Below are 72,089 nucleotides of genomic sequence, written 5' to 3'. Positions count from 1 at the left end.
TTTTTATGAAAAATAGGTTAAAAACAAAAAAGATTAAGCAAGAAAAATCCACTAATCTGGACTTGGCAGACGACGAAGAAGCTGGACCTGGTGACGGATGACGAAGCATGCTGGATCAAGAGAAGAAGTCGGCGACGTGAAGAATGGTGAGACATCGGCGATGAGAAGAAGGGCGGCTGCAATGAAAGCTAGGGTTTGCAATGGCGGCTGCAATGGAGACATCATGGAAAAGGTTCAATGCAAGGAGAAGAGGGAGGTGGTGACAGGAGGGGCAGGCGGTGGTGGGGCTGATGCCGTGGTGGGGAGAGAAGGCGGCTAGAGAGAGAAAAGGAGAAGAGAGGTTAGAGAAAGGGAGTAGATTTCGAATTGAAGGGGGAGAAGGTTCGCGCTTTAAATTTTAGGGGTCATTACCGTCGGATTTACTGGCGGATAAATCCAACGGTAACTCATTGCAAGTCATCAAAACGCAGCGTTTCACTAAAATGGGTTTACCGGCAGATTATTCTGACAGTAAATTCCAAGCTAAATTTCAGGCTTATTTTCCCCTTTTTACTCCAAGTATTACCGGCGAATTTACTGTCGGAAACGGAAATCCGCCAGTAACGATTTACCAAACGAATTCCACATCAAAATGTTGGTAAATCCGTCAATAAAGCCGACGCTAATGTGTGATACTAAATCCGACAGTACTCAACCTTTTTTTTGTAGTGACCACCATCACTACTACCATCACCTCCTCCTCTTCTTTCTCCTTCATTTTTATTTAAATTTTTTCTCTTTCTTTTTTTTTTTCATCTTCCATCGTAAAACTTGTTACTGAGGTGTGATCCACTAACTATATATGAGTTGATTGTCAAAAAGACTTAAATGTGTAGCGAAACTGTATCTAATTCCAAGAAGAAAACATGCATAACTCAGAACCTACAAAGATATGTTAAAATAGATATATACTATATAATTAAATTGGATTAGTCGAATGATCAATTTATTTATTTACATAAATAAATATCAAAAGTTGAATCTTGTCTTATTTATATAATAATCTATTAAGCTCCTTAAGTGAAGTCCAAATTTATAACAGATTAATATTTATCTTATTGAATTAGAGAATATCATAGAGAATAAAATTAGAAAGAAAAATACACTGTATGAGATTATACTCTAAACCTACAAACAAATAATTTTTAATTAGCAAAAAGATTGTAGCTAAACAACATTTGAAATATAGAAGAAATACTAGTGAATCTAAAAAGTTTTGAGTTTTTAAATTTTAAAAGTAAAAGATTGACTGTGGACTAATTTTGGCCTAGTTTAGAGACAGAATCACACAACCATCACATCGATAAATGAGTATTAAACTTGCTTATTTTTGTGAAATAAGATTTTTTCTTTTTTGTTATTATTTAATTTTAGGCGATTGACTAAGCACCGTTAGTATTTAGCAACATGCAAATAGTATGCTCCTAACTGCTTCCAGCTTAATCCCTAAAATTTCATGTAGGTGTTGAATTTAATATATTTTAAAGATGATGCTGCCACTTCGTAACTCTATCTACTCGTAGTGACAAGGAAAATACTATTCTACAGTTTAGCAAGTAAGATAAGATAAGCGAAATCTGTGTTAGATTTTATTAGATCTATATTAAAAGTTAAAATATTAAATAAAAGATAATTATATACCTATTTTTATAATTTATGATAAGGTTGTACATTTTAAAATCAAAATGTGATTAATTAGATAAAAAATTATACTTATATTTTGACTAACTAATTTAATAAAATAATTTTAAAAATTATATTTATATTATTAAAAATTGATTAACCAAAATTAAATTTAAAAATTAAAAATATTTGATTAATAAAAATAGCTAAAATTAACTTAAATTTATTTTATTTAACATTTATTAATCTAAGCTAACTTTTTGGTTAACTAAATAGGTTTGATTTTCGAATTAACCATAACCATGTACAATTCTAATTTTATAATTATCATATCAGTCAAGTAGTTGAAGAATAATATTTGTGTGAGTTTGATATTCTAGAATACACATCTTATCCAATCTGTTCACAGGTAGCACGTGATAAATTTGTTAACTATCAAGAGAATTAGATAGAAGTGTGAATCTTTTCCTAATAATATGTATATATAGTGATCAAATTTTAACCATCACATTACAAAAAATCTAGTAAAAATGACGTTTTTTTTGTATTTATGTATTACCAAAAACGATCATTTTAGAATGACGTTCAAACTACCATTAATCACAACCCTCAATTCAAAATTCTTTCTCTCTTTTTACTTTACCTTACTTTAATCCTACATGTATTGGTTAATGCTCCCTATGGTTTTATTTTGTATTCCTTTCACGCATCCCTTGTCGGATCATCTACAGAATTTGCACCAAACCTGCTACCACGTTTTCATCCCCGTGTAGCCACCAAGATTTTGTTCACATTCAACATTCAATCTCTGTGTTATTCAATTAGGCATAATGCAATTAATCAAAGCAAATAATCACATAATAAATACATATAATGAATGTTTATCTTATTAGTTGTAATTAAGTATCAACCCGACGCATCCTTTCGGATATTGCCTTTCTACTAAGCTCCTGAAATATAGTGCACAGCTCACTTTGTGCGCTCCTTGAGATATAGTATCCGGCTCACTTTCAATCCTGGAATATAGTGTTTACTTCATTCTTATGCGCACTCCTAGAATTAATATAATGTCCGACTCAGGATTATCGCCGAAAAGGTGTCGAATTGACCGAACTCGGGAATCAAGCCGACCAAAAAATGGTTAGAAAAATGAATCTCTGACAGGGAGAGACTAGTTAAGCTCTGTGGAATGGAGCAATGGAGCCTATTGTGGGAGAGATCAACAATGTTGAGGTTCTTCATGCTGCGAAGCTCTCGAGGAATCTACCAGAAATGTTATTATTCCCCAAATTGAGAATGTAGAGATAGTACATTACACCAATCTCCTTAGGAATAATACTAGACAACATGTTGTGGGAAATGTCCAAGAAAATCATGGAACTATTATGGTTAAACGTTGGCTGAAGCTTACACTTTCTCATTCGTTTGTTTTTTCTTTACATGATTTAATTGTTTTGCTTCTTCAAGATTTTCACAATTTAAAAAAAAAATTACAAAATATTTCGAATAAAAATTTTAATTAAACAAATCCAAATGTATTTGAACAAAAATAGTCATGCTAACTTATCAATACTTATATGTTCATACCGACTTTTTCTTTAGTTATCTTGTTTGTTTATGATCATAATACTTAATTACTTTGACTTATAAATTTTAAGATGATAATTATGAATACAAGATGTACATACGGCATAGAACTCTTGAAATTATTGTTTTCCTTCCGAGTTGCTTCTTATTTATGATTATGCTGGCAAAACTGAAATTTTGTTAGCAAAATATATATTCCCTCACAAAACAGAAAATTATAATTTTTTTGTTGTAAAAATGAATTTTTTATTCAATAATTTCCTCCTGTTTTGATGTATTTGTTATGTATAATTTAACGTTATCTCTATACAGTACAGACAAATCAGGATAATTCATAATGATAGATAAAATAATGAAGACAAATTCAAACCCTTTTAAAAGAAAAGGCAATCACCATGAATATAGAAAATGACAAATTGGATCTACAACTCTGACCAAAGGACTCAAAACTTTACACAAGTAATGATGTCAGCCTTTCCTTCTCTCCACTGTTTCTTCTTATTAGTCACCAACACTCCAACAAATTTAAGATATTGAGACATTTGAGCTTGAAGTCCATGTGTCTACCTTCCATTGAATTTCAATTTTTTAACTAGAAGATAGAAGATGGAAGACCGTAATAGACTGGTAGCAATATCTATGAAGAGTAAGGTAATGTATAAATTGATATTGTATTCGAGTGTTTTTGTATCTTTTATCTTGTTACAATGATAAGAAAATTAATTATTTTGATTCCACAGCAAAATTGACAATTTATTATCTTAATCCTGATAAGAATCACGAGATCTTTCTCAATCAAATGAATCACCAATAAATAAAATTATCTTAATTCATTATCCTAGATACATGTCACTTCCACGATTAACAAAATTTGTATAGCTGCAAAACGAATAGATCCTAATATGAATTCACATACTGTAAACGCAAAATATAATCCTAAAAGAATTGAAAAATTAAGAGAGGTCTTGTTATCGACAAAAATAAGAAAAACTTGCATTTTTGTAATTCGATGAGGAAGAACACTGCTGAATTATAGTAGCCGGAAGAGAACGCACCGTCGGAGAAAATTGTCGCGAGAGAAATCGTCACTAGAGGAGATAAGAAGGAGAGCATTTCGGTTCACAACATAGAATCTCGAAAGAGAGGATATTCTAGTCAGAGGACAACGCCTCTCTCGCTAGAACAGATTACAGTGGCAGCATCGTTTTTGTTTCATCCTTCCTCTAACATAGTAGTAGCGTCGTTTTCGAAGTGCAATTTTAGGATTGAATCAGATCGAGTTTTTGTTGTTGTTTTTTTAATAATGGCAGTTTCAAACCACCAGAATTTTTCAAAACCGCCATTTTATACAAATTAATTATGGCAACAACTTAAAACATCGTAATACTCGAAAATTACGATGATTCTTTAAAATCGTCTTAATATAATATCATTTTAAATCTCTTTTTTGTAGTATATTAGACTTAAATCACAAAAATTTCTATATCATTATTTTATTTTATTTTATTATGTACATTAATTTTATTATTTTATCTTATCTTATTTCAATACATATTATTTTTGAAAAAATTAAATAAAATATTTATTCTAAAACATCGAACTCTCACACAAATATTATTTTTCAACCACTTAGCTCATACGATCATAATTATAAAAGAGTAATTTTGGATACCCACAATGATGAATCACAATTCACTTGTGTCCCATGCGAAATGAAAGCGGATTTCCTGTCCTATTTCCCATTCACTTTCACTTTAATCACATGCATAATCACATGCCACTCAACCTTCATGCAGTACGCACATTAATAACGTATATACTGTATGAGGGTGTTATCTGGAGTATCGAACGGGCATTTTTTGAAGTCGAATCTTGATTTTATGTTTTCTCACATATTCAGTTGGAACATCACCAAGAAATTTTTCACACCATTATTATATGGTTAAAACTCAGGTGAAGTCGATTTTACATAAAGTTAAGTCATTAGATAAAAATTTAATCAAATCAGTTAAATCATCTTTTTAATAGAATTTGCTCTATAACCTCAAAGTACCACTTACAAACTCTCCATCAATAGATAATTTTAACTGCATTGAAACGTCCTCTAAAATAACGATACACTCACCCCATAGAACAATACCCTCACTCCATGGAAGTGAAAAATATATATTTTTGAAGCTATCTTTCGACAAATGTGCTAATCAATGTATGTCGTAAATAGGGCACAAACCTCTGCCATATAATTTTCATGCTTGGATCAAGCGGTTTTCTGATAGAAAAAGTCAACTGGTGTAACATGCAAACTTAAGAAACCTGTTGGCTGAAAAATCAAATGGTAAATTTTTTTTTCAAAAGCATAATAATAATAATAATAATAATAATAATAAGCGATAAAAATAATATATATAAAAAATATCAATACAGAATTATAACAACAAGAAAGACGAAAAATAATAACCTAAACAATAATCAAAATAATATTAACAAATGTTTTTTTTTTCATATTCAATAAATACTAAAATAAAAATGATAATCTAAAAAAATTATAAATGTATGATTAATAACAATTTTTATTGATACATACAAAAACTAACATTCTCAAATAAATGTGCAGAAATATAAAATTGATTCAACTAATTAAAGATTTTCTTCAGCATTATTAATCTCCCTCATTTTAATAAAAAAAATTATCCACAATATTATTACATTTTTTTCTCTTTCTCTCCCACCCTATCATCATCAATTTTGTGTGAGAAATAAAAAAAATAGTCCTCTTAAAATCTTTTTATATTACATCAATGCTGCTTCCTTCAACCCTAGTCACCTTCATCAACCGGTGCATGTTATTGGAAAGTGCAGCTTTGACTGCTGCGTACCCATTTTGCGGATGGCAACAACGAAATAGCTATTTCGTGGCAACCGTCATTAGATTGGGCCGATTTACAGTGACCCCGCAGAGGTGCTCCATCTCATATTCTCATTGGCACCGCAAGGGAGTGGCTCTAATTCGCGTGCGCTTGTCAGTTGATTGGACATGCCGGCTCCAATTTGCAGAACTTCACCACGTCGGCTTCCATTTTACAGGCACCTGAGATTAATTGATGGCGAATTCTATTTGGCAGGCCATCGCCAATGAGTTGGCCATACTCATTTTCATCCAACTTTTTATTCATATGCATTTTTATAATTAATTAATTTTTAATATTTATTAGATAAAAAAAGCCTTTTCAGCTTTGACGTTCACAATTTCCAGTTCATGTATCCACTTTTATCCATTTTATTGAAAGATCGTGGAGGAATTGGAGAAGAAAGATCAAATTAATTATCAATTTGCAGTTTTGTTCTCGGGAGATTATTTCATGCGCCTTAATTAATATCTTCCGTATCATCGCTCACTACTCAGAAACCAAAATTTTGAACCTTTTAAGAAACTAAACTAACGCAATAATCAACAGAAAACTTATATTCCCAAGGGTTTAGTAAAGAGAAAAAAATAATAATTAATTTGAATTCATAATTAGTTCAAGCGTTTTTTTCTCCCGTTTGTCGAATACCTTTTTTACGCATTTTACAATATAAAGTATCTTTGCTAATAACATACATATAAATCATATAATTTTTTCTTACAATTAAATTCATTAATAACTAGTTTTTCTCGATTGATATAATATATTCCATCTATATATTTTAAGATAAAAACTCAGGTGAAGTCGACTTCATGTGAAGTTAATATCTGAGAGCCGTTAGATAAAAATTTAGTCAAATATCTAACGATTCTCAGATATCAACTTCACGTGAAGTCGACTGGATCTGAGTTTCCACCATTTTTTAGATTATAGAATGGATATCATCTATGAATTAGTTCATCGAAAAAACAAATGCGTTCACTATAAAAACGAGAAAGAAATGTCTACAAAAGAGAGAATGAAACATTAGTAGAAAATTGCAACTTGCTGGCGTTTACCACTTTGCAAATTGAGTTGGTTTAGATTTGATTATGATCCCGATAATTTTAGAAACACTAGAAACGTTATCCATTTCCAACTCAATAGTTTTGTCTGTCTTCTGAGGGACAAAGTAGCAACTACCTCGCCCTATGGTGATTACTACCCTTCTAGCTAAAAGCTGACCTTCAAAACCTTGGAATGCTTTATAGCAAGAGTAGAATGACAATGCCATTTCTGGAGAAATAAAAAAAAAACCTTTGCTCTTGTTTTTAATTTTTGTATAGACAATGCAATCTTTCTTTCTATTAATATTACTATCTGTCAATAAAAGTAGTTGATTATTACGTTAACATATTAAGTTGGACATTAAATGGTAATATAAAATGAATAATATAAAATGAATAAGTATTTATTTGTCTCTAAATTTTAATTAGAGACTTATTTATTCTTATTTATTCAAATAAAATAACATCATTTTGATGTCAAATTAATTAGAAATGTATTTGTTTAGAATCTTTTTTTTTTAATTTTATAATTGAATTTAACTAAAGACATGTATTAAGATTATTAATTTAAAAAATTTTATAAAATATTTTATTTTTATAATTAAATTTAACTAAAGGCACGTATGATAACTTAGCACAAACTGCCCATTAGACGCCCTCTCTTTAGTATTAGCTGATAATATTTCGGTGTACTTAACATTTTATTCAAAAACGTCTTACATATAACTAAGCATATTAACAAAAGAATGCTTTTCCTTTTAGTTTAGTGTTTTACATCTAAAAAATGTAATCTGATTTCGTGCGTCTTAAACACTAAAAAAAAGGTGCAATTTAGCATATAAATAAATGATTTAAAAATAATGACATTTTAATAATTAATTCAAATACTATAACAAATGAATATTTTCAGGCTCCCCATAAACTAAATATTTTGAAAATAAAAATAGTATGTTGGTTAGTCCACTAATACATTTACATTTCTGAGCAATTTGTCACAAATTACCAATGCATTGCATTGAGGTCCAAATAGGCAAACCACGTGTAAGAAGACAAAAGTCAAAGCAAAAGTCAAGCGTTGACTCACTCTTCTCATTCTCCTTCTTCTCCAAACAAAGAAAGCAATCTTTTTTCCTCCATTAAAACATTGAAACACTCTCTTCAAACTCCTTCAACTCTTTTCGTCACACAATGAACCAATCTCATTCCAAAATTATCCCTCAACACCATCACCATGACCTCTCCTGCACCCGTCCTCCACTCCATCCGCGCCTCCCTCTCCGACCTCTGCGCTCCACCGCCGGATCCACGCCGTCCCTTCCACAACCCCCGCTGCTTCTCGGCGTTCGCTCGCCGCCTCCAGATAGTCCTCGATCAACTCCTCCTCTTACTCCCGCCCACTCCACCACTGCCCGTTCAGACGGCGCTGAAAGGCATTGCCGGCGACCTATCCAAGGCGGCGGAAACTGTGTCGTTGTACGAAAACGCGAGCAAGATCTTCGTTTTGTTGAACTGCAAAACGCTGTGCTCGTCGCTGCAAGAACGAACCGCCGCTATTTCGGGGTGGCTGGCGTTGCTTGATTCGGGGGTTGAGGAGTTCCCTGAGCTTCGAAAGAAGGTCTCCGATCTTAGCAGAGACATGAAGCTCGCACAATTTAGGGTACAAATTTCATTTCCTTTCGTTCATGTTAGTCCTTCAGTTTATCAGCTTAATTAATTTGGCTAGCATAAATTATATTTTTGTTTTTAAATAAAATTTGTCAAAAAAATTTTAAGATATCTTTAATTTTATTTTATTTTAATTTTGTTCTAAAAAATTTTAATTTGCATGAAATGAATCATTTTTAAAAATTTTAATTGATCAAAAGTGCTGTAAAATTATTTGGTTGTTAAGAAAAATACTTTCCATTTATATTAACAATAAAAATATTTTTAAAACATTTAAACAAAGTATCCAAACGTGACGAAAAGTGGTCTCCAACAACGAAAACAGTTGACATGGCAAGTGATATATATGGTACTTTTTTCTCGTTTATTTGATGGGTTTAGCTAACATTTGTTGACATATATTAACGTTACTATTAGTAAACAATTTTAAATTTTTATTTAAATAAATATATAATAAACAATATATGCTTGAACTTTTTATTTTTTTTATAAAGAAGTTCTTCATTAATATTTTTAACATGTACTCTTGATACACAAAAATGAAAACTCAAGTACAGTCAACTTCAGATGAAGTTGATAATTGAAGTTGAATAAAAATGAAAATTTATCAGTCTTTAACGTTTCTCAACTATCAACTGCACATGAGTTTTTTCCAGTTACCCAATTAATTTTACTTAAAATGCGTTGAGATTACGTTGTTGGTCATCTTAGTTCGCCAGCGACATTAAGAGATAAGTTGATATGTTACACCACGATGCTTGCAGTGCTGTAATTCAATCTAAACATCAAGACATAGACATGTATCACTAAGAATAATATACACCATGCATGTTTAGATTGGACAACGACCAAATCTTCTAAAGAACTATACTTAGATTTTGTCCATTAGAGAAGTACGTTGATCTTTTTAGTTTATTAAACTTCAACAACAAAATCCAATCCCCATTGTTTCTGGCTCATCTTTTGTGTTATTGTGGTTAATGTTTTTTATGATAGGTCACAGAGAATGAAGAGAGGATGCTGTGTGCATTGGAGAAGGAAGGGCAAGGGAGAGATACAAGCAAAGCAGTGCAGAGTGCCATTATGATGGATTTGGCTCGTGCTTTTGGGGTCGATCCTGATGATCATGCTGAGTTACTCACGCAAGTGAACCTCTTCAAAGACGATGCCTTGCGCTCCAAGTCGGTCCTCGAGACAAGAATTTTGGCTTCCCTGGAGAGAATTCTTAAGAACTGGTCCGTCGAACCTGCCATAGTGACCCGGAATATGGACTTTGATATTGAAGATGATGATGATGCTAATGCTCCAATTATGCCCTTCAAAAATTTCCTTTGCCCATTGACCAAGGAAGTGATGACAGACCCTGTTGTGGTGCTGGAGTCCTCTCAGACCTATGAGAGGACTGCAGTTGAGTACTGGTTTTCGAGGTGCATTGAGAATGGCATCGACCCCATTTGTCCGGTTACTGGAACCGTTCTTAAGTCCTTGGAGCTGAAGCCCAACATTGGCTTGGCAGGGGCAATTGAGGAGTGGATTGGCAGGGTTGTTGAATATCAAGTGAAATCTGCAGCACAGCATCTGATTGAAGAACCGTTGTCTATTGATCAGGTCGAGCGAGCGCTGGATAATATTTATAAGGTTTCTGAAGAACACCCCACTAGCAGATATGTTATCAGGAATGCTGGCATTGTGGTATTGATAGTGACTGTTCTTAGCAAGAACTCTAAGACTATTGGATCGCGTTTGAGAAGCAAAGTTCTAATGACTTTACTTAGCATAGCCAAGGACGAAGAAAGCAGGGTCAGTTTTATTTATCTTTTTCATTCTTACTTTCAAGTTTAAATTTTCTGAGTACATTAACAAAACACTTGCATACATTTTCCCCTACCAATACGCGTAAATTCCATTTTAGTCATGAAAAAGTGAATTAATGTGCACAAAATTATGTGGCTGCAATTTCGATCCTTCTAAGAGAATACGATTATGGATTATGCTTTACAAGGGTTGAACTTAGTGATCTGCTTAGAGCTCTGATAGCTGCAATTCTTCTATTCCATATGTCTTAGTAGAAATTACATTAACCATTAGCTGATAGCTTTTCTGTGATTTCAATTTGTGGTGTTTCATTGAATTATTTTCCTTTAGTTTGTGGTGTAAATGAAAAGGAGAAGCTTTTACTTTTTGAATTTAACATAAATCTTTACATACTGCCAGAAAATAATGCTTGAAAGGGGTATCACTAGATTGGCTATACATAGTCTTATTGGGAACTCTGAGAAAGAGAGAGAGTATGCTGTCAAGTTGTTATCAGAGTTCTGCAACGACGAAGATTGTTGCGTAAGAATTGCATTGGAGAAAGGTGCATTAGTTCTTCTGTCAAGTATGGCTGGAAATCTGGAATATCCCTCTCTGTCTAATTTAGCTGAGGAAGTCTTAAAGAAGATGGAGAGAGTGGAAGCTAATGTTCAATGCTTGGCAGCAGCTGGAAGATTTGAACCATTACTTTCACGGTTACGTGATGGTATGTATTACACTAGTTTATGCTTAAAGCACGTGTATGGATTGGTTATAAATCAACATAAACTAATAATTTGATCCTCACAAGATTAAACTGCTAACAATTTATATTATATTTCTCATGCAGTATCTAAATGATCACTGCAGTGACAACTTGGTCTTTTAAGTGCCTAGATATTTATCTTTTTTTACTAACTGGTAGATGCTTAAAATTAGATATGTCAAATTGGAATTTGGATGAATTTTGGAGCAGGTTCTGATGGCGTTAAGATAGAGATGGCCTCTTTGGTGGGAAGGATGACATTGACAAATAGCTGTAAAGAACAAATTGCTAGGGACGGCGCCAGAGTATTTGTCGAATTGTTGTCTAATCCAGAAGGAATGGGACCAAGTTTGCAAGCATTATATAACTTGTCTGGATTGGATGACAATGCAGCCATCCTTGTTGAGTCTTCAGTCCTTCCATCTCTTCTGGAAATTCTTTTCAATGAGCAGGATCCTTCATGTGAGTTTAAGTCATTAGCTGCTTCAACAATTGCAAATATAGTTTCAAAGCCAGGGAATTGGGAGCTAGCATCTGCTGACAAGAAGGGAAATCCAATGCAGTCGGAAAATATTGTTTTCGGACTTTTGGGGATCTTAAACTATGTGTCCTCTGAATGTCAAGTGACCATTCTTCGCATTCTCTGCGGGATTACTTCATCTCCTCAAGCATCAGGTATTCATAGTGTGATTGTGATTCTTTAATTCAATGATTTCTTTACTCCAGGTCATGTTGATTTCGCAATTTTTCTACTGTTTAATTTGTATTACACTATAGGTAGATGTTTCAAACTGAGAATAATTACTTCACTTTCACCATATGTTCACCTTTTTCCAAGGTTCTACTATCAATAATTAGTTTAGGCTATTTTGTGACACCTCTTTAGAGTTTAGAGTATAGACCTTTTGTTAAATACAACAATGTTTTTTTATTCTTCATAGGAGAAGAATTTCATCATTATGACTAGAAGTACCAGAAATTGCATTTCCATTATATCCCAAACTAAAATCTACAGCAAATCCAAATTTTTTTAAGTCAATGTTTCTGTCACCAGCATTACATTAGTTCATTAGTTTCTGCTAGTTTTCAAATAACATCTTATTCTTTTGCATTGGCTTTAAAAGTTATTGACTCCTACTATTATGTATTGGAATGTTCTAAAGATTATTTACATTTGTTTATCTTATTCAGAGTCGGTAGCCATGCAAATCATGTCTGGTGGTAGCTTTAGAATGGTCGTGCCATTTCTTCAACACTCGGAAATCGAACACAGACTCTTGGCTTTTAAGCTTACCAGACAACTATCCGAATGGTGTAGTCAAGATCTAACAAACGAGCTAAGGCTTTCAAACACACTTACCATTCTTGAAGATAAACTATTAGATAACCAATCAACAAACGATGAGAGATCAGAAGCAGCACAGATACTCGCCAACCTTTCGCTCTCAGAAGCTGAAGTGAAGACACTTTTAGGAGACAACTTTGTGGAATGGAGTGTAACTACTCTGAAAAACCAGAGGCGTGTTACAAATGCAAGGTTTTCACACTCTGGCATGCAGGAAGGCCTTCTTGGACTCTTGCTTCACTATTCTAAAAACCTTGATCAACAAACTCTTAATGTAATCACAGGAAATCGCCTCATGTCAGTTTTCTGCGAGCAGCTGGACTATACCTCGAAACCAAAGGTAAAACGCCTTGCTGCCATTGGCTTAAAAAACTTGTCAGAGCTCGGAAGCTTGCGCAATACGGATAGAGAGTTTGGAGTTGGACAATCATCTTCTAGCAGCTTATTCTGTTCTTACCTTGTCTTCATGTGTGGGAAAGCTTCTAATCAACCTTCCACATGTCCCATTCACAACATCCCTTGCGACAACTCCACTCAACTGTGCCTCCACAAGACCAATTCTATCAAGCCATTGGTTGATCTCCTAAGTGACAACGACACAAGTGTTCAGGTCGCCGCTGTGGATGCACTATCTACTCTCCTTTTAGATTACCATTCGCGTAGTTTCAAAAGAACTGTTGATGAGCTTGAGCATCTAGGCGTGGTTGATTCAGTGATCACTCTTTTCACGGAGGTTCGATCTGGGGAGCTTCAGGAGAAGACAATTTGGATAATAGAGAAAATACTGAGAGTGGAGAATCATAGCCAAAGATATGCACTCAATCAGCCTCTTGTGAGAGGCTTGGTTGAAGCATTCAAGCATGGGAATAGCAACACAAGGAAGCATGCTCAAGATGCTCTAACACTCCTTAAGCAGTTATCAGGTATTAGTGGTAAGGAATCAAGTCAATCTAGATCTAGGAGATAGCAAGAAATTCAATGATAATTATTGTTGCTCATTGACATAGTGCATGTATGATTAAACAATTATCTTTTTGTTGTATATCAGTTTGCAAATGTTTAGTTAGCAAGCATATTTTGTCAACATAAAATCTGTAATAGGGTCATAATTAATTCTGAATAGGGCTTAACAAGCAAGAAAATATTTAATGTTAGTGGTTAAACTAGATCATGATTTGTGCAAGATATCAATTATTTATTTTTATTACCCCTCATGCACTGAACTAAAAGAAGGGTGCTACAAGAGGCTTTAAGGCCTAACAAGAGCACCCATTTGATGGTCTCAACGATTATGATCCAATTAATAAACGTGTTACATGCATGAATAAATAACACTATCTTTAAATTGCAGAAGCACTCTTCACTCTTCATTCAAAAAGGTCATAGAACTATCATGATCCATAACTATGCTTGCCTCATTGTAAAACCAACCATTTACTTAACACTTAAGCTTTGTTGGTTTGAGGCGATGTGAGAAGAAAATTAGTGGGAGGGAGAAGAATAGAAGAGAAGTGGATTAATTTCTCCTGTTTAGTTGAAAAGGAAATAGAGAAAAAAGTATAGAATAGAAATGAAAAATGTGGTGGAATTTACCTAAAAATTTCTTTCCCATAAGAGAGAAATGAAAGAGAAGTTGATTGTATCCACTTCTCTTTGTCCAAATTAAACAACTAAAAGAAAATTAACTTCCACTTTCTCTTCACTTATTTTCTTCCATCCAGACAAAGCTATACCGCTACATAAGACTCAATAAACATACATATAAGAGAGGACTTTTCTAAAGGGTAAACTACTCAATGACTCAAATATAATTAGGAATAATATATCATTAAGAAAAATATTCAAAAAGATAAGAGAGAGATATATAAACTCCCAAAAAGTAAAGAAAGTGACAAACATAATTAAAAATATTCTTTTTATTCAATTTTTTTTGAAATTATTTGAATAATTATTTAAAAATAGTATGCAAAAATATTTAGATCTCTTTATTCATTTTTAAACAATATTTTCGGCCATTTACAAAAAAAACATTTCACAAAACAAAATCATTCGGTGTAAATCCACCGAATTTTAAGGAAGAAAATTTTTTATTTTTTAATTACATTCATAAAAAATTATTTTGAATGTACATATAAAATATAATTATCTTTTGTTACATTTTTATATATTTTAAAACTTATTTATCATTTATATCTTCTAAAATTATTTTGATCAGTAATATGAATTTTTAAATACTATTTTAATAGTTTAACTTTTTTTTTTTTAAAAAGTGATTACTAACTTCATTTTACATGTTTTAATTTAGAGAAAAAAAAAAGGTTGTTTATTTGTGAAGTAGTGAATCAAGAGGGAAATTTCACACATGTTCAGTTTTGTTCTTGTGTTGTTTTTGTTAATTTTTTATTCTCTAAATTTGATTTAACTTAAATTAGTTCACTTTCATTGTCCCTCATGTGTTGCACTAAGATAACCCTATATACAATTATTTTAAGACATGGTAAAAGCCACAAGCATCACCAAAAAATTAAAAAAAAATGTGGACTAAAGATGATTGATTAGGTTTGATTACCATACCCCACAAATGAACCATGGATTGAATTTGATAAACTGATTATAGAAAGTGGGAAAACAAAGAAGAAAAAGAAGTTAGGAGGCACAAAGTGAAAAAACCAAGGATGGCTTTAATCTGTTAAATTGCCAGAAAGTTTGGCAATTGTGGGAACACATTGCTTCACTTTGCAGGTGCAATATGCATAAAATACACCAAAAAGAAACAAAGGAATTGCACCGATCAGTGCTCTTTTTGGTGGCGGAAAAAGTGTTACAGAAGCAACTTGTTTTACTTTCTGGCTGCACCAATTATATAAAGTGGAAAGACATGTTTATGTGTAGCATTCAGAGTTCCTTTTATTTGTTTCTTAGCTGAAAAGATGATAATCGAAAATCGTTAAATAATTTAATAAATTTGATTAAATTATCATCTAAGGATTTTGAATTATCAATGAAAATAACTGGACGTAAGTGTTTATTTTTTTTTCCAAATATACCGGTGTGTAGGGTGTTGTTAAGTCGTACTTTTGAACATAAATTTATATATTTTATATAATACAAAAAATACAAAATTAATTATAGTTTCGTGATTAGAAATTGCATCTAAGTTTCATATATAGTCGCAAGATATCAGGTAAAATATCACAAAATTTTTTTTTTTTTTGATAAAATATCACAAGATTTAATTCTCATAATTCATATATAAGATTAAATAAACTTTAAATAAATTTGAAGAATTATTGCAATTTTTGCATATAAATCTGAATTTAAGATAAACAATCAAAAGATTTGAAGCATGTGGCAATCATTTTGACTCTGGTTCATTTGTTTGAGGGGACCACTCACATACTCGTGCAAATTAAATAATCAATTACTTCAAAAATTACATGTATAATAATAATAATAATAATAATAATAATAATAATAATATATTGATCCCTTCTTTCTTCTTGCTTTGGCCTCTATGGTCCATTATTATGTACTTCATTCTTCTTTCATCTAATAAAATTACATTCAGATTTAAAAAAGAAAATTAACACCATAGAACATATTAGGATTAATTAAACTCCTATAAAATGAAAAGATTAATAAAATAAAAACAATAAGAATCTAATTATCTTTAAATTAAGATAATAAATTCACATATTATAAAATTATGAAAATGATAAACCTTATTAATACCTCAAATCTTATTTTACTTATTACTTTTTAAATAATACAATAAAAAAAAGAAAATTCAATAACTAAAACATTTGTTAAAAATATAACTTGAAAAGACCAAGTTTAATTTCTATGATACGTTGGTGATGCACAAATTCTACAAAAGGGTACGTAATTAAAAAATTAGATATCAAATAAGACAATCTACTTTATCTAGTCAATAGATATTTAAATTAAACCCATATGCTCTTTTTTTATTTTTTATTCTGGTCGGCATATGTGTCTATTTAAGAATTAATGTGTAATGGGAAAGGGACAAGAAAACAGCTTAAGAAAAAGTTTGATCAAGTGATGATAAATGTATGTGAATTCATAGGGACAGTTTATTTAAAGGTTAAAAATTACATGCACTAAAATAAAATTCCGGATGTCATATTTGGGAATAATAGTTAAGGTTTTTTGTGGTTATGGAAAAAAGTTAAGATGTTTTAATAAAGTTGTTTGAGTTTAAGGTTTATTTTAAAAAATATTTTGGCATTTTTACATATAAAATCTCATTCTCATATTATAGAAACACCTTATTTCCAATTTATATTAGAGAAATAAAAATATTCAAATATATAAACATAAAGTATATAAAAATTATTAAATTATTTTTTTATAGTAATTTATAACAACAATAAAAAAAAATCTCACATCAATTCATAAATTCAGTCTAATAAAATATGTAAATTTCGTCACAATTTTAATTTTTATTATTTTTATTTATTCTTAACTTTTATTATTTTTATTTAATTTGTTCTTATTTTTTTAGGTAATGTTATATTATATATATATATGTGGTTTTATTTTTATAATTTTTAATTAAAAAATATAAAGTACAATATTTTTATCTTTATTTTTCTTATTCTTTTAGAGTTTTATTATAGTATCAGATAAAAACTAAAAAATTATTATTGGGTCATCTTCATACCACAACAAATTCAAATTGTTTTTAAATTTCACATTTCAAATCTTTGTCCTGTCTTGAGCGTAAAAAGGGTGTATCAAGTCTCACATCGTCTAAAACTAAAAACCTAAAAGTTTTTATAAGTGTGAAGTAACCCTTATCTCTTGAATTATCTTTTGAGATAAGTTAGACCACTTAATTTTTTATAAACTATCAATCTTAATCATTAACAACTTCATCACTTATTAGGAGTCTCTTTTCTAGATTGCAAAAACAGAAATAACCAATCCTTCCAACTAACTTGAATTTTTGCCAAGTTCAAGTACTAATTATTTTTGTTCTTTGAATATTTTTTTCTATTGTTAATAATTTTTTTAAATCAAAATTTATTTTTTGAACACTTGGATCATTGATTCTGATACCACAAATTATATTGTATCAAATTTGTCTTGGTTCATTTCTTACGCACAAATTTTGTCTATTATTGTTTATTTACCAAATGGTTTTTAAATTAATATTTTTTTTATAGAGGTATTGTTCAATTTTCACTATTCTTTTTGCACTTTACAGGTCAACATTTGAGGACGATTGGTTTGGGTAAAATAGAGAGAGATTACATATTTTTTAATGCAATTTCACTAATAATCCATCCACCACACATTCCATAAACTCCATTAATCCTCACTCATTATGCCTTTAAATACATGTCATTTTTGGGTAGGACATTTTTTTAGACAAAGACTCAATCATTTATATAAACAATTTTTTTTTATTTCTATGCATCATGATGAGACTTATAATATTTGTCATCTTTCTAAACCAAAAAAAAAATATTTTTTCAAAACTTTAATAAAACTAATGCAAATTTTCATTTATTAAATTGTAATATCTGGGATTCGTTTCGATAAAATTCTATTCATAATTATAAATATTTTTTAACTATTATTGATGATTTTAGTCGCTTTACATGAGTTGTTTTATTAAAATCAGAAGGAGAAATGTAAAATCATGTAAAGAATTTTATTAATTTAGTTGAAACACAATACAACTCTAAAGTTAAAACTGTCGGTTTCGATAATGAATCAGAATTCATTTTACATAATTTTTATGCTTCAAAGGACATTATTCATCAACGTAGTTGTATTGAAACCCCTCAACAATCTGGAAGGGTAGAACAGAAGTATCAACATATTTTAAATATAGCTCTTGCTCTTATATTTCAATCTAATTTACTATCATTTTTTTGGTTTTATACCGTTAATCATGCTGTTTATTTATTTAATAGAATTCTATCATGTGCAATTAATTTTAAAACACTATTTAAAGTTTTATTTAATCATCTACTAAATTATCATGACCTTAAAATTTTTGAATGCTTATATTTTGTTTCTACCATAATGATAAATAGATCAAAATTTGATCCAAGAGGCAAAAAGACTATATTTAATGATTTTCAACATGATTTTAAATGATATATTGTTTATGTTCTAGAAGATAAAATAATTAAAATTTTTAGAAATGTGATTTTTTTTTATGAAATGATCTAATCCTTAATCACAAAAAATGTCCAATTCTATACACCAAATTCAATATTACCAAACACACATTCTCAAAAATAATATTCAGTTAGTCATTCTATTGGGTCAGAACCTATTCATATTGTCCCACAGCTCATTTTTATTAACCCACCTATTCTTTCATCACCTATACCATAACATCTTCCATTCTTTCTTTAGTCTTCACTAAAATCTCATCAAGCCAAAACACATCTCAATCTTCAACATCCAACACAACACCATCATCTTATTCCAGATCTTTTTCTCCATCAGACTCATCATCACTGTCCCCTTCACCAGAAGAATCTCTTCTTTTCCGTCACAGCCAACGAGTTTGCTAACCACTAACTTACTTTTTCGATTATATTTGTAATTTCTCTCTCACTTGCATAAATTTTTCTTCTTCAAGGTGCCTTTATCCAATCTCTTTTGTTATGTATTTTTCTTCTATTTTCATACTTATAAAACCTATCTTCTATCTCTGCAATCTGAGGTTGAGGCAAAGTCTTTTAAGGATGTAAAAAATTATTCTAGTTGGCGTAGTGTCATAAAAGATGAATTGAATGTTCTTAAGTTGAACAAAATTCGGTGTCTTGTTGATTGTCCTGCAGGTGTCAAGCCGATTAGTTGTAAGTGGGTTTACCAAATCAAACATAAGCCAAATGGTTCCATTGATAGATATAAAGTGCGTTTTGCGATTAAGAGATTCACTTAGAATGAAGATATTGATTTTTGGAGACATTTTCTCTTGTTGTCAAGCTTACCACTATCAGATTATTCCTAACTTTGGCATCCATAAAATACTTACCCATACACCAATTAGATGTCAATAATCTTTCTTGCACAGTGACCTCCTGAAAGATGTTTATATGTCCTTGTCCCTTGAAATTGTCTCAATTCACCCAAATCAATGTTGCAAAATGTTAAAATCTCTATACGGTTTACGGCATTCTAGTCCCATGTGGCATAAGAAACTCTCCAATTTTTTACTATCTTATGGATACCAACAGACTATTTCTAATTATAATTTATTTGTTAAATTTATTGGTACTAAAATCTCTACTCTTCTAGTTTACATTGATGATATTGTTATAAATGAAAATTCTATTTCTGAACTTGCTACTGATAAAATAATGTTAAACCAATATTTCAAAATTAAAGATTTGGGTCATTTGAAATATTTTCTACGTATTGAGTTGCTCAATCAGAAAAGAAAATTTTTCTCTCTCAGAAAAAATATTATCTTAATCTTTTAGAAGACTCTGGTTTGTTAGGCGCTAAACCAGTTTCTGTTACCATGGATAGTGTTACAAAGCTTCATCAGGACGACAATCCCCTTCTCTCGGATCCTTTTATCAACATTTAGTTGGTCGCCTCATATATCTTACCACCACGAGACCAGACATTATGTATGCAACACAACAATTAAGTCAATTTATGACGTCTCTTATTCAGTCTCATCTTCAAGTTGCAAAGCGAGTGTTGAGGTACTTAAAGACAACTCTTTAGTCTCATGCAAGACCAAAAAACAAACCACTATTGTCCGATCATTCACTGAAATAGAATATCGTGCACTTGCCAACACAACTTGTGAACTTCAATGGATACTAATGTGTTATAATTTTTACGCATCTCTCCTACTACCAGTTTTATATTTGTGATAATCAGAGTGCCCTTCATATTGTTACTAATCCGGTTTTTCATGAACTGGCCAAATATTTGGAAGTTGATTATCACTTGGTCCGACCGAAAGCTCTGGAGTGATAAAATTTCTCTCCATTCATTCTTCTAGGCAACTAGCTGACATTTTCACCAAACTTTTGTTTCCTCGACTCTTCCATCTTAATCTCAATCAACTTGGCGTTCTTGACATTTTTCATTCTCCAACTTGCGAGAGCATATTAAATCACTCTTTCACATTAGCGCATGACAACAATAAAAAAATCTCACGTCAACTCATAAATTCATCTCAAGAGAATACATAAATTTTACCATAATTTTAATTTTTATTATTTTTATTTGTTCTTATCTTTCATAAGTAATGTTGTATATATATTTGACTTTATTTTTGTAATTTTTTAATAAAAAATTACAAAGCACAACTTTCTTTATTTTTGCTTTTTTTATTCTTTTAGAATTTTATTAAAAATATCTAAGATTCATACCTTACATAGCTATTTACTGATTGGATTGGTTCGAATCTATGAGAAAATAAGATTCTAAATTGATAAAAAAAAATATTAATTAGTTTGGATTGGATTGAATAAAAAATTTTTTATAAATAGACTTGAGCTAATCTAAAAGATTAAATTTAGATTGAATCAATTGGAATAAAAATACACACAATTAAAATCAAATTTAAAAAAAAAAATTCTATAAATACGTAATAGTATAGAAATAAAAATAAAAAATAGATAAATCATAAACTGTAATATATCATCAGATTCATACTAAAATAAACATCATCTAATATGCATAATTTGTCAAAATCTTATAATGTTATATAAAACTAATCGAATAATGGGATTTGTTCAAATTTCGTAATCATAAAACCAACACTCAAACTAATTAAACTTGAGTATAATAAAGTCTTTCTCGATTAGACTCGATTATCTGAGAGCTACAATACTAATTAAATTGAGTCGAGTTAATTTTGATTGGATAATTATAATATTCGTATCTATAAATATTCCTATTTTTATATCTCAAATAAAAACGAAAATATATCGTTTTATGTCATTATTTTCGATAGTAAATTTATAAAGAAACTACTTAGATTAAAACATTGTTTTTAAAGATATTATTTGATAATTAAAATTTAACACATATAATTAATTAAAATGTGTTATTTTTTATTAAAATTAGACTGGAAAAATTAAGTTAGCCAAAAAATTAATAAATTAAATTTTGAATCAGTCTAAATTAATATTTTTATTTATAAAAAATGACTACAATATTTCTATTATAAAAAAGAACTAAAATATCTATATATATATATATATATAAATATATATATATATTTTAAAAAACTCTATGATGACGACAAAGGAAAAAATGATTAGAATTTAGGATTCACAAAATTAATATGTATAATAGAAATATTTTTGTTATTTTCTATAATAGGGATATTATTGTAATTATTTTCTATAAAAAATAATATTAATTTAGATTAGTTTAAAATCTATTATTCTATTATATATATCTAATTTTAGAGCCAAAATGTGCTATATGTGATTTTTTCATTATAATTGAAATCAAATTTTTTCCTCAATAATATCTATTATTTATTATATATTTCTAATTTTAGAGTCAAAATGTGTCACATGTCACTTTCTCATTGCAATTGGAATCAAATCTTTCCCTCCAATATTAAAGAATTCTCCTTTTCTCCTTACTAATTTTATAACCAAAATGTGCCACATGTCACTCTCTCGTTGTAATTAAAATTAAATTCTTCCCTCCAAAATTAAAGAATTCTTTCCTCCTCTTTACTAATTTTACAACTAAAATGTGACACATGTCACTCCCTCATTACAATTGAAATCAAATCTTTTCCTCCAAAATTAAAGAGTTCTTCTCTCCTCCCTCTTCCCTCTTCCTTTCTCTTTTTCTCTCATTCCTTCTACCACTCTATCTATTTTATTTATCTTTATCAATATCAATAATTAATTACTAATTTAACAATCAAAATGTGCAACATGACATTCTATTGTTGTATTAAAATTGAAATTGAAATATTAAAATTAAAATTGAAATATACATATTATGTATCATATATTACTATCTAATTTAATAATCAAATGTGTCACATGATACTCTCTTATTAAAATTGAGAGAAAATATTTTTTTCAAAATTAATAAACTTCCTTCCTAAATTCTCTCATCTACCTCTCTCCTATTTCTCTCTATTATTTTTACTCTATATATAATTTATATTTTATATTAGTAATTTTACAAATCAAAATATGTCATCCGATATTTTTTTATAATTAAAATAAATTTTTTTCTTCAAAAATTAACAAACTCTCATTCTCACCATCATTCTTCATCTTTATCTTTCTCTCTCTTTTCTCTCATTCTCTATTTTTCTATCTTTTTCTTCTACAGAAAATGAAATTAATAAAATAATATAATTTAAATAAAAATATTATTATTATTGTTATTATATACATAGTTTTTTAGTTTTTTATTTAGTTTAAATTTTCTCCGCTTATCTTTTTAATATATATTTTCATTTCTCTTCTTTCAAATATCTATTACATATAATTTTGAGAGAATACTAATGTTATATTTAAAAGTTAGAATCAAGATTCAATTATTTTAAAAAAATAAATTTGAGTTAATTTTATAACTATCAGTATAATTTTTTTATGCTAATATATAATTATATTTTTATATATATAGAAAAAAATATTATTTTTAAATAGCAAGTATAAAAATTAATTATTTCTATTTTGTAACAGACTTAACAGTTAACACCTCATTAAATATAAAAGTATACATGTTAAATTGTTTTAAATTTTAGATAACGAATGTTAAAATTAATTATTAATAAAAAATTAGACTTTTTCATATAAAAATAATAACTAAAAATCTTATTATTTAATTTTTTATCTACAGATGCTTTGGTCTTTTCAGCCAAAGACTTTTATCAGCCTACGACTTTTTTTTATAAAAGTAATTTGATTTTACAAATCTTTTATGTCATGCATAATTTATACTATCAGAACAAAGTAGACCATAATTTTAAAAATTTTATATTCCCATAATATTATTATCGATAAAAATATTAATTTGATTCACTATTTTTCAGTCAAATTAATTTAATTTATCTAATTTAATTTTGATAAAAATATACAATTTAATCAATTATATGTATTAAATTTTAATTATTAAAATATATATTTAAAAAAATATTTTAGATGTCTTTATAGAAGTGACTCTAACTTATAAAATTTGAAATAAAATAAACCTTTCTAAACATGAAAAACGAGACACGGACAAAATAAAAAATTAGAAGACTTACGTAACCTTTTTTTTTCGGACACCCAATTGAATGCAATTACAATTGTAATATTATTAAAAAAACCGACATATAAAGCAAACAAAATAAATGTGATAGGTTTATGAGGGTTTGCAGAACAATGAATCAATCTAAAGGGAGTATAGCTTATGCTTAATCTTATCTTTAATAAGGTGGAATCACATTTCAGAGTACAAATTTTGGTCCTATCTTTTCTTTTCTTTTTTTATGATAAACAACCAACATTTTGTCTTTTATTTTGTTGAGTGTATGAAACAACAAGAGCTCAAAATAAAAAGAGCAATATTATGGAAATCTGAACAATCATTTAATCAAACAATTAGAAGTTCAACAGTTTAAATGTTAGAAGAGTTGAATTGATGGATATATTAAAATGGTATTTTTATATAAACTATGGAATTCGGATCAATCATGTAATCTAATTTATTTTGAGTTCTTTTTTCTCGTTTGTTGAACATATATAGTTTTAGACTTTTAGTATAAATTTATTTATTTTTATTTTGTTAAGAAAAATGTTCATACCCTGGCCCAATATTAAGGGCCCAGGACCAACCAAAGGGCCTGATCCAATAGATTAAGCCTAGCTAAACACCGACCTTCACATAAGAAGTCGGTGATCACCACGACTTGCTCTAAAGAAGTCGGACATGAGATTAGCTGGCAGATAAACACTCATTTAAATGAGTAACCACCCCTAAAATCTCTCTAACCGCTTCACAAAGCCATATCTTAACCTCCCTAAGATAATGGGACGGTTATTATCCTAAAGATACGGCACTACTTCAACGGTGGTTATTGGCTCACCACTATAAGTACACTGACACTCCTCAGGTATTTCTAAGCCCAATACTCTCTAGACCTGCTCACACCCTTGCTAACTTAGGCATCGGAGTGTCTTTGCAGGTACCACCCCCCATTCATTCACGCACACACGTCGGAAGGAGGCTCCAGCGTGCAAACCAGCTCGGAGACTACCATCCTTAGGCGATTGGGCTAACTAGCGCCATCTATTCAATCCATCTCCGGTTACCCACCGTAACATTGGCGCCGTTGCCGGAGACCCGAGAGATCACCCATTGATGGCGGATAGATTCCACGAAGAAGTCCATGCGGAAACAGATTCCGAAGAAGAGAATCTGGACGCAGGTAATAACAATGCGGACTTAACCCTCCACCAAGAGGGTAATGATCAGCCGAGAGAAGGCACCTTCGGGGTAAAAAACTCGAAGGCAAACCCCTCAGACGAGCGAGAATCGGAAAAAGGCGGACCATCCCACATAACCGAGCTAATGGGGTTAGTCCACAGCCGTCTGGAGCAGTTAGAACAAGAGCGGGAGAAACAAAGGGAAACAGAGAAGTACCTACAAGAGGAGATGGAACGGCGAAAATAGTTAGAAAGGAAACTCTCAAAGCTGGAATCCTCCCTCAAGAGTCACAATTCCCGCGACGACCAAGAAGAGTCACTCTTAGGTGAAGAAAATCCTTTTAGCGAGGACATAATGAGGGCAAAAGTTCCGAGAAACTTCAAAAGCCCCGATATGGACCTCTACGATGGAACTACGGATCCAAAGCACCACCTAAGCAACTTTAAAAGTCGGATGTACTTAGCTGATGCTTCCGACGCTACTCGATGCAAGGCTTTTCCGACCACTTTATCGAAAGCAGCGATGAAGTGGTTCGACAGCCTTCCCCCAAGATCGATCACCAGTTTTGAAGACCTCTCAAGGAAGTTTTTGATGAGGTTCTCAATTCAAAAAGACAAGGTGAAACATGCACCGAGCCTCCTGGGAGTAAAATAGGAGGTCGGAGAATCTTTACGAGTATATATGGAAAGATTCAACAAAGCGTGTTTGGAGATCCAGGATCTGCCCACAGAGGCAGTCATAATGGGGCTGGTCAATGGGCTCAGAGAAGGTCCCTTCTCACAGTCCATATCTAAAAGACACCCCGTTTCTCTAAGTGATGTACAAGAGAGAGCTGAAAAGTACATCAACATGGAGGAAAACGCCAAACTGAGAGACTTGAGCGGACGACCTGGGCTCCCTCCCTCAACAAAAGAGAGGGAAAGGGAGACCAAGAAAAGAGAAGAACTCAGTCTCGAAAGGCCAAGGAAATATCACTCTTATACTCCCCTGAAAGTTTCTATAGTGGATGTATACAGAGAGATTTGCAATACTGAAAGGCTTCCACCCCCTAGACCCATTAAAAATAAAAAAGGGGGAAGCCGCAGCGACTACTGCGAGTACCATAAAATATATGGTCACTCCACTAACGACTGTTACGACCTTAAGAATGTGATAGAAAAGCTGGCTAGAGAAGGTCGGCTTGATAGATATCTCATAGAAAGGTCGGACGGCCACGGAAAGAGAAAGCGAGATGATATGGACAGAAGAGACCCACCACCGCAGACCCCAGAGAGACATATCCATATGATCTCAGGAGGATTTGCGGGAGGGGGACTCACCAAATCTTCTCACAAAAGACATCTCAAAAGAGTCTACCAGGTCGGGGAAGAGTCACCCGACCTCCCTACCATTTCGTTCACAAAAGAAGATGGACAAGGAATAATCCCTGGACACGATGATCCAGTGGTAATAACTATGATCCTAGCAAATGCCAATCTCCACAGAACCCTAGTAGACCAAGGAAGCTCGGCGGACATTCTCTTCAAGCCTGCTTTCGACAAACTAGGGTTAGATGAGAAAGAATTAAGGGCCTACCCCGACACCCTATATGGATTAGGGGACGCGCCGATAAAACCACTAGGATTTTTACCCCTTCACACTACTTTTGGAAAAGGGGAAAAATCAAAAACTCTGAGTATAGACTTCATAGTCATCGATGTGGGGTCAGCTTATAATGCTCTAATCGGCAGAGCCACCCTCAATCGACTCGGAGCGGTGGTATCTACCCCTCACCTCTGCATGAAATTCCCGACCTCAGCGGGAATAGCAACGGTAAGGGGAGATCAAAAGCTAGCAAGAAAGTGTTACAACGAAAGCCTAAACCTGAGAGGAAAGGGCAGAGAAGTTAACACAATAGAACTCGGCGGTGCAAAGGCCAGAGAAGAGCTGCGACCACAACCGGGAGAAAAAACTGAGGAGATACAGGTTGGTGAAGAGGAAGGGAAAAACACTCACATAGGAGCCAACCTAGGGGAAACTCTAAAACAAGGGTTGACTAAGCTCCTAAGAGATAATTCCGATCTCTTCGCCTGGAAGGCCTCCGACATGCCTGGGATTGACCCCGAGCTCATGTCCCACAAACTCTCGGTTTATCCAGGATCCCGACCTGTACAACAAAGGAGACGCAAGCTCGGCCCAGAACGAGCCCTAATAGTAGAAGAGCAAGTACAGGCGCTCCTGGAAGCCGGCTTTATTAGAGAGGTCAAGTACCCAACATGGCTAGCCAATGTAGTGCTAGTCAAAAAACAGAATGGTAAATGGAGAATGTGCGTCGACTATACCGACCTAAATAAGGCATGTCCTAAGGACCCTTATCCTCTACCAAGTATTGATACCCTAGTAGACTCCAGCTCGGGGTACCAATACTTGTCATTCATGGATGCCTACTCGGGGTATAATCAAATTCCGATGTATGGCCCCGACCAGGAGAAAACATCATTCATCACACCCCGAGCCAACTACTGCTACGTGGTCATGCCATTCGGATTAAAGAATGCGGGGGCCACATATCAAAGGTTGATGAACAAAGTGTTTTCCTCCCACTTGGGGACCCTGATGGAAGTATATGTCGACGACATGCTAGTAAAAACCCAGAAAGAAGTCGACCTCTTATCCGATCTCTCACAAGTCTTTGACACCATAAGGCTGCATGGGATGAGACTAAATCCGGCAAAATGCGCCTTCGCGGTGGAGGCAGGAAAATTTCTAGGATTTATGCTAACACAAAGATGGATTGAGGCCAATCCCGACAAATGTAGAGCCATCCTAGAAATGAAAAGCCCAACCTGTTTGAGAGAAGTCCAACAGCTCAATGGCCGACTTGCGGCCCTCTCCAGATTCTTGGCAGGATCGGCACTAAAATCCCTTCCACTATTCTCCTTATTAAGAAAGGGATGCCAATTCGAATGGACTCCGGAATGCGAGGAGGCGTTCCAAGAGTTCAAAAAGTTTCTAAGCCAACCTCCTATCTTAACCCGACCAGTACCAGGGAAAGACCTCGTTTTGTACTTATCCGTAGCAAACAGGGCTGTCTCGTCAGCCCTGATAAAAGAAGACGAGGTCGGACAGCACCCGGTCTATTTCATCAGTAAGGTACTACAAGGCCCTGAACTAAGGTACCACAAACTTGAAAAGTTTGCCTACTCCTTAGTGATAGCCTCACGAAGGCTACGACCTTACTTTCAGGCTCACACAATAAGAGTCCGCACAAACCAACCCATGAAGCAAATCCTCCAAAAGACGGATGTTGCAGGGAGAATGGTTCAATGGGCAATAGAGCTCTCCGAGTTCGATCTAAAATATGAAACTCGGACAGCCATTAAAGCTCAATGCCTCGCCGACTTCGTAGCAGAATACGCAGGAGACCAAGAGGAGAAGCCGACTACATGGGAACTCTATGTAGACGGATCCTCCAACAAAACGGGAAGCGGCGCAGGCATAATATTGGTAGATGAAAGAGGAACCCAGATTGAGGTTTCTCTAAAATTTGAATTCCCAGCCTCAAATAATCAGGCAGAATATGAAGCCTTGATTGCTGGGCTAAAATTAGCAGAAGAAGTCGGTGCTACAAAGGTGATGATATACAGCGACTCGCAAGTGGTGACCTCCCAAATAAGTGGAGAGTATCAGGCAAAGGACCCAAATATGAAGAAGTACTTGGAAAAAACTTTGGAGCACCTCAGATGCTTTGCAGAAACCGAGGTCAAACACATAACTCGGGATCTAAACAGCAGAGCGGATGCCCTATCCAAGCTAGCAAGTACCAAACCAGGAGGAAACAACAGAAGCCTGATTCAAGAAACCCTCCGAGAACCCTCAGTAGCAAAAACGGAAGATAAGCAAGAGGTACTTGAGGTAGTCGGTTTAAACCTTGGATGGATGAATCCCTTAGTCGAATACTTGAAATTTGACATCCTCCCTAAGGAGGAAAAGGAAGCCAAAAGAATCCGAAGGGAAGCACAGCATTACACTTTGGTAAGAAATGTCCTCTACCGAAGAGGGATATCAACACCATTGTTAAAATGCGTACCGACCTCAAGAACCGCCGAGGTGTTGGAGGAAGTACATAGCGGGATCTGCGGAAATCATCTCGGAGCAAGGTCACTAGCCAGAAAAGTAATCCGAGCTGGATTCTACTGGCCGACCTTGCAGAAAGATGCCACAGAATTTGTGAAAAAATGTCAACCATGTCAGATGCATGCAAATTTCCACGTGGCTCCACCAGAAGAGCTCATTAGTATCACTTCTCCATGGCCTTTTGCAAAATGGGGAATGGATTTGTTAGGACCTTTTCCCCAAGCGCCAGGACAAGTCAAATACTTGATCGTGGGAATAGATTACTTCACAAAGTGGATAGAAGCAGAACCATTAGCCACTATCACCGCTCAAAAAAGTCGCAGGTTCCTCTACAAAAATATCATCACAAGATATGGGATACCTTATTCCATTACTACGGATAATGGAACCCAGTTCACCGACGCTACCTTCAGAAGCTTAGTAGCCAGTATGAAAATCAAACATCAGTTCACCTCGGTAGAGCACCCACAAGCCAATGGGCAAGCCGAGGCAGCTAACAAAGTCATACTAGCAGGGCTAAAGAAGAGATTGCAAGAAGCAAAAGGGGCTTGGGCCGAAGAGCTCCCTCAAGTGCTATGGGCCTACAGGACAACACCCCAATCTGCCACGGGAGAAACACCTTTCCGACTAGTCTACGGCGTGGAAGCCATGATTCCAATAGAAATCAATGAGCAAATCCCAAGGGTAATTCTCCATGACGAGGTCGGAAATATACAGGGACACAAAGAGGAGCTCGACTTGCTCCCCGAAGTCCGAGAAGGTGCCCAGATAAGAGAAGCTGCGCTGAAGCAAAGAATGACTATGAGGTACAACAAGAAAGTCATTCGAAGAGCATTTGCTACAGATGATCTGGTCCTAATCAGAAATGACATTGGAGTCAACAAATCGGGAGAAGGAAAGCTCGTCGCAAATTGGAAGGGACCATACAAAGTCAATGAAGTCCTAGGAAAAGGTTATTATAAAGTAACCGACCTAAACGGCACTGAGCTACCAAGGTCGTGGCATGCTTGTAATATGAAAAGGTACTACAGTTAAAAGCGAACTCTACTCCCTGATGTACTCTTTTCCCAACTTCATGATTTTTTCCCAAAAAGGGTTTTTTCTGGAGAAGGGTTTTTAACGAGGCATCATAGTAGAGACTAAGGGAAAAATAGGCTATCAAGACCCTTAGTAGCAAAAGAATGTACCTCCCCAATTAATAAAGATCTTTTTCATTCATAATATCTCTTATAATATCCTTTTTTATTTTTCTAAGTCCTTCTACGAAACGCGCCGACTTAAGCTCGACAAAACGTGAAAATCCCATGAACCGACCTAGATGGTCGTCAGGATAAAACGACGAGGTACAAGTCGGTGTAAAGAGGTTATATGAGTCGATCGTAAAAACTCGGAAACAAATCCGACTCATAAGTCGGAACAATATTCCGAGTAGGAAAGCTCGGGATCACACCGATCCTTAAATCGGAGCGTAGAACCGAGTAAAAGAAAAACGCATCGCAAAAATAACCTAAAGTCATAGAAACTCGCTAAAACAAAAGTTGAGTATGAGGAATAACAAAAAGAGATATGAAAACCTAGGAAGAAGTTTTTAAACAAAAAACTCCGAAAGACAAACAAGCCAAAAGGTTTTCAAGAAAAAGTCAAGGGGAATTCAGAAAATTAGAAAAGCATACACGCACAAGGTAACTTAAACCCTTATCCAAAAAAGGGTATTTATTTTGTTAATCGGTACCCTTATCCAAAAAAGGGCACTTATCGAAATATTTTGTTAATGGCCTTAAAAGGCCAAAAGAAATTGTTCCACCATCACCAAACAAAATAAAGTTTAAAAAAGGGGGGGACTCACAGGCCGAGCCCCCATATAGCCATAAAAATAATTTACTTCTGCAGAGGAGTAGACGGATCATCACCACCAGAGCCAGGAGGAGCACCACCAGGACCAGGAAGAGAAGCTGAAGAGGAAGTCGGAGGAACAACTGAAGAACTCGGAGCGTCTTTGGGACGAGGAGGAGACTCGATAATCCTCTGCCCCCGGGTCTTCAAATCTGACTCGGAAACAACCTCGGGGGCAGGAGGATCCACGATAGCACCATCGATGACGACTTTATCAGGGTGTAAAGGAGAAAGGTCCAAGTCGGGAGCGATAACTCTGACTTGTTCCAAGAAAATTCTCCAAGACTCCTCGGCACCATCGGCAATAGAGTCCTCCAACTCGGCGTACGTGTTCCGAGAATTCAGCAAGTCCTTCCTCATAGCCACAAGATCCTGAAATAAACTTTGGTAACTATCCTGTGCTGTCTTCCTCAAATTTGCCTCCATAGTACATTGGGCCCGCAGCTTACTCTCCTTCTCCCGAAGGCTATCCCTCTCCGCCCTCAACTTGGCCACCTCCTCCTTTAACTCCCTCTCTTGATCTTGGAAAGCAAGAAGCCTCCCCTCCAACTCCTCAACCTTCGAGGTTACCCCCAAAGAACTGAGGGGAGTCTTCTCAAAAAGATCTAAAAGTTTGCCACAAACACCTGCTGCCCTAAAACTCTCCTCGGCCATGGTGGTAAGGTGGTTTCGAACAGAAACATCATCCATACTTATAAAAGGATAGATGTTCTTTCGGACGAATGCCAGAGCATCCGCCTTAACCCCACCATCAAAAGAAGAAGAGCCAGACTCTGAAGTCTTGCGCTTCTTCTTCTCTGGCTCAGGAAGAAGTTGGGCAGAAGGGAGTGGCCGGGACAAAGTTGAAGAGGAAATTATAATAGGCCGAGAGGGAGTACCCACATTTTTAGGAGGAGGAGGAGGAGGAGGAGGAGAGGTGATCGCCCTGGCACCACCAGACCTGGCCCGGGACTTTGCCTTAGCCTCCTGAACTCGCTGGTAAGATTCCTGAGCATTCTTCTTTGCCATATCTACAAAAGAAACAACTAGCAAAAGTTACAAGTCGGTAAAAACTCAAACCGGCAGAAACAAGTCGGAAATAAGAAGTTTGAAAGATTGCAGAAACGGAAGAAGGAAAGAGAGGGAAAGTATTTATAAACATACTAAGGGGCATAATGGTAAAAACGAGGCAGTCATTAATGAGATTGCACCGTTACCAAAGCCCTTAATCCCTAAATGCTTCCTCAACGGACACGACGCTTGAATTGACGTAACTGTCAGAAACAAAAGGTCGCGAAAATCACGTCGGTTTTGAAACCCGTGAAAGTCGGCTACGAATCCGAGTTAAATACTTGAACCCAAGCCTCAAAAAGATCTTGGGCTCAAGTAGAGGCACTGTTCATACCCTGGCCCAATATTAAGGGCCCAGGACCAACCAAAGAGCCTGATCCAATAGATTAAGCCTAGCTAAACACCGACCTTCACATAAGAAGTCGGTGATCACCACGACTTGCTCTAAAGAAGTCGGACATGAGATTAGCTGGCAGATAAACACTCATTTAAATGAGTAACCACCCCTAAAATCTCTCTAACCGCTTCACAAAGCCATATCTTAACCTCCCTAAGATAATGGGACGGTTATTATCCTAAAGATACGGCACTACTTCAATGGTGGTTATTGGCTCACCACTATAAGTACACTGACACTCCTCAGGTATTTCTAAGTCCAATACTCTCTAGACCTGCTCACACCCTTGCTAACTTAGGCATCGGAGTATCTTTGCAGGTACCACCCCCCATTCATTCACGCACACACGTCGGAAGGAGGCTCCAGCGTGCAAACCAGCTCGGAGACTACCATCCTTAGGCGATTAGGCTAACTAGCGCCATCTATTCAATCCATCTCCGGTTACCCACCGTAACAAAAAAGTTTTATAGTTACTCATAAGCTAATTATAATAAAAAGTTAAAAGTTAAAAATATTATACATTTTGAAAGAAAAAAATTAAGATAAATTATAAGAATTTAATCTCCTAGTATTAAAAATTTGGTTTCGCTGTTGTGGAGACGTATTTCTTTTAGAATGAATATATATTCAATAGAAAATTTTATTTTGACAGAAAAAATAATTATATAAAAAAATGATAACGGTTTTTATTCGACGTTTTTAGTCGTCCTACGACGTGTACAAATTGTACACTTTCATAATTCATTAAAAAAAAAAAAACATTTTTCCCATGCATACTTGCTCTTAGGCGTGACAAGCATGAAAGTCCGTCCGCGAGAAGCTCGTCTTTTGGTGAGTTGCTCTTTTTCGTCTCGTCTAATAATAAGACGGTTCTAAAATTTTATCTCGTTCTGTTTAATTGCAGATTAACGGATTGGCGGATTAAATTTGTCAAAATTTTTTTTTTTTTTATTATTATCTATTAAATAATATATATAATTTCACAATTATATTAATAAATTTATAATTTCTAAAGGTATAAAAAAATTATATTTTTAATATTCACAAACATTAAAGTCTTTATAATTATAAATATTGTCTCAAAAACAAAATAAACATAATCCAAAACAACATAAACATAATCCAAAATACTCAATTTTTATCTTTATACTCTTGTAAGTTGGGTTTGAAAAAATTGTATTTTGACAAAAAAATTCTAAAAATACCCTCTTATAAAAAAAAATCCGACGAAAAAGTCCGTCCCACCCCATCAAAATCCACAGTTTAAGCGATACAGATTAGACAGACTTTTGTTCATTGGCAATCTCAATTTTTCAACCCAATGTAACTAACACGGATAATATTTCATGAAATCTGTTAACCATCACCACATAAGATTTCTAACTTTTGCACTGTCATAAAAAAATCTAACTTTTAATTATCATTTAGCTAAAGGATAATGTCAGAGAGATAATAACTTTAAATTCAGTTATCTTATTTAATTTAATATATATAATTTACATTCAATTTTCATATCTCTCTGACATTTTTGTTATTACTTAAATAAATTTTTAGCTCCTATAAAAAAAATTTAGATTTATATTATTTTTATTTTGATCCAATAAAATCTAAAAGGTCTCTATCTTAATTTTTATTGTTAGTTTGTTTTGCTAATTACTAACGCAGCAATGCAAAACGTGTCGCATTAATATTATTTAACCAACCACATAAGTATTTAATAAAATCAAATTAATGGCAGTGACTAAAATAAAAACCTTTTAAATTGTAGTGACAAAAGTCAAAAGAAAATTTTTATATAGACTAATTATGTATAGTTCCCACCAAATTTCAAATTAATGTTTCTAACTTCATTTTGTTCTACCTTATGTCTCTCAACTACCCACTTTTAATGCATTATTATTAGTACTTTTAAAGTTAGCTAACCTGTGAAACCAATTATATTTTCGTTATTATTTCTTCAAAGAAACAATTTGTATAAATTTCTATCAATGCAAGAGAACAGAGAGCATATTTGCTCTGAAATAGGTAAGCTTATGGGAAATAATGCATTATATTTTTGGCAATAGCAATAAGTCAAAGTAAGTAAGCTTAATTAGCAACTCATACATCAATAGTAATAATAAATAACCCTTTTTCGGCTACAAGTTATATTCTTTAATCATATATTTTCATCATTTTTTTGGGTTTAAAATTTTGGTAGACTCCACACTTATTTTTTATTTTTATCAAAGTCAAGAATACTTTTAGATTTTTCGCATGTTTAAAATAAATACTTATAAAATATAAAACCGTTTAGGAAGTAAGTTTTATTAATATAGAACATAATCACATAAGTCGATTTCTTGTTAATTATTGACGTTGATGATTAATTGAATATTTGAAAACACAAAATAACCTATATTTTATTTTTATTTTTTGGAGCTAAACTCTATAGAAGTAGCAATATTATATTACAAATACAAAATTCTTGCTGTCTCCTAATTATTCCAAAAGCATTTAATGTTTCGAACTAAACTTCACCAAATAAACCATCTGATTAATTGCTAAATTGTTTTTTGATTGCGTAGGATTGTAGATCATGTTGTTGTTTTAGGATTGTAGATTACAGTTGGGATCCTTTGATGTTTTACTAAATTGAATTAAATTTCAATTATGAATATCACTATCACATAATATCCACTACTACTACGCAACCATAAATAGATGGATAATTTTTTTTTTTGGTGACTTATAGATGGATAATATAACGTACTCTTTTCGATCCCTAATAATTATTGTATCTATCTATATATTATTGGTACGCTAATGTAATCTCTTCATTTTTAAATAATTCCATAATTAAAAACTTATATAACATTAACAATTATTCTTTAATAAATTATCTCTCTTTTAAGCAAGAAGATTATTAAAAATGAGGTGGTGCGAGACTCATGCAAAGATGTTTAAACTTTAAAATGTCTTTTAATGAAAAATATTTAATCTCATCTATTGAATAGTTTTAGAAATAAGGGACTAAACTGGAGAAAAAATTTGTGTATTATTGAATGTATTCAAGTTGTCTATTCAAGTTGTCTGTTCAAGTTGTGTACAATAATACAATATAAAAGGATATTTATAGGTACTAAGAGAATCGTAATAATAAAGACGTAATCTCCTATAATAAATATTCAAATATACTAAATAATACTAATTGATCCTAATTGATTCTAATTATATTCTAACATTACTAAATAATACTAATTGATCCTAATTGATTCTAATTATATTCTAACAAATAGATTATCATATATATATATATATATATATTAAATTTTGACATGTAGTATAGATTGAAAATGTTATTTTTATTAAAAAGTGTGTTATATTTTTAAAATCGTTACTTTGATTCTAATACTAATTTTTAAATTTAATTAGGATTTAAATTTTTAACAAAAATTTTATTAGAAGATAGTTTTATTTTTTATTTTTTTATAAATTTTATAATATTATTTTTCTGCTTTTATTTTATTATCATTTTGATATTTTTTTCATTTTGCGAATTTAATAATTTTTTACGAGTTAAGTTTTTATTTGTAATTTATATAATTCTTTAATATTTTTTCTTTTCTTTGATTCTTAAGATCTATATTTTAATCTACTAATTTTTTATTGTTAATTATTCTATTTTTAGTCTAGTAATTATTATTTATTTTTGAATTCTTTGAATAAAACTTGAGATTTTGAAAAAAATTATTTTATATAAATTTAAAAAATTCAGTGTCATTTGAATTAATATTAGTTAAAATATTTAATTAATTATTTTTCTTAAATTTTTAATTTTATTCATAATTTATATTTTTATATTAATCTACGTTTTTTAGAGTATGTTTTTTTACTATAGCCAAATTAATAATTTTTGAAAAAATTATTTTATCATCTTTATATAAGTGGTGCTCTAAAAATAAAAGGGAGATATGAGATCTAATTTGATAAAAAATTTACTTTTCATCAAGTAATTTATGGTGCATATGTTACAACACATGCATGAAATAGCAGCAGTTTTAAACTACCATAAAATAAATTATCCGTGTTTAGAATTATTATCATTTAAGATGTGAGAATTAGAATTTACAGAATTATTATTATTTAAGATGTGAGAATTAAAATTTGCAGTAGTTTTCAACAACTGTTGGTATAACCATCGCTATATTAATATATTGCGTTAATTTAAAACCATCGCAATATACTAATCTTGGATTGTGTTACCAATTTTACAATAGTTATGTTATGTGTACACTAAAATCAGTTATTAAAGTCAGTTACTAGTATAAAATACATGCTGGAATGCAAATACACATTTAAAATAAATTAAACTACACATGTATACATACACAAATACATTGGTGACTGATTTTAATAGTCAATTTTGGTGTACAAATAGTATTTTTAATTTTGCAATAGTCGTAAACTGCCATTAAGTGATGTGTTTTTTGTAATGCATCTTTAAACACTCCTTACTGAGTAAGTAACCTTGTTAATTTGACAAATCTTAACACTCTATTTATTGTATTTTATAACAATTGTTTAAAATTAAAGTTTAGAAGTTAAAAATGAAAGTTCAAGATTTAAAATTTTGGGATTTAGAATTTTTGAGGTTGTTAGAGTTTAGGATTCAGATTTTAAAATTTGTGATTTAAAATTTAGACTTTAGAATTTAAAAAAAAAACTACAATTTTTACTTTTTCTAAGAATCTATTAACATTTATCATAATTTATTGAAGATAGATTTTAGAAAATAATTTTTAAAACTTGTAACACATATATTTAGTTAATTAAATTAAAAATAATTTTAAATAAATACAATCAGCCTAATTCAGATTTAATAAAAAAATAAAAATTTAAATGAACACGTATCTTTTATAACCAAATCCACAACCAAGTCTTATTATACTTTAATAAACCTCTTAATATACTTTAATTCTCATCTTACTTTTAAGTGTCAATTCACATGTACACACATTTATCTAGATGTATTTTGTTATGCCAATAGAGTATTGAGTTAAATTGGTTAAACTTAATTATCAAAACGCTTGGTTATATAGTATTATTCTTTAATAAAATATACTTTAAATTTTAAAATGACCATAATAATAGTTATAAATTGAGGAGAATTTTTTACCACGAATGAAATTTGACATCAATAATATAATTAAGAATAAAACTGAATATTTATTAATATATAAAATTATATTATACTATTTAATTTTGATAAATACAAGTCAATTTTAAAAAAATAATTCCTTAAGTATTTTTAAAACATTTTCAACTTTTTAAAAACTCATAGTTTTTTTTTATTTTTATTATTAAAAAAGGGTAATATAAACTAATTTGACACTCATTTAACACGTATTTTTTGTTTTGTTAATTAGATAAAAATATAAATACATAATTGATTAATATAAATTATATTTTTAATTTAGTTAATTTCTTTAGAATAAAAATTTAATTCAAGACTTATCTATTTTTACGAAAGATAAGACGATTTCTTACCAAAAAAAAGAACACTTCGATCCTAACATTATTAATTTAGAATAATACGAATAGAAAATTCGTTAAATAATAACAGAAATTTGTTTTTAGAGGTTTATTTGTAATTCTTTATTCTCACCATTATAATTCTTTATTCTTTATACTCATCAAAGAGAAAATTGGGAGAAGTTTCAACCAATTTGAACTTTTTGTCAAACTAAGTGACAATCAACCTCTAAATGTTTGGTAAGTAGACCTTTCCATTTAAAATTGTCTGCATATGCTTTACCCTTCAACAATGGTGTGTGTGGCTTCTTAACCACATACTCCGAGCCATGTCTCTCAGCAAATTCCTTGGCTGATTCTTCATTATCAAAATACAGGGCAGAATCGCCAACATGGGCATAGGGGTCTCCAGTTGATGTCCAGCCCATCAACGGATTCTCCCACTTTTGGGTTGACAAAAAGTTGATTTTTCATCTTCCAACCTTCCCAGATCCTTGTTGAGTAGCAGTTCTAGCAGGATAGTAAATTACAACCCTACGATAAAGGTGATCGTCGGGAATACCGAAAACCAATCCGATCTCGCCTGGTTTGGGCTTCTCCACCAACGTGTCAGAGGAAAATGGACGCAACGCGCCTCCCAAAACGGTGCGTAGGCCACGGCCATGGCTCGCTACACGTTGCACAAAGTATACCATAATAAAACGGAAAGAGTACATAAAGGGTGCGCAAAGATAATAAAATTATGAAAGAATAATGAAAGAAAAGATGAAAAAAATTTATTAATTGTTGATTGATTGAAAATTGTAAACTATGAAGGTAAAACTAAGTATATATAGAGTATTGACCTATTATTAAGATAAAAGTAAATAAAAATAAAGATAAAGATAAAGATAAGATAAAATAAAGACTAAAATTATAATTAGATTTGTATATTTTGTTGGGCTAAATTTGTGAGCCGTAAGACATCTTTATTATTATCATGGGTTAAGGTGGAAGAGTGATTTAATATAAACACTAACACGAACAACATTAATATCATCATTTTCTGGGCAATTTACTTATTTAAATTGTTTCACTCTCAATATTACGCAAATACATTGTTTCAAAAACGAACACGTAAATACGTTGATTCACATATCTATATAAACCGCTACTGGCCGTAGCGGTTTACAAGAGAACAGAAACTGCTAATACCAGCCGCGGTTTACATGTATGCTGGGTTGGTTATAAATCGCTGCTGCCAGCAGCGGTTTATGTGCGTTGGTGTGCGTGCGTAAACCGCTGGTGCCTATAGCGGTTTACGTTTAGTATGTGTCAATGGGCTCCCTATATAAACCATGGAGGGGCCAAATGTGGAGAGGTAGAGTGTTATTCACAAATGGATGGGGAGAATAGTTTTGTGGCTCTGGTCCACTGCTCTGGAAATATTCAAAAGAGCAAAAGGCATGGTGTGAAATTCACAGATAGAGAACCGGTTAGTATTTTTATCCGATCTTCGAGTACATTGGCAGAGATTAAGCTCAGCATATTACGAAAGCTCGGTACCTGTGGGACGAAGTTGGTAAAATAGTTGTTTTACAAGATTTCCATTACCTTGTGTCAACTGGTGTGAGATATAAGACCTTTGTGATAGGGTCGGATGAAGACCTACAGGTCTTGTTTCACGCAGGCGTAGTTTTCTGGAGGTGAGGATACCTGAGATGCTTGCGAAGTTGGAAGATCGTGTGGATAACTCTGGGGCATCGGCACCGGATCCTCAGTCGACCACAGTCGGTGGTGCCTCGACATCAATGCATGTGGTAGCAGCGGCAGTTCTAATTCCTGAGCCCGAATGTGCTGGGGCTGTTCATGCTAGTGTGCCTCATTGTGTGCCTGAGGTTGAATTTGAAGCCGGGCCGGATCGAGTTGAGAATGCGCTGTGTGATGATGATTCCGATGAGGAGCCGGTCGATATTGGTGGGGACAGTGATGATGATATACCAAGAGGTACACGTACAACCCATGGAGGTTCCGGTTCTGGAACACAAGAGTTCCCTCCCCACCTGTCGTCTTTGAACTTGAAAGCCATCGGTCAACACCAGAATGTAGAGGCAACATTCAATGGGCAGGGTATGCATGATGGGACAGGTTTGACTGAATTTTAGATTGGCCAATCGTTCCAGAGTAAGGAGGAAATCGTGCTGAGCGTAAAATATTACAGCATTCGGCGTGGAGTTGAGTACAGGGTTATAGAGTCAGACAATCTAAAATACCAAGGGAGATGCAAGGAGTTTGGTAACGGGTGCACATGGTTGATTCGGATAGTCATGCGGAAAAGGAAGAGCACATGGGAAGTTAGGAGGTACAACGGATCACACACGTGTATGGCCACATCGATATCGAGCGACCACAAGCAGCTTGATTATCATGTCATTTGTGCGAGGATCTTTCCATTGGTTAGAGCTGATGCGTCAGTGTCGATTAAGGTGTTGCAAGAGGCAACATATGATTTCAAGCCTAGTTATCGGAAGGTGTGGTTGGCGAAGCAAAAGGCAGTAGCACAGATCTACGGCGATTGGGAGGAGTCATATGCGGATCTGCCCCGCTGGATCCTTGGGGTCACATTCACCATGGACGGTTCCGTTGCTCTGCTAAAGACCTCCCCGGTTAGAGTGGGTGACCAGGTTGATGAAGATAGAGTCTACTTTCATCGCATGTTTTGGATATTCCCTCCATGTATTGAGGCATTCCGCCACTGTAAGCCACTTGTCAGTATCGACAGGACACACCTGTATGGCAAGTATGGAGGGACCTTGTTGTTGGCGATTGCTCAGGATGGAAATTCGAATATTTTACCTGTTGCGTTTGCACTAGTGGATGGAAAAAATGCAGAGTCTTGGTCATACTATCTATCCAATCTTAGAAGACATGTTACTCCACAGCAAGGTATTCTCATGATCTCTGATAGACACAACGGCATCAAGGCTGCGCTGGAGTCCCCAGATAGTGGTTGGCAACCTCCCCATGCTTATAGGGCATTTTGTATTCAGCATGTTGCAGCAAATTTCGCCCTCACCTTCAAGGGGCAGGATGCGAGGAGGTGGCTAGTAAATGCTGCTTATGCGAAGACGGAAGCAGAATTTGACTATTGGTTTGATATAATGAGGACAGAGAACCCGGCCATGTGTGATTGGGCAAATAGGATGGAGTATGGGATGTGGACACAGCACAAGGATGGGGGGAGACGATATGGTCACATGACGACCAACATTTCTGAGTGTGTGAACTCTGTTTTGAAGGGCACAAGAAATCTATCAGTGACATCCTTGGTTAAGTCCACCTATCTTCGGCTTGTTGAGTTGTTTATTGTTCGGGGGCAGACGGCAGAGGCACAGTTAGGGTCCGGTCACCGGTATTCGTAGGCACTTGTTAAGGCCATTGAGCGGAACTTGAAGGATTTGAGGTGCTTCACTGTGACTGTGTTTGATAGGCATCAACTTGACTATACAGTGGCTGAGACTACTCCCACAGACAAATTCTCGTTGGGTAGCTACCGGGTTTCCCTAAGGGATCGTACTTGCGACTGTGGATACTTCCAGGTGCTGCACTACTCGTGTTGCCATGACATCGCATGCTGCCCGCAGTCACGGCTAGATTGGGCAACTTATATCGATGAAGTGTACATCATGTCTGAGGTATTTAAGGTGTATCAGATGTCCTTTGCACCTTGTATTCCAGAGGGGCTTTGGCTCCCCTATGATGGTCCGACTGTGATCCCCGACCCGAACATGAGACAGGCAAGAGAAGGACGACCACGGTCCACCCGCATCCGCAACAACATGGACGAAGCTGACACCAGTCGACCGAAGTGGTGTGGCCTGTTCAGGTAGCCCGGTCACACCCGAAGGGTTTGCCCTCAGCGAGGTTCTACCAGCGGCATCTAGAGTTATCATGGTTTATATCCTTTGGAATTGTTTACGTGTCATGTTGTCAGTTATCTATTTAGTGTTTGTTCCTATGAATGTATCCCCTTGTAATCAGCAATGACTTTTAGTTGTGATGAGTTTATTAGTTAATCTTAATTCAATTAGTTGTTTATCACTTTTGTAGATTTATCATGGTTTAGTTCCATTATATAAGCGATCAATAATAGTATAGTAGTAAATGATATGCCAAAATAACAATCAACCATAATAATTAAACATAAAGTCCTTAACGAGTTCATAAATCACATAACAAAAAAAAAACAACACAACAGACTAATCATCGCAATCATCTCGGGCTGCATCATGAAAAGGATCAAGCAGATGAGATCCCGTCCCACAGCGCATGGGACGCCTGACTCTAGTCGGTCGGCCAGCCTCCTGAACAGCATCATCAACCGGAGGGTCAATCCCAAACGCAAATTGGGGGGTGCCTCCCATGGTGAACCAAGTATCCAAAGGGCTACTTGCAGGCTCGTTAAGATCCACCGCATACTGTCCCCGATAGTCAGGTGTCTGGGACTACATCTCTGTCATATGTTGCTGGTAAGCTGCGGTATCGAACTGCACATCCGGTATTTGTGGCTGGTAAGGCAGGGCATCAACCTGCACATGGGACGGGCCGGCATCATCCCTAAACACCGCAGTGAATTCTGCATGCAACTGTGCACTACCCATCTGATCATCTACGTCCATAGTCATCGTAGGCGTAATAGACTGAGTGAATGTATCACCTCCAGTCTCAGTCCCTATGGTCCCACTAACTCCACCACCGAACTGGGTAGCACCCTCAGTGCCCCGACATTTGGCACTAGACCGACGAACACGGTGACCACCCCCATCAGCAGCCTCCCCGCCTGCATCATCCTCGTGCATCATATCATATATCCATCGCCACTCTCGACCGGTGTCCCAGGTACCAACACGACGGCGTCTCTTAACATGCCGATTGTCTGGCATATCAGGTAGCTGTGATCTGCGTGGGACCTATGACGAACCTCTCTAAAATGCCTCTTGAGGTATCTCGGTGCCCCTGGAATCCGCGAATGCTACCCCTGGGCTAAAGAACCTATGAGCCTCGCGGTACCACCAATCTAAGTAATCAGCGGATGGACCGGGATCTGGCACTCGCTCAATGGCAATGACTGCATCAAGTCTGTTCCCCCAGTGTAAATGCCAAGCCTGATAGTAATGGGGGAACCACCTATCTCCTCCCCTCCCGTCCTTAGCATGTAGCCATTCTACGTTCAAAGCATCCTTGGGGATATGCTGCACTCCACCCAGCTGTGGGACAACCCTATCAACCTGATGCCACTCGATGACCGCAAAGTATATCAAAGTAGTGACCGCTCGTCATATGTGACAATGCTCCTCTGTAAGTATCTCCGGATGGACCATAGCAAGTACATCAAGCACGGAGTAGGGCTCCCATACAATCTGAAAATTCAAAATACATCAGACAATACCACAACAAGTATATATGTAGTCACGACTCGAGAGCAAACCGCAAACGAAATCATAACAAGTGTAATACTTACATCACGAGCGGTCAAACGATCCAATGCAAGCCGATAACTTAGGACCTGTTCCTTGCCATCGTTCGGAGGTAAGTAAGCAGACCACCTAATTGTAAATCAGATGAGACACAAACTTAAAAAACACAACAGAAAATTTTGAAGCTTTGAAAAAACATAACCCATACCTGGATGCCAGCGGAAAAGAGAAAACCTCAAACCCGGACGGCCTCAACGAGGGGAAATGCCAGAATATCCAACTCTGTAGCAACTGGAGGGGACTCGCAAGGTTAGTCATATTTCTGTTTGCTACCCGACACATACATCGGTACAACCAAGCCAAAGTAGCCGAAGCCCAGCTATACCTCCCCATGTCATCAAGGTTCGCCACAAATGGCAACCACCATATATGTACCCGGTTCGGACTCTTGTCCCCAAATAATTGAGTAGATGCGGACAGTCTCCTTGTTCGCATCTGGTTGTAGCACATTAAACCTCTCGTGGAACCATGTAAAGTGGACCGTCATCTGCTTGACCTTATTCGGTGGTGGCAGCTCACCGAATAGGTCCTGAAACCACTCCCAAGCTGGTCGGCCACCCTCCATGTATTTCTCAAACTCACCAAGGAAACCACTCACAGCCTCCCCATCGACAGGCAACCCTAGCTGAAAAGTCACGTCTTGCAATGTCACTATGCACTCTCCGAAAGGCATGTGGAACGTGTGCGTCTCAGGACGCCCCCTCTCAACGAACGCACTAACCAATGGCTCATCCAACCAGAACCCTTGGCTATTTAGCCTGGCCAAATGGTACAATCCAACCCTCTCTAAATACGGAATGATCCTTTCATGCATGGGCATATTCTGTTGCCGTCTCACACTGTATATACACCTAGTGGGCTGCACAGAACATGAAAGAAATGCAGGATACAATTAAATTCTCCTATCCATAAGAAAATTCCCCTATCTAATAATAACAAATATCGTAAACCATCAACAAATTTTGAACTGGTAAACAAATTTATCTATGAACCCTATAACTAACTCGTCAATAAACCAGCGAGGTTCAAATTATAGGTACTTTGATTGTATACTAAAAATATAAACCTTTTTTGTACATAATTAATTTTTATAATGACCTACAAACATGGTCAAAAAAGAGTTAAATTCCTCCTAAAGGTATTGGGCTAAAAGGATGGAACCCAAAAGAACACCTTGAGGAGTTGAATTTCTCTTCAGTGGGAACTATATTGGTGGAAGTGGATTGGTTGGATTTGGAGTGTAAATGTGTCATCTATTTAAAAGAAAACCAAACTAGATGTCCCTTCACTAATGTCACATGTCAGAAGCTTTAGTTTAACGTGTGAAAATCAATTTCTTACCTTTCCAGTTGACAAGACTTGAGGTGATAGGAACACCTAAAGATATTTTGGAAAAAGCAGTAAACCAAATATCAGATTAAAAATCATTGGACAATAGATTTCCTCTTCATCATAGTTTTACACTATAAAAAGGACCTCAAGCCACCTCTGTAAAGCACCTTTTACCTTTTACCATTTACCCTTTACCCTTTACTTTCACCATTACCATTACGATCATCTTCTTTTTCACTTTCACTACTTTTCACTTTCACCTTCACCTTCTTCTAGATCTTTCTGACTTTTGAAGCTAATAAGCTAAAAAATCCATCTTTTCCTCTACCTAAATTTTCTTTCATTGTTCTTCATTTCATTCACCACATTCACGAGTAAAAACTGGCATTCTGGTGTTCCCCCAAAACACTTGACAACCATTAACCAACCCCTGTCCACTTTAAAAAAAGCTCATTCATCCTCTTATGACATTAGTGGAGGTCTCAACACTTATTTTTCACCTCTATTTCTCATAATTAGTTCTTGTATTACTTATCTGCCATTAATAGAAGTGTTTTTCCTCACAAGTTTACTTACCCCGAATCTCTCATCTTAACTATTATTTTTCACTTAATCTATTTTTCACGAAACCCACCCGAATTATACTTATTACAGTAGTAAAAATGACAACACACTAAATTGATTAAATAACAGCCACAATTATAAACATATTATAAAACTCTAACAACAAAATTCAAAACACCAACCCAAACCAATTAAACTAACATCCTAACATGCGAAGCCTAATTTCAAACTAGAGGTACTAATCTATAAACTCTGTATATTCTACCTTACATACCATTTTTCTAACTAACAAATGCTAAGCCTAAAAAAATATATAAATTATTAACTAACCTCGTCACCAATGGAACCGGCAACATGCGCAACACCATTCAGCGGTACAAGCTCTTTCTGTCTGCCATGATATCCCGCCGGAGATCGCAGCTCAAATACCGAGGACCCGCTCTCAACTTGCTCTGACCTCTCTCTAGAATTTTCTCTCTCTAACTAACCTTACAAACCCTCAAAATGAATAATTCGCGGTTGGCTCTGCGGTTTATATAGGCAGCCATCCTCCACTTAAACCGCTATAGGCTCTAGCGGTTTACGCACGCACACCAATGCACACAAACCGCTGCTGGCAACAGCGGTTTATGACCAATCCGTATCAAACGTAAACCGCGGTAGGTGACAGCGGTTTCTGTTCTGCAGCCTTTGCTTGTAAACCGCAGTTGGTACTAGTGGTTTCTGTTCTCTTGTAAACCGCTACTGCTAGTAGCGATTTATATAGATATGTGAATCAATGTATTTACGTATTCATTTTTGAAACAATGTATTTGCGTAATATTGAGAGTGAAACAATTTAAATAAGTAAATTGTCCTCATTTTCTTCTCTCATTTTTTGTGTGGTGTTTTTTTCCCCAAATTTTTGTATTATAATTATTTTTTTCTTCTAACATTATTTTCAACAATAATCATTCTTTACTTAATTATTATTATTATTAAAAGTATTTTTTAAAAATAAATTTATTAATAATTTATATGAAATTTAATTTTAAACTCTCATATATTATAAATTAATTTTTTTAAATTAATTTTTGTTATTATGTAAAAAAAATTTTAATAACAAATTTGTATTATTCGAAAATAATAATATTAAAAATCAAAGTGTATCTATTTCTTTGAAAAAATTCGTCTTATTTTCCGTAAAATTAAATAGAAATCCAATTGAGTGTTTATTTATTTATTTTGTGGTGTGTGGCGCCTGTGATGATGTTTTTGTTTACTTGTATGAGTGTCTGTGTAGGTACTAAATTAGATGGATGCAGGAGCAGGGTAAGGACAATGGATCGTAAAGACGTAATCATTTGGCTTTGCGGTTTTCGATATGAAGACGACGTTATTAATGACCATTTAATTGCCAAAAACTTCAAAAAGTCTTATTTGTAATCCAAAAGTTATAACTTCATCAAGAAATAAAAGTCCCTGCTAAGCTGCCCCCATGGCCGATCATTATGCCCCCACCTTTATCACCGTTTTCAAAGCCTATAAACGTGTGTTAGACTGTTACTTCATAGACAAATTAACATTTGAATTCTTGATATTGTTTTAAATAGATGAATGAGATTGATCAATTCAAATTAATTAATTTAATTTTAAATTTGACAATAATTTAATCATATTTATTTTTTTAATAATCATTTATTATTAATATAAAATAAATTAATTTTACTGGCATAATATCATAAAAATATAAATATATATAATTATTTTACATTAATAATATATTAAAATTTATATTTAAAAATATTAAAAATATTTAAATGTTATTGAGATTTTGTAGGATTGTAAAAGAAAATAATTTATACAAAGTTTTGAACGAATAAATTTTTTATATTTTTAATATATTAAATATATAGAAGATTTTTAAGAATTTATATTATTTAAAGTTATCATTTGTTATATATTTATTATAAGGTAATAACATTTCTATAATGTAAAAGTTTAGGGTTAAGTACTGTTATTGTGTGAACAACTTGGACGTAACTTCGGCTACAGGAGTTGACGCCGAACTTTAGTCTTTAATGTTGAGTTTTGGCCTTTAGTGCTGAGCTATAAGTTGGGATGATTTGAGCTTCTCGTCCAAAGAGGTGTCACGTCACGGAGAGTATGAACAAAAAGGGGGAGTGTACATGCAAAAGGCACTCCGATGTTTAAGTTAGTACTATGAATTCAGTGTATCTGTTAAGGACAAGATATCATACCTTTATAGGCTGAGTATAAAAAGTCAGTTACATTATCATTGATTGTCTGAATTGAAGAGTAGTTATTAGGTTTTGATAAGCGATAATGCTTGATCGAACGTTTTGATTTCAGGACGTAGTCCGTTAAGTCTGATTGTAACGTGCGATGCCGAGTTATAACGTAAATTGCCGAATTATGGTGTGTAATTCTAACTTATAACGTTGGTTTTGTAGCGGTCCGGATAAAGTACGATTTTAGTTCTTAAGATAGGTCGAAAAATTTTTTTGCCTCGAACGTTTTTTTTTGCGTACAAAATCGTCTTTAACATTTAACTTGGTTTTAAAATCGTCCTTACCTTAGATACCAAAATCGTACGAAAGTGATAGCGAAAAGCCGAGGCAGAGGTGGATCGTGGACAACTTCTTCTTTTTTCCTTTCTTCTTCGCAGGAGCAAAAACACTATCTTTCTCTTATTTTTTCTTTTTTTATTTTATAATTTTTTGTTATGGGTAATTTAGTCCAAAATTTTAATATTTAAGTAAAAAAGACAATTTTAAAAACGATTTTAAACCTTAAGAAAAATTTTATATGTAAAAAAGATTGAGAACAAAAAATATTTTCGGTCAATATCTTAGAGACAAAAATCACACTTAACCCTGAAAGGTTATAATTTAATTCTTGTTGTTTTAAAAGAAAAAAATTAATATAAAACAAATACACACAAACAAATTTATACAAAATTCATACAAATAAAAAAAATTTACATAAAAGAATATATTAAAAATATAATTATTTATATTTTTTATGAGTTTAAGTTTTTTTTTTTCACATTATCTTCCAGTACCGTAAATTAAAGACTATTTCGTTGTAGATTGAAATTCTATTTAAGAATTTGTCATCAGTTAATAGGTTACTGACTTACTGCATGCACAAGATGAGATTCGAATTTTTGATACTTGGATAGGTTCATAAGTAATTTTTTTTTAACTTTTAACTTAGAAAAAAGTATAATATTAATATTAGACACAATTTTCAAAACTAAATTGTAATTTTTTAAAAAACTATTTAAATATTTATGAAAAGGTTAAAAAAATAACTTCTCTTATAATAAAAGTTTTTTATAATTCTTTTTTTAAAACTAAAAAATTAAATACAAAATAATTTATTTATAAGTTACTTTTAATATATATAATTATTAAAATTCCTTTTTTTTAAAAATTAATTAAATTGTTTATTTAAAATGGCCTTAAACTTAATTATTTTAAACTTTTAAAACAAAGAGTACCGTGACAAAGCTTGACTAACATTACTAATTGTTTTTAGTTTCAAATTATAAATATATTTACACAAGCAAAAAATAAGAATTACAGACAATAAATATGTGTTATATATTAGGGAACGAGATAGTAAACAGAGACGGTTCAGTTAATATTAAAAAAAAAACGCTTTTGTTTGTTTATACAAAAATGTTTGACAGCCAAATATTTTTTAAAATAAATCCAATTAAGATATATAAATAAATCCAATCTTTTTACATTTTTTTCGTATGTGACTTTCATCTGCGTAGTTTTTAATTTTTTGTTTTCATCGCATTATACATTTACTTATGCACGCTTTCTCTTTCAAAAAAGAACAATAACATGAATAGAAAGGGAAAAAAAAAAAACAATAATACAACAATTTACCAACCTTTTATTATAGACAAAATATTTATTATCAATTTAGATATTCAACACAATAAAAGATAGATATGTAAACTAAAAAAAAGAATATATATGTATTTTGCCATAAATATTATATTACGGTCAAAAAGTTTTAATATTATTTTATTTTTGATAACTTTTAATTGATTAAAAAATTGTGTCACAATTAATTTTATTTGTTAGATTAAAAAATTTTAGTGCTACTTTTGTTTTTAATAATTTGTAATTAGTTAAAAATAATTTATATGTTACAATTAAAAAATTTTCTGTGTCACAATTAAAAAATTTTAATATTATTTTTGTTTCTGATAATTTTTAATTGATTGATAAATTTCTTGTACTACAGTTAAAATATTTTTCTGTCACATAAAAAATTTCGGTACCATTTTTCTGTTTTATGTTTTTTTCAAGCTCCCGCTCCTATTTTTTCCTTCTTCTGTTTTATCATTTCATAATTCTTTTTTTTCATATCTTAAAAAGAATAAAAATAAAAAAATAAAAAAAGTAAAAAAATGTTGCAATAACACCAGGAGAAATAGAAAAAGACAAAATAAAAAATAACATCATCAACAACAATAAAAAAAAAAAAGAGAAGAAACACGTGAAAAAAAAAAGAAAAACATGAATAAAAAGTATTTGATTCATGCTCACATTGTATAAGTATTTTTTTATTTAGTTTAAACTAATTTAATTAAATTTAATTACTAAAAATACTTATACAGTTATACATGTAACGTTAACGTTATTTATATATGCTAATTAAAGTGTTAATTAAATTTTTTATCTAATTATCAATATATAGAATAGTAAATATTTTTGTAGTATTATTTCTTTTAATCAATAACGGTTAAACAGAAACATAATGAGAACAACGGAAACAATTTTCTTTTTGAAAAGTTAGTAGAAAATATTAAGATTTGAAATGAAAACACAAAAGCTGAAAACCAAATTCCATGAATATTTTTTATAAATAGTAGATAAGTTAGATTCAGATATTATAGTCTTGTTCTGATTTAGTTATATTGTTTTTTTTAATCAGTTTAAATTTTTAGAAAAAGTAAAACTTTTTTTATTACATAATATTAGAATTTTATGTCCAAAAAATCTAAAATTAAATCCTTAGTGAACTTTTAAAAGAGAAAAAAAATAATATATGACAAATAAAATAAAAAAATATCTATACAAAATCAAACTATAAAAATATAACTATTTCATATTATCTCATCTTTTCGACTTAAATTTTTATTAGAAGATATATAAGTCAAGTTTACTGATGAGACATTATCGTACTTGCTAGGCTATGATCTACTAACAAAAAAAAATGTAAGATCTCTGTTATCTTCTTTTCAATAAAAATAGTATTCATAAAATAATTAAAAAGTACTTTTTTAATGCTCATTTTTAACACTAACCTTTAAATTTATTCGAAAGAATTAGAGTAACAAAATAAAAATAGTATTCATAAAATAATTAAAAAGTACTTTTTTTAATGCTCATCTTTAACACTGACCTTTAAATTTATTAAAAAGAATTAGAGTAACAAAGGGCTATTAAAATTAAATAACTACCTAAACCTCAAACACAATTCATAGTTGTATTCAAATTTCATCAATACTACTATGATTGAACTAACTTTATATTTATAATCCAGATATGAGTAAAGTACAAAAATATAGTAGTGCTGATTTTTGTGTTTATAACTTTTTTAATATATATATATAATATATATATATATATATATATATATATATATATATATAATATATATATATATATTGTGTGAAATAACTATATTTGATATATATATTAAAATCAGTCGTTAGAAACTATATTTTTAGTTGTTAATGACAATATCAAAAATAATTTTGGATTAATTTATATTTATTTGACTAGTGACTTTATATATTCTATATACTCTAATTGCTCTATTTTAATGTGTTAAACTTTTTAGTTCAAACAAAATAAAATCAATCATTAGTATAAAATACATATTAAAATATAAAATATACATTACAAATAAATTAAATTATATATTTATACATAAATATATAATAACTAATTTAATATGTTCTTTAATTTTTATATAGATAAATATAATATAATATAATATAATATAAGAATTTTGCTAATTTCTATCTTAAGAACACAAAAAATATCAAGAGATTCACTAAAAGATTATTAAAAATATAACTCATTAGTAGGAGTGTGCTGATTATTGTCACTAGGGATGGAAATGAGATGAACTGAGTCGAGTTAGACCAAACTTAAGTTTGGCTCACAAAAATTAACTTGACTTACGACTCAATTCATTAACAATCGAACCTATTTCATAAGCTCAAACTCGACTCAACGAAAGCTCACGAGTTGGCTCAAATAATAGATACATAATCTATAATTCTATATCAATAAATTATAACTTATATATATTAAAAAATATTTAAAAAATAAATTTATATATTGTCTATTTATCAATTGTAAATTTTTTATTTATGTCCTACATCAAAATTATATATAAAAAATGACTATAAAATATTAAATAATTAAAAACATTATCTTATATACATTTAATCTATACTTTTAATATTATATATATAATCGAGCCAACTCACGAGCTAATGAGCTGAGCTTATTCAAACTCAAGCTCGACTCATTTAATTTATGAGCTCAATTTCAAGCTCAAACTCGATTTACCAGTTCACACAGCTTATCGAACTATTAACGAGTCGAGTTTAAGCTGGCTCATGAACTGACTTGGCTCACTTCCAGCGCTAATTGTCACTAACTTTTAAATTTATTTTTAAATATTAATTATGTCCATTTATTATTGTTGGATCTAGGATTAAAAAAATTTGACAATAATAATTGATGTAAAAAGTAAAAATGGCTATAATATTACTGTCAAATTTTTTCTAACGAATATATTTATCCATATTCGTCTCCCTAAAAAAGGGTTACTATTGAATTTTTCTAACGGTAATTAGAAAATTTAGTGTATATTTCCATCCAATAAAAAATTTGAAAAATTATCATCAAATTTTTATAGCGATTTCGACGATAATTCTAAAAGTCGTAACGAATATTTTTATTATTATAATGACTTTTTTTTACGTTGTCACTATAATAAATACATTTAAAATTTTAAAAAATTTTATTATTATACTCTTAAAATGTGTTCTTAAGATACAAATTAGTTAGATCCACTTAAATTCTATTGAACTATCCATAGCACAAGTCACCAAAAGTTAGTTAGATCCATAATATAATATAATATAATGATGAAAAGAATTTAAAAAAATACATATAATCAAGGATAATTTAAAAATTTCAAAATAAAAAGCATTAATAATTAAAATTCCAATTGTCTTTAGAAGTGTAGAAATAGTAGCCCTATGCACTTTTATAGTGTTATATATGTGTGTGTGAATCCCATGTGGAATTTGGAAAATTCATTCAACAACCATCTTAGCTTTATACGCATCTCATATGCTAAAAACCCTCCCCATTCACCACCACATAACCCTTATTCTCTAACATTTTCTCTCCCACACACTAACTTGAAGGAGAGAAAGAGAGAATTGGAAGAACCAAACATGGTTGCTTTGGAACAAGTAGAACATCATCATCATCATGAAAAAACACATGTTCATGTTGTCGATGATGATTTTGATCCAAGTGCACCTCCACCCTTCAAGATTGCAGAGATAAGAAGAGCAATTCCAAAGCATTGTTGGAAGAAGGACACGTGGCGGTCATTAAGATATGTCCTTAGAGATGTTCTTATAGTCACTGCATTTATGGCTCTTGCAATTGGGTTCAGTAGCTGGTTCTTCTGGCCATTTTATTGGCTTGCTCAGGGTACAATGTTCTGGGCTCTTTTTGTTCTTGGACATGATTGGTGAGTCACAATTATTCTCTTTTTTCTTCAAAATATTTCTAATTTTAAATAAATTAATAATTAATTTTTTTTTCATAAAATCACTTATTTAAAAAATATTTTAAGTTATGAGAAAAAGAATATTGATGCAATATTTTTGAATTATATTTGTTTTTACACATGATTGCTGAAAGAAATTTTTTTTTTGGCGAGGAGAAGAATTTGGTGAAAAGTGAAGAATTTCACTAAATTAATAGAGGATATGTGCATTGTACATTTTTTTTATTTTTTATTCTTATAATTTATAATTTTAAATAATATAATGTATTAAAAATTTAATATTTTTAATCACTTGTATCAAAAGTTTAATTTGATAAGAGGAAGAATATTGATATAATATTTTGAGTAGTATTTGTTTTTGGACATATATGATTGATAAATGCTAAGAAATCTTAGTTACTATTTCTCTGTAAAAATAGTATATTAAATAATAATGATATGTTTAGACAATATTATTTTAATCGAATTTATTGTTATTTTAAAATAGAAATAAAATTATTTTCAGTAACTAACTATATGCACATTTTGCCTAATACCTTTTTTTTTTCTGCATTGGACAGTGGCCATGGAAGCTTTTCAGAGTCTCCTAAGCTGAATAGCATTGTGGGCCATATCTTACACTCATTCATCCTTGTACCATACCATGGATGGTTGGTTCTTATTATTGCAGCTTTTATTCTTCATTATTGTCCTTAAAAGCACTTTCTTTTTTCTTCTTTTAAATTTACCAAATGGTTATCTAAATTATGTTTTTTTTTTCAGGAGAATTAGCCATAGAACTCACCATCAAAACCATGGACATGTTGAGCATGATGAATCATGGGTTCCTGTATGTGGTTGTTCTAACATTATTGTCGTTAATTTAATTAGTATATAAATGTAAATTAAAATATTTTTCAAGTGTTTTAAAAATACTGATACTTTTATAGTTTGACAATTGAATTCAAGTAATAATATCAATAATTGAAATTATTAGAATATCAGTATATCTAAGTACTTGAATTCTTTTTCTAAATTAAACTTTAAAGATTGTGGTTTTTTTGGATAGAGAAGGATGTGTGTTGTGTGTTATTGTGGAGAATGTGGATATTAAATATAGATGTGGAACAGGTTTTTTTTTTTTGAAATAAGGAATAAAGAAATCGGATAGTCTGATTTCTTTGTAAAAAAAATTAATCTTATTAATCAGAAAGTTCAATTAGTATGGAAGAGAAAATTTAAATTTTGGCGAAGGTAATCGGACCCTCTAATTTGTATTTAAAAAAAAGTTAAAAAAAATTGGGGTCTGATTTGTGTACCAAAAAATCAGACGATCCGATTTTTATTCCTGACACCACAGTTACGTAAAGTATTTATACACTCCATAATTACGTCTTATACCATTCTCCCTTCCATATATGAATTAAAAAGTATTTTTTTTACCTTATAATTTTTGTGTTTTTTTCTCAGCTGACAGAGAAGATTTACAAGAATCTAGATAACACAACAAGAATCCTAAGATTCACATTGCCTTTTCCAATCTTTGCATACCCCTTTTATTTGGTGAGATAATATTCTTTTTTCTTTTCAAAAAGATATCACTCAATTGAGCCTATAGAATCTAATTCTGTCACTTTATTTATTAATATTTGATTTTTAATTTTTTTTAGTGGAAAAGAAGCCCTGGAAAAGAAGGGTCTCACTTTAATCCCTACAGCAAATTGTTCTCCCCTGATGAGAGAAAAGATGTATTAACATCAACTCTTTGTTGGATTGCCATGTTCTCTTTGCTTATTTATTTGTCCTTCGCAATGGGTCCAATTTTGATTCTCAAGCTCTATGGAGTCCCTTATTCGGTAATTAATCTTTTATTATTGGTTAACACTTAAGACATGTGTTTAATACTTAATAGTTATTTACAATCTTTTTTTTTTTAATTTAGATCTTCGTAATGTGGTTGGACTTCGTCACATATTTGCATCATCATGGTTACAAGCAGAAATTACCATGGTACCGCGGCAAGGTATAGTAAAATTTTAAATACATATTATTTTTTAAAAACATCAAAAATTAAAAAAAAAATTAATCTTTTTATTTAAAAATTAGGTGAATAATTGAGACTTATCTGGATGAATTTCTAAATATTAATTTTTCTGCTGGGGTACAAACACTGTTGTTCCAAAGCTATATTTCTTAATACATAAAATCTTTTCAATTATGAATATCATACTATTATTATTGTTAATTAATTAATAGTTTTGGTTATGAAATTTGACAGGAATGGGATTACCTAAGGGGTGGTCTTACAACTGTGGATCGAGACTATGGTTGGGTTAATAAAATTCACCATGACATTGGCACCCATGTCATCCATCATCTTTTCCCTCAAATTCCCCATTACCATTTAGTTGAAGCGGTACTACTTTTCTCATTAATTTCATTTAATTTCTGAGTAAAGGTTCTTTTTTCTTTTTGTTCACTCTTTGTCCCAAATACAAAGCGTAATTTTATAATTTAAAAAATTTAATTAATCTCCAATCATTTAATAATTAATCTAAATGATTATTATAAACAATGATCTGGTGATATGTTAGAGGCCACTCAAACCAATAGCAAGAATTATTTAAACTCCTTACTTAAATAGTTGATGACCGATTAAAGATTTTAGAATTGTGAAATAGTGGTTTATTTTTTGGATAACAATAAAGTATTTTTTTGTCTTTAAAATTTGTCAAAAGTTTAAAAGATATCCTTAAAATTTGTTTTGTTTTAATTTTATCTCAAAAAATTTTTATTTGCATTAAATATACTCTTGATAATTAAATTTTCAAAAAATTTAGGACTAATTTAGCAATAATTTTTAATATATGATAATTATCTCTAGCTACTTATATTGATAGTTATTCTTGTAAAATTGTTATTAAATTTGTCTTAGATTTTTTAAAAAATTAGCCGTCAATAATATATTTAATACAAATAAAAAACTTTTAAAACATAATTAAAACAAACAAAAATTTTAAAATATTTTTAACATTTTTAACAAATTTCAAAAACAAAAAATATATTTTATCCTTCAAACATATGGTCTGAAGCTGAAAAGGACATGTTCTCTTAATTTCATTGAAACATGTTATTACAAATAAAGAAGAAGCTGAAAGGTCATAATTAATTGATTAAGAAAACGTATGAATGATTTGGTTTGTTTGTGTTTTTGTGAGTTTCAGACAGAATCAGCAAAGGGAGTTCTTGGAGAGTATTATAGGGAGCCAGAGAAATCAGGTCCAATCCCATGGCATCTAATAAAGTATTTGCTACACAGTGTAAAGCATGACCACTTCGTCAGTGACTTTGGGGACATTGTGTTCTACCAAACAGACCCTCAACTCTACCATAACCAACATTCTTCGGACAAGTCTAAATGATCATGTTTCATTGTTTCTTCTCTCTTTTTCTTTTTCTTTTTCTAATTGACGCATTCCACTATAAACAAATCTATTTGTAACTTTAAGACTATTATTATCTCATAAATGCTCCTTATTAGCTTGTTTTAAATCATTTTTATTTGTGTCACACATGTTAAGAACTAGTTTATTTTAAAGTAATATTCACCGATATATTTATCTTGGTCTTTAAAATTGTTGTGTGCGAAACTGCGAATTACATTTTGTTGTCTAGAATTGACATATTTCTGAGTTTATTTTAAAATTTCAGAAAGGGGCTCCAAAAAGTCCTAAAGTGATAGGGACTACACCAAAAGAAATAATTAGGATTATCTTTTGCAAACTTTTGAATCATTCATGTATTAGTATTTAGCGAAGTAAAGTAAAATATGTAAAATGCTTATTTCGAAATAGACATTTGCTCATATAACTATGAAACTCGAATAGTTAAGTTGTTTGAATTGCTTAAACATTATATCAAAGTTTCGATTCTTAGAGGTAAAGTATATATATGGAAAAGGGAACTTTCTATGGTGGAAAAAGTATATTCATGATCTCTAAGCACCAGGTATAGTTTAAAATTATAAAAAATTATAGGGGTGAATTTATAATATTAATTTAATTAATTAAAAAACTGAAGAAGATAAGTGCTCGGATATTGTGCACATGTTGATGCCAGCAACTTCCCGTTTCCATGGCCATCGTCTTCTCCATCCTCAAGCACTGCTTTGAGAACATTTCTTTCCACTTCGTCATTGCTGGCTCCTTCTCTACCTCATTCCACAACACCACCCACTTCTCCTTCTTTTTTGAAATCATTCAGAATTTTGAGATCATTTGGGTTTGTAGCACGTAACACACTGTGATCATCATCATTGTGCAGAAGAAGGGGAGAAAGTTGCAAGCTTTGATCCGATGAAGATGAACACCAACCATGGTTTTAGAGAGAAACGGTGATCAAAGTTTGACACTTTTTGAGTAAATTCACAACCCCATGAATGAGAAAAGATCAAATTCTAACTCCTGTGACTGAAATTGAGATCGAAACAAAAAAATTCAGAGAGAGAAAAAGAAGGAAGAAGTGAAGTTACAACAAAAACAAGCAGTGTGTTTGAGTTTGTGTGTCTTTAATTTCTTGCATTTACCGTATTTAAATGAATTGAGATTCAAACTTTGGAATGGTAGCAAGAAATAACTATGGAGCAACGACCAAGCAGATTTCCCATTTAAAATGAAAAGATTATTGATATTTCCGGAAGCGGATCACCCGCAACGTCCGGAGGAGTTGTGGTTCTGATGGCATCGATTACTGCATTTCTATGGAGGCTGAGAAGAAGACCAAGTGATCTTAGCGAGATTTACAAATACATTTAATTTTGGGTCAAAATTGACATTTTTAACAATTATTGTACGGCAAGTGGGCAACCATCCCCACCCTTCGTTTGGAATCTTGTTGCATGGTCTTTTAAGGTCATGAATATACTTTTCCCACCAAAGACATTCCCATGTAAAATATTTCATATCCAACTTTCTATAATCAAAAGGTAAACTCTAATGAAATTAGGTGTTGAATTAGGAGTTAATATTCAATTTGATCCCTAAATTTTAAAGTCAGATTTAAATTGATCGTTAAAATTATAATTGACTCAATTTAGTTTCTAAAATTTATAATAGTAACTTACGTTAGTTTCTGAGCTTATTTTTGTAAATAACGTATGAATTTTGTACATTAACTTGTTAAAATTTAGACTCCTCACTTAGATTCCATGTAACTAAGACCTACTAGACTTCCTAAAAATTTGATTGGCTTCACAATATCCTTGTGAAGACGATAATAATAAGTTTAATTTAAAAATTTTGTGACTTTGGAGCAACAATCAAGATTTTGTAATTCTAATAAATCTTGATCACATAGAATTTGAATGAAAAATCCAAATCACGATAAGTTATGTACTAAATCAATACGTCGTTAACAGAAATTAGCTCAACGGCTTTAATGTGAGTTACGATTATAAATTTCGAAATTCAATTTGAATCCATTAAAAGTTTAAGGGTCAAACTGAATCCAACTTCAAATTTCAGGAATCAAATTAAGTATCAACTCGTTAAATTAGTTATTCACTTTTAACCGACAAATATCTAAAAGTTAATGTCTAATCAATAAAAGTTAAAATAATAATAAAAAAATTATTCATCTAAAAGTATATTATAGTTAATGATGACAATAGATATATATGAAATGAAAACTTTTTTTATGTCTTTATCATCGTTTATAAAAATATCTTCGGTCCTCATTTTATTTTTGTCTTTGAGTGGTTAGTTCATCCGTTTGCTTAAATAAATGTCTGAAGTTCGAATTTCGCCTTATGCATGCAGTAATTCATTGACTAGTGATAGACCTTTAAATAAAACTCTGATCCGTAACGGATTAATTTTTGGTCTGTTGAATTGGAAAATACTGTGAATAACCAAATTAAATTATCATCTAATAATTATTAACTATCAATTTTACATGAAAATAATTGTGTACAAATTTCTTTATAAATCAATTGCTGTCAAATTCATCTTAACTTTCCTTTACAAAATAACTTTGACAAATGGGTTTTACTCAAATTTTCAAAGGGACAATGGATATGGTTGATGTTATTATTACATATCATTATGAAAGTATTACTAGAATTGGTTATATTAAGAGATAACACTGAATTGAACAGTTGATATGTCTGTATTGCCTTCTTCAATAATTGTGTACATCCTTGTTTATTACAAAAAAAAAACTCTAAAGAAATAAATGCATTAATAAGTTGATCAGTAATAATAACAATAATAAATACAAATAATTAAGGCAATACCTCATCGAGCACCGTCACTGTGAACCATATATAATGCTTACAAATTGGGCGTAGAATAAGTAATATCTCTTAAAAGGTTAAATCTTGATAGAGAAAAAAAAAACAAATACTTAAAAAAAAGCCTTTGGTAATAATAATGTCAAAAAGTTATCATATTAAGAATATTTCCTATATTTCTCGTTACAAACTTTGTTAACACTTAGAAAAGAAACAACAAGTGAAGTTATTCAACGTTAAAGTAAGCTTTGTTATGTTTTTAGAAAAAAACAATCGAACGACCTTCAACAAAAAAAAGAATTTGTATTCAAAATCAACATTAATGGATACAAATGCAAACCAATTTTGTCTTCAATTAGGGGTTTTAATATTTTTTTTTCAATTTTCAACTTCTTTTATTTATAGTTTTCAACTTTGATTTTTTTATAAAAAAAAATACAAAATAAGTACTTATAAATTTATAATTTTTAACTTTAATTTTTAAAATATTACAAAATAATTAAGCACCTAAACATAGTGTCTAAAGCTAATGAGAAAATAAAAACTTTCCTTTCTTATCAAGAATGTGGTGATGATTCTTCTTCTTCTTTTCTATTATTATTATTAATTTCAAATACTTAGGCTTCATCATCTAATTTCTTTTTATAAGAGTAGAATAAAAGCTATATTTGAGGCACCAATGCAATTTGACCATTATACTAATTTCCTTATTGGTAAAAGAAAAAATTAGGATACCAAATGAATTAAAAACTTTCAACTTTAAAAGAACATGGTATAGGAAAACAAGATTAAAATTGATAAACAATAATTGTGGATTATAAAAAATTAATAATAATAAAAAATAAAAGAACAATTTCAATGAAACAAGAATTACAGTAGGGGTAGCAACGGGTAGGGATAAGCCAATCCTAACCCTACCCGCAGATTAAGATTTTTATATAAACTTAACCATATTCTACCCACGGGTTGAGAATATCCCAATCTTAAATCTACCCGCTCTCAATCCGTGGATATCCGATCCTACCCGCGGGTTATAAAAAAGATGCAAAATTATTATATAACTTCATAATAATTTAAAATAGAACTGACTTTTATGTAAAAAAAATATTAAATTATCAATTAATAATTTTTTTTAGTGGCTAAGGATCTTTTATATTTAGTGAGAGGTCTTTGGTTCAACATCCACTTGAAACATATTTTTATATAAATATATAACATATACATATATAGGGTGCGGGTTGGTCGAGTAGGATTGATACTCAACCCGCACCATACCTGACCCGCACGAGAATCCAACTCGCACCCTAACTTATCCGCTGCGGATCGAGTTGACAACCCTACCCGATTGGGTGGGATCAAATTGAGTACCCGCGGATAGAATATATGTTACCACCCTTAGATTACAGTTTAGAGCCGCTCTGTCTTGTAATAAAAACCTTGAAGTAGCGCAATATTCTGTCAAACTCTCTACTCTTAATATATATATATTAGTATTGAAACGGGACCTTAAATCTGAAACAAAGAAACGGCAGACTGGATGCATTTTTATAAAATATTTTTTTAATAATTTTTTTAAAAAAATTTTTTATAAAAATAAAAGTGATTTTATGTTTATATATTTTATATAAAAAAATATAAAATAAAACAAAAATATTTTTTATTTATTATGTAAAATATATATTTATTTTTAAAAAAATAAAAATATATAAATTATAATTTTTTAAAAGGATATTTTTTATTTTTTAATATTTTTATTTTTATGATAAAAATTTACTATACTAAAAAATAAAAAAGAATTATTAAAAAAATATTTTTTTATTGATTTAGTAGCGCTCAAATAAGCACGGTACAAATTAAGTGCGGTAAAATAACTCTTCTAGAGGATTTTTTTTTCCTAAATTTGAAATAGGTGATCTCAGAACAGAAGAGTGTACTCGGGCCTTGAAGGGCCCATTTAAGCCCATAAAGCGATTAGTTACATTAAAACATAGCTGGTTATATTACGCTTGTCCAAAAGAAGAATAGCATAGATGGTTATGATGACCCAAAAATGTAACAACAGCTGGTTAGGCCACAGATAAAATATTGCATTTACCGACTGGAGAAAGAACATTTTGGTGTTAGACTCAACCCAAAAAAACAACACACCCATTGGGTGTATGGAAAAAAAAAAAAAGAGACAAGAACGGAAAGCAATTGTATTCTCCCAAGTCTAACCAACACATTCAACAATAACTGAAAAGAAAAACAATTGAAATAGTTAACAGATACGTTAATCCACTAACAACAACAATAATAATAACGAAATACATGTATTTTAAGAATGAATCCTCAATTTATTTTTTCAATTGAGGTATAAAATATGATTTTAAACTATTTAATATTTTCATATTTTAATTTAGTTATACTATAAAATTATAAAATTGTTGGTAAGAAATAATTAAGAAGAAAGTTATTCAAAGAGTTATAAGTGAGTTTTCATAAGGGAGTTGATATCGAAGAGATCTTATATCCATAGTCATCGATTAAGAGTTTGGTTAGCTTAAAAAGTTAAGGAGTTATTCGAAAAAGTGAATCAAAGATCTTGAGATTCAAAAGTTGTTTTTCAGTCGTTACAAGATTAAGTAAAAGAATGGGAACAATTACTCGTTTTCTACACACATGGAAATTACACTTCAAATCGATTAGTTGGAAAATGGTTATAAATAAGAGAGGGCTCGAAGATACAAGAATTGAAACTTTGCTTCAGAAATTACTTATACACTCACATTCTAGAGATTCACTGAGTCTATTTCAAGTTAATTTTCTATAGGGTTCCTTCTACATGTCTTTATTTTTCATTTATCTTTTTGCAAATTTTATTTTTCATGCAAATTTATCTTTCAAGCAACATTTACTTACTCAGTTTTATGTTTCGAAATCCTTTAATTTCCATTTCAAAAGTCCTTTGATTCGATCGAAGACATTTCACTACTTTATTTAAATTCAATGCAAACCATTTTAATTCCAGTCAATCTTATTTTTAAAGCCTTTATGTATGTCTTTTCGATCTTTTCTTTAAATCTCGTCTAATTCAAAGATCTTTAATACACTGTTAAAAAATTAGTACCCACAAAAAAAAAAAGTTAATTTCGTTCTCAAACCATTAAAATCAAACCACCATCGATTTACTAAAAATCGACTAAACAAAAATATATAATAAAAAATTACATTTTACTCCCTTATATATTTTTTGTCCAATATTGTTGAGTTGCATCTTTAATTTAACGTATTTATATGTGAGATACTGCATTATGCACTATAGAAAATTCATATGTAAACTTTTTTAGTATATTGGAAAATGATGTGATAGCTTTGCACTTATAAAAAAATTTCTAAAAATTATTTTGACTTGCCATTAGATTTATTTCTTTTGTTTTAAAACACTATATTAGATAAGATATATTGTTATAATACCGATACAATATAAATTTAACATTCTATTTAATAAGCAATAAAATAAATGATGAGTAAACAGAAACATATTAATACGGATGACATAATTCAATTACCACATCATTTCTTTAGAAAAAAAAAAAAAAAAAACACACACACAAGAAAGGAATTTGTGATGCCATTGGCACTGACATAAGCAGTTATAAGGATCTGACTCCAACAAACATATTCTGCAATGTCTCACATTCAACACAAACCGACAAATGACACTCAAATCAGTTCCTGCATTGGCCTTAGACTATTCAGCTCCGAATCTTCATCTTCCATGCATATCCCTCAATTCCTGACACATTTTCAATAATTCAACATATAAGTATATACTTTAGAGTTTAGGCTCATTTTAATTCAGAAACAAATCTATAAAAACTAATCAGATTAATTAAGAATATCTCATGTATACGACATTTGTATAACTAAATAAAATTTAGGCTTTTCAAGACTTCTATATATAAATAGTAGTAAATAAATATATATTGCATCATGAACCTTCCAGTGTGTTGTAGTAATCGCTCACGAAATCAATTAAACTCTTCAATTTTGGGCCAACGTGAGAATTGGGGGTATGCCTGATTTGTACCATAATCAACTCAGATATCTCGATTTTCCCAGACCTAAAAAAATATATTTTTTATAATAATGTTGTATTATTTTGTTTTGAAAAAAATAATTTATTTTATTTTAGAAAATATTCCAATAAGTCACTCATGTTTTGCACCATATCCAATGAAAACTTGGACAATCAATTTTATTTTCATTTTTCTCTTCTTAACACATGATCTTTTAATTTGATGATAGAAATAAATGTATATTAAAATTATCTATTAAAATCAATCACTAATATAAAATATATGTTAGAATATGATTGTATATTAAAAATATAAATTTTTTTTGTACATAAATAATTTTAAGAATAACCTACAAATATAGTCAAACAAGAATCAAATTCCTTCTAAAGATATTAGGTAAAAGAATAGAACCCAAAAGAATACTTTGAGGAGTTGAATTTCTCTTTGGTAGGAACTAAATTGGTGGAAGTGGATTGGTTGGATTTGGAGTGTAAAGAACGTCATCTAGTTGAAAGAAAATCAAACTAGATATCCCTTCACTAATGTCATATGTCATGAGTTTTAGCTTAACTTGTGGAAATCAATTTTTTCCATTGAACAGTTGAAAATACTTGAAGTGACGGGAATACCTAAAAATATTTAGGGTAAAAGAAATAGGTCAGACGTCAGACTATAACCATTGGACAATAGATCCACTCCTCAAAATGATTTTACACTATAAAAGGATCTCAAACCACCTTTTTAAAGGACAGACCTTTCTTATTTCTGAAGCTGAGAAATTAGAAAACTCATCTTTTTCTCTCCCCAAGATTCCTCTCATTGTTCTTCATTTCATTCATCACCTTCACGAGTAAAAACTAGCATTCGGGTGTTCCACCAGAACACTTGACAACCATTAACCAGCTCCTGTCCACTTTAAACAAAGTTTATTCATTCTCTTGTAACATTAATGGAGGTCTCAACACTTGTTCTCCACCTCTATTTCTCATTATTAGTTCTTATATTACTTATTTGTCATTAGTAGAAGTGTTTTTCTCACAAGTATACTTACCCTAAATTTCTCATCTTAACTATTTTTTTACACTTAATCTATTTTTCACAAAACTCACTCGAATCATAATATAAATATATATTAAAAATAATTAAACTACACATATATTTATACAGAAATATATTAGTAACTGATTTTAGTAGTTAATTTTAGTGTACAAATAATAAAATACAATAATAAAAGACATTACTATCACGAATTCACTATTTTAACTTGAGATTGGCCACTTACATAAAAAATAATTTCAAAAATTGGCTATTTCATCGTAGTTAAACGATGTCGTTTTATCAAATTTTTAGCGTTAGAACTAAAACCACGTTATTTCTTCTAATCCAATATAAAAGAGATGTATCAGATCTCTCACAAAGTCACAATGTAAAGAGTAATTCGACGAAAAGAAAATCAAAGGCTAATATATAATTTTTTTAGTCTCAAAATATACATTTACAGTGCAATTGAAATTTTAAATTTTTTTTTAGTTATTCATAGTATTTTTTAATTTGACAAGCTAAAAAATAATATATTGCAGATGTGAACTTTATTTAAAGATTTATTACTAGTCAATAAATGACGACATATACAAAACAAAATTTAAACCTTCAATATTTATTTAAAGAATAACTCGACCAACCTATATTGATTACCTTCAAAAAAGGGTAAAGTATTAAATTGGTCCCTTACGTTTGGGCGTAATTTTGTTTTAGTCCTTAAGGTTTAGAGTGTTCTATTTAAATCCAAAAAAGTTTCATTTAACATCAATGTAGTTTCACCATGAGGTCAAAGTTAAATAATTAATGAAATATACTACATAACAGTAGTACAAGACAAGGTTGATAATTTGGAGAATACGTTCAAGTTTTAGAGGTACAAAATCAACCGTGAATACATCAAAACATGTATTTATCATTTTCCTTAGTTTTATAGAAAATATTTTATTTAAATTATAAGAAAATAGATAAATAAATGTATTGATACATTCATGGTTAATTTTGTACCTCTAGAGTTTGTACTTATTCTCCAGATTATCGATCTTATTTTTGTACTGCTATTTTGTAAGATATTTCTTTAATTATTTAACTTTAAATTCACGATAGAACTAAATTAAAACTAAATAAAACTTTTTATATTTAAATAAGATACTTTAAACTTTAAAAATTAAAACAAAATTATATCCAAACATAAAGAACCAATTTAATACTTTACCCTTCAAAAAATTTTAAACAAGGAACTGGTCTGAATGGGCATTTGGGGCTTAACTTACGTGTTTCCGTTAAGTGGTTGTAGACTTGTTTTCCTTTTCTAACATATGATGAAGTTAAGAGTAGCACACTAGCACTACAAATACTTGCAAAGGAAGATCCTTAACGCGCCCCGAGAGCGTGCTCCTGTTTGCACAAAACAAGGAAGCAAAAGGACAAAACTTACCACAAAAAATGACTTTACAAGGCGCGTGGAGACAAACCACTGAACTTCAACTCTGAAAACTGATACTACTACTACTACTACTATTACATGTCCATGTTCAAAAAGAAAAAGACCCCATCAAATCAAACTTCAAACCCCATTTTCTTTCCTCTATCCTTTAGACTCAGTCTACATTGCATTCAAATGCAAAGCCCGCCACCCTTTTCTTTATGATATCATGCATTATTAGCAAAATTCAAATCTCACTTTTGACTATTCCCATTTGCAATGTCTCATTGTCTCTTCTTTATTTATTATTTATTTATTAAACTATACTATGCCTTTATTATCATTGAACTGAGAATAGAAGTTTGAGTTTCCTTAAAACAAAAGACACACCCCAAATTCACCTTTAACACAATCTTCTTTTTCTTTTTCTTCTCTTTATCTGCTTCTTTTTCATCATTCTTATATCATTCAAAAAACATGAAGATCTCATCAAACTCTTCTTATTCATCATCATCATCTTCCTCAAAATTTGACCCACCTGCAGCTATGTGCAACAACTCCAAAAATGGCACTTCAGGGTGCTTCAATGCAATCCTCCGCAGGATTCTCTGTTCTGGTGGCCTCCCAACACACCCATCAGATCAAATTAGAGACTTTGATTCAAATTCAATTCTGGGTACTACTAAAGATCAAAACTTTAATGCCAAAAAGCACCATGCTAAAGCCACCACTAGTAGTGTTAGTTCCTCTGGTACTACAACAACAACAACAGCTACTACTACTACTACCACAACTCCAGGAATAGTTGCAAGGTTGATGGGTTTGGATTCAATGGTGGACATTCCTTCGAATTCATCGCTTTTGCGAAGCAAATCGATGAATTCGGTGGATTGCTTAGGGGAGTGTAATAGAATGGATGGTTTGCATAAGAGGGTAAAATCGACATTGTCATTCAGGGAGGTGCCAACTTTCTTCTTACTTGAAAATGAAAACTTCTTTGTTCTTAGCTTTGAGAAGAAGAAGAATGATAAGTCCATTGGGAAGAAAAGGGAAATGGGTTATGGTGGTGAAGAGTTGAAGGAAAAGAAGAGAGAAAATGTGAAGAGTAGCAAAAGTGTTGCTAATGGAAAGCTTCAAGAGATTACCAACACTTGTTACTATGAGAAGAGTAGGAAGAAGAACAAGAACAAGAAGTGTTTTGATTCTGAAGCAAGGAAACTGTCACAGCCTAGGATCCTTATGGATGATGGTGTGAGGATGAAGAGGAGAAGGGGGAGGAAGAGGAGTAATTCAAAGTGTGAATTTGAATCCAAGCCTTCAGAAGATACAAGCCCAGTTTCTGTTCTTGATTTTCAGAAGAGGGAAGCTTGTGGAACAGGTTTGTTTCATTTTAATCTCTTTAGTTCAACTTTTGTGTTCTAGTATTTGATTTCTTTCTCAAATAATTGATTGTGACCTTTTGCAGCCAATTCGAATTCAAGAAGAAAATTGTCACCAGAGCTTGATGAGAATGATCAGAAAATTCTTTGGCGTTCTGATGGAAATTTGATGGCTGAAGAGGGAAAATCTACGGCAATTGAGAGCAACAAATGTGAAGAAGGATCAAAGAAAAAAGAGAAGCATGTGAAAAATTGGGATGAAATTTGCATGCTAGCTAAGGAGGATGAACTAGCATGGATGAATAATAATAAACAAGATGGTGATTTAGGAAGCATTAGTGCTGATTTTGCGTCTCATATTTTTGATCAGTTGTTAAATGAAGTGATTCATCAACTTCTAGTTGAGGATCCATGATCCACTCAAAACTTTGCAGATTCAAAAAATTGTAAAAATAAGTAATATAATTCAGCATATTATTGTATTATTATTATTATCATTATTGTTAGTAAAGTGTAAAAAGATTTAAATTCCATATCCTCTATTCTTGTTTTTATTATGTCATTATTGTTGTGTCCCTATCACATAGGCACATAGCGCACCCAAGTTTCCTTCCCTTTTTACCTTTACTTTAGCTGAATTTGGTGCTAAGATTCTTGCAAAATTATAGGAAAAGAAAGAAAAATAATGGTAACACAAATTGATAAGACATATTTCTGTTGTATATTTTTTTATAGTATAAAACATAAAATTTTTTATTTTTTATTAATTATTTTTAATACAAAAGTTCAAAGATATATATAAAAAATAAAAAAATTTTTTGTATATAATATTATTGAATCGATAGAGAGACAAGGTGAAAAAAAGCTTTTAAACCAAACACGATAAAAATGTGTTCGATATGCGGAATTTTTTATTTCATTATTGGTAAAAAATATAGAATTTTATTTGAAAATATCTATAAATGGTATTTAACAGGAATTTGGGGACCTCGTTCTGATGGAACAAGAATTCGCTTCTCTTATATTGTTTCTAGTAATTCGCCTCTTATAAAATGCTTGCATGGTCAACATGTGATAATACACTCTCCTTATACTGTATTTTTGTATTTAAAAAAAAATTTGCCTAAAACAATCCGCCTCCTGTGAATTGTTAGTAGGGCTGGAAGTGAGCCGAGCTGAGTCGAGTTAGACCAAGCTCAAACTTGCCTCGCCAAAATTGAGCTTGGCTCACGGCTCGACTCATTAACAATCGAGCCTATTTCTTAAACTCAAGCTCGACTCACCGAAAGCTCACGAGCTGGCTCAAATAATAGAAACATAAGTACAAAATCTATAATTTTATATCAATAAATTATAACTTATATATTTTAAAAAATATTTAAAAAGAACAATTTTATATATTATTTATCTATCAATAAATATAAATTTTTTATTTATGTCCTACATCAAAATTATATGTAATAAATAAATATAAAATCTTAAATAATTAAGATCATTAATATATATAATTATATATTACTATTTCATATGTATATATATAATATTAAAAGTATAGACTAAATGCATATATATATATATATATATATATATATATATATATATATATATATATATATATATATATAATCGAGCCAGCTCACGAGTTAATGAGCTGAGCTTATCTAAACTCAAGCTCAACTCATTTAATTTATGAGCTCAATTCCAAACTCAAGTTTAGCTCACCAGCTCACGAGCTTAACTTATCGAGCTATTAACGAATCGAGCTCGAGTTGACTCATGAGCTGGTTTGACTCACTTCCAATTGTTAGTCCTAAAAACTTTAATCCTTAAAATCTTGCAAAACACCACAACATATGCTTCCATTAAGACATCATCATTATCATTATTATTATATGTAATTATGGAAATTTAACGGTAATAATATACGAGTCTTAAATGAATATCATCATTTAAGAGTCTTAGCATTTGATATAAGATTGGGGACAATTTATATAATGGTGATTACTCCAACAAAGATTTAATGATTGTTATCATGTGAAAATATATCATTTTGATCATTGAATAATAAATTGTAGGGCATAATTTTATTTGAAGTAAAAGTGTTACCTTTATTTAAAGTATTACAAAATAAATAAGTTATATTTTTTAAACAAAGATCATTATAAGAAGATATTTTTGGCATATTCATGGGAGTAGTTGCCTTATATAATATCGCAAAATAGATAGTATTACAACTTACAAGTCTTACATCTTTTAAGAATAAAATTTTTTAAAAATTTATAAATGTAAGACATCTTTTATTTAATGAGCTAACTTTTAAAGTTAAATAGCCTCAAATACAATTTTAATACACATATTTCAAAATAAAATTTTTCATATCTCAAACACATTTCGGATGCAATTGTCCTATAATTATGTATATTGCAAGAAATCCTACAATAAAAATTATAAATCCAACATTAATTAATTAATCTTTAATAGTTTAATCTTTTCAGTCTACCAATCACTGCACTTAATTTTCTTTTTCGAGTATTCTCACCCTAGCTAATATAATGTTCTTGATTCGAATCAAATCCCATATGTAACCAAAAGGATGAAAGAAAGAAAAAAATGACAATTGGTACTAGAAGTTGGTGTTATTCCAATTCCAATGGCAAAAAATCAAAGGCTTGTTACTTATTAGGATAACATCAAGTTGAAAACAAGACGATGCAACAAAGAGCATTTTCCCAGTGAAAGCGTTGTTCTTTGGTCCCCACATTGTCTCTTCTCTTTGGCTTTTGCAATATCAAGTTATAACCTCGGGATCTTAATAATAAACTCACTAACTCTAGTCAACTTCAATTTCATCACACACCATCACTTAGTGGAGTTCTTTTGTTTTATTCATTTTTAAAATATATTTTTTTTAAATCTCTACTAAACAGGCCAAATGCGGCATCCACTATAAAAAAAATGCTGTTAATGGGAATAATGGCCATGTCTCCGGCCATTTCTTTAGGCTTTGTTTCACAACGGGAAAGAAAAACAATAGAGGAAGAAAACCGCATGGAATCTTAAATTTTATAAGTATTTTGGATGAAAAAAAAGGAAGGAAAATTAAAAGAAAGAAGAACCAATTTTCTTTGTTTGTTTGGGTAGATATGGGAAGGAAAGAAATGAATATATATATCAAATAACACTTTTACTCGTGTTATAAAATATTTGTGTTTGTACGTCTAATATTTTTATTAGCAGGTAGGTTAGCTAAAGTATTTGTTAGTACGGTTAAAAGTAAGGTTTTGAAAATCGATTCGAAATGGCTGGCATTGTTAAATACGGTTTGAATAGAAGCTAAAATCACTAAATTGAGAAACCAGCGTTGGACTGTCGAACCAGTTGATTGAATTGAACTGTGATCCGGCCAATTTTTGAATTGTGTCAAAAACTATTGCATTTTGGTTGCTGAACCCTATTACGCTAACTCCCTAAATTTCCTAACTATTATCCTTCTCCTTTCTAGTCTCCACAACAGGTAGAAGCAGAACGCTAAGCAGCACTCACCTAGACGACTGGACCTCGAGCTTTCAACGCAACTTCCGTTCAGCTATCGTCGCAGTCGTAATTTTTGTCCAGTCAACGTCAACTAGCACTGTTTATTACGCAGCCACTTTCCGTTGCGCAACCAGCTCTGTTTGATATTTGAAAATCGATACCAGTGCCAATGCCAATTTTTGTCGCACAACCACTTTCTGCCGGCGCCAGCTCTGTCCACACTTCCATCCCGTCGGTCACTGTCTTGCCTCTTGCTAGCCATTATCTCCGCCAGATCTGCTTTTTTTCAGGCTTCCAGTTTTTCTAGATATTAATTTTTTCTTTGTAATAATCATTGTTGAATAATTGATTAATTGTTGTTAGTTAACCTTGCTGTTGAAGCATTGATTAAAATTTTAACAGATTTCCAGCAGTTTCAATAGTGAACGCAGAAAGAGCAGCTATTTGATTTGGTTTTGCCACAAATTAGAAAACCGCTGCTAACCTAATTTTCTTTTGGCAATATTTTAATTCTCCTCTCCAAAAATACAACACTTAGCACTCAGCAGCTTCAACAAATAAAAAAAAGAAAGAAAGAAATGTTAAGAGAAGAGAGGGAGAAACAGAGAAGGAGAGGAAAGGGGGGAAGGAGCCGAGCCGGCGCTGCTGAGTTTGTTACCACCGTCGCGTTGCTATGCCGTCGGAAAGCCAGAACCGCAAGAGAAATAACTGCGAAGAGATAGGGAGACCACATAAGCTCACCGCGAAGCCAGCGTCGTCGTCGTCCTCATTGCGGGTTTGCACCGTCGCGTCTTGCCACCGCCGCCACCACTAAGCTTGCCGTCGTTGCCACTGAAGCCGAAGAGAGAGAGTGTGTTCGCGAAGAGATGGAGAGCGCACGCTCACGAAGGAGAAGAACGACGAAGAGTGAAGGAGAAGCAGAAGACGATGAACCCAGGGGAGAAGGAGGAGGTCCGTTCTCGCACCGT

General features: G+C 31.9%; 5 protein-coding genes across 12 annotated transcripts in view; all 5 read left to right on the top strand.

Annotated features, from left to right (window-relative positions):
* The first annotated feature begins 8,349 nt into the window (after positions 1-8,349).
* Positions 8,350-13,978, top strand: LOC130945231 (U-box domain-containing protein 44-like). 2 transcript variants are annotated; one of them, XM_057873991.1, is made up of 5 exons: positions 8,350-8,858; positions 9,863-10,666; positions 11,081-11,387; positions 11,637-12,101; positions 12,618-13,978. In XM_057873991.1, exons 1-5 carry the CDS (start codon positions 8,433-8,435, stop codon positions 13,736-13,738), a joined length of 3,123 nt encoding a protein of 1,040 aa, XP_057729974.1. In that variant the 5' UTR covers positions 8,350-8,432; the 3' UTR covers positions 13,739-13,978. The 2 variants fall into 2 exon arrangements, with proteins under 2 accessions (XP_057729974.1, XP_057730036.1); XM_057874053.1 differs by having other exon boundaries at positions 8,665-8,858; positions 9,870-10,666.
* Positions 13,979-40,452: 26,474 nt separating this feature from the next.
* On the top strand, positions 40,453-42,015 carry LOC130974322 (uncharacterized). The gene is made up of 2 exons (XM_057899152.1): positions 40,453-41,537; positions 41,616-42,015. Exons 1-2 carry the CDS (start codon positions 40,453-40,455, stop codon positions 42,013-42,015), a joined length of 1,485 nt encoding a protein of 494 aa, XP_057755135.1.
* Positions 42,016-52,948: 10,933 nt separating this feature from the next.
* On the top strand, positions 52,949-56,940 carry LOC130973610 (omega-3 fatty acid desaturase, endoplasmic reticulum-like). Its single transcript, XM_057898232.1, has 8 exons — positions 52,949-53,376; positions 53,976-54,065; positions 54,178-54,244; positions 54,865-54,957; positions 55,065-55,250; positions 55,337-55,417; positions 55,673-55,810; positions 56,619-56,940. Exons 1-8 carry the CDS (start codon positions 53,072-53,074, stop codon positions 56,814-56,816), a joined length of 1,158 nt encoding a protein of 385 aa, XP_057754215.1. The 5' UTR covers positions 52,949-53,071; the 3' UTR covers positions 56,817-56,940.
* A 9,634-nt stretch (positions 56,941-66,574) lies between these two features.
* Positions 66,575-68,120, top strand: LOC130943427 (uncharacterized). The gene is made up of 2 exons (XM_057871301.1): positions 66,575-67,586; positions 67,674-68,120. The coding sequence occupies exons 1-2, from the start codon at positions 66,686-66,688 to the stop codon at positions 68,000-68,002; spliced, it is 1,230 nt and encodes a 409-aa protein (XP_057727284.1). The 5' UTR covers positions 66,575-66,685; the 3' UTR covers positions 68,003-68,120.
* Positions 68,121-71,670: 3,550 nt separating this feature from the next.
* The window catches only part of LOC130961460 (uncharacterized), a 3,153-nt gene continuing 2,734 nt past the window's right edge, over positions 71,671-72,089 (top strand). For all 7 annotated transcript variants that reach the window (XR_009079562.1, XM_057887383.1, XM_057887407.1 and 4 more), the window contains exon 1: positions 71,671-72,089. This exon is cut by the window's right edge and continues 196 nt beyond it. The gene's annotated coding sequence lies outside the window, so the exon portion shown is untranslated.

The sequence above is a fragment of the Arachis stenosperma genome, chromosome 1 (assembly GCF_014773155.1).
Source record: "Arachis stenosperma cultivar V10309 chromosome 1, arast.V10309.gnm1.PFL2, whole genome shotgun sequence".
NCBI lineage: Eukaryota > Viridiplantae > Streptophyta > Magnoliopsida > Fabales > Fabaceae > Arachis > Arachis stenosperma.
The sequence above is the reverse complement of the archived record's forward strand: the minus strand, read 5'-3'. Positions and strand labels throughout refer to the sequence as shown.

Coding starts and splice junctions, on each gene's coding strand:
- LOC130945231 (XM_057873991.1), top strand. CDS start 8,433: ATGACCTCTCCTGCACCCGTCCTCCACTCCATCCGCGCCTCCCTCTCC. Junction 8,859..9,862: donor TGAAGCTCGCACAATTTAGG/GTACAAATTTCA, acceptor TTTTTATGATAG/GTCACAGAGAATGAAGAGAG. Junction 12,102..12,617: donor TTCATCTCCTCAAGCATCAG/GTATTCATAGTG, acceptor TATCTTATTCAG/AGTCGGTAGCCATGCAAATC.
- LOC130974322 (XM_057899152.1), top strand. CDS start 40,453: ATGCGGAAAAGGAAGAGCACATGGGAAGTTAGGAGGTACAACGGATCA. Junction 41,538..41,615: donor CAGTTAGGGTCCGGTCACCG/GTATTCGTAGGC, acceptor TGTGTTTGATAG/GCATCAACTTGACTATACAG.
- LOC130973610 (XM_057898232.1), top strand. CDS start 53,072: ATGGTTGCTTTGGAACAAGTAGAACATCATCATCATCATGAAAAAACA. Junction 54,245..54,864: donor ATGATGAATCATGGGTTCCT/GTATGTGGTTGT, acceptor TTTTTTTCTCAG/CTGACAGAGAAGATTTACAA. Junction 54,958..55,064: donor TTGCATACCCCTTTTATTTG/GTGAGATAATAT, acceptor AATTTTTTTTAG/TGGAAAAGAAGCCCTGGAAA.
- LOC130943427 (XM_057871301.1), top strand. CDS start 66,686: ATGAAGATCTCATCAAACTCTTCTTATTCATCATCATCATCTTCCTCA. Junction 67,587..67,673: donor GAGGGAAGCTTGTGGAACAG/GTTTGTTTCATT, acceptor GACCTTTTGCAG/CCAATTCGAATTCAAGAAGA.